Genomic DNA, 72089 nt, shown 5'->3' with positions numbered 1-72089 from the left:
CGCAAGAAATTTATATGAGGGAAAGAGTAATCATAAAACAAGATACCAACTAGAAAGATATAATTAGCTCCTATGATAATAAAAGCTCAATCAACAAATACTTTCTTTCTCTTTGTTGTAACTCTGTAGCAACTTTGAATATGCTACATTCTCTTTTCTTCTTTTTTTTTTTCTTTTTTTTTTCTTTTTTTTTTTTCTCTAATTCAATCCCAAATAGCAATATTCAATTGTGAAAATCAAGCAATTGAATTCAAGCACGACAACGAAGTAAAAGAGAATCAATGGAATGGCACTCCAAGCCACAGATACACTTAGAGATGCAGGGAAACCCTAGAATTTTGAAACCCTAGATGATGCAAATTTCAGCCAAACCCAAAATCCTTAGAATTTCGGCAGCCAACTTTTTGTTTCTGTTTTTTTTTTTTTTTTGGCAACCCTAGAATAATGAAGCCCTAGAATTAAATTAAAGGATGTTAGAATTAAAAGATAGAATCAGACCTGATTGGAAATCTTGCTCTGAATACCAAATGATATGAACCCACGGGAATGAAATCCCTTGAACCCACAGTCAATTTGAAAACTCTCCAAAAAAGCCAAAATCAAGTCAATGGATGGAGAACCTAGACCCGATGAGAACTCTTTTCAAGAGCCTAGATTATATTAAAATCTAGACCCGTTGAAGAACCCGTCTCAAGAACCCAGATTACAAAGGAGGAACGCCACAAAGGTTGTGATTTACCTTTGATAAGTTCAAAAGTTAAATTAAGAACAAGAAGAGTAAAACTCAACTCACAATGAATAAATTCATCAAATTTCATAAATTTCATAAACTGATTAAAATGAGGCTACATAGAATATTTAAAGCAAAACATAATGAAACCCTAGCAAAAATAAAACTCCATCTTCCAAAAGTGCCCCTGGATGAACAGTGCCGCGGCTACAGTGCGTTTTACAGTAACTCGGCTATAGTAACCCTAACCCTAGTTCAATAAAATAATAACTTTCCCAACATGCCCTTGCATAGGCCCCCTTAAGTGCTTCCCATAATAAACTCAATTATTCTAAACTAATAAAATAAGTTCTTTAAATGAATTAAATAAGTTGAAACCCTTCAAGAGCCCAAAGCCTTTAAGTCTTGTCGTTGCCCTCTTCCATAGTGATCAAATAAATCAAAACTAGATCTTCATCCTTCAAGCCCCATTTTGAATGTTGGTCTTGCTAAACTCGTCCCAAGTGGATTGCATCAATCCTTGCATTGTCTCCTTGATCTTCTTGGCCCATCTGGAAGTTGCAAATGATCTTTAAGACTAGGACCATCTTAGTTTCTATCATTATTTATGTTCAGCTGTTTGGATCATTATTCTTTAAATTATAAAACACTTATAGAATGTATACTAAAAGTTAAATAAAATGTATCACATGAAATAATGATGAATCTAGGAATGATAATAAATTCATAAGGAAATTTAAATTTTAAAAATGATCATGTATGATCCGAGTTAATTATGATTTTTGTTACATTTTTAGTATATTTTTATTAAAAGAAATATTATATACTATTCTCATATTACTCATATATTGTTGTGAAAATATGATATGATACATGATTAATACTTGAATTTGTGATTTTAAAAAATAAAAACTAATTTAATGATCCATAAATATTGTCATATATATTAATAGAGTTGAGCGAAGGTGATATTAAAATACACTACTTGGCCAAAAAGGAAAAGTAAGGAAAGAGTGCGACATATCGTAGATGAAAAAATATTGCTTGTTATCATTTTAATCATTATTATTTTGATAATCATTTAATAATTGATAAATGAATGAATATTATAAATGTACATCAAAATGCCACGTAGAAGCCATAAAAAAAAAAAACTTTCTAAAAATGTAAAGAATTGCTAGATCTATATAGAGATCTAAAAAGTTATATAATGATGTAGATTAATATGATACTTTTGAATAGAGGTGTAAAAATTAATCAGAAAATCGGATCGGACTAGCCCGAATCGGAGGACCCGATCCAGTTTTGGGCCGGTCCTATCAAGGACCGGTTCCCTTAATTCCAAAACCGGCCGGTAATGGTTTGGTTTCGATTCTATGCTTTTTAGGACTAGACCAAACTGGACCGTTTCACTATATTATATATTTTAAATTATTTTTTAATATTATATATAATATTTTTTATATTATATAAAATTTATACATATAATAATATAAATTATAATTATATATAAGATAATGTTATTATAATTTATAACATAAGATTTTAATCTTAAACATCAAAAATTATTTGATCATATGCTTTAAACATAATATATATATATTAATAACATTTTATAGCAGTTTTTTTTAATTTTTTTTTTAGCAGTTTTGATATGAACCCGCAGGAATAGAATCCCTGGAACCCACAATCAATTTGAAAACTCACCAAGAAAGCCAAAATCAAGTCAAGGATGGAGAATCTAGACCCTCTAAGAACTTGTTTCAAGAACCTAGTTTATATTAAAATCTAGACCCGTTGAAGAACCCAGATTACAAAGGAGGAACGCCACAAAGGTTGTGATTTACCTTTGATAAGTTCAAAAGTTCAATCAAGAACAAGAGGAGAAAACTCAACTCACAAATAAAATTCAATATTGTCTAATCTGTCAAATGAGGCTACAAAGAGTTTTTAAACCCAAACCTAATCAAAATCCTAACCAAAATAAAGCACCTTTTACCCAAAATTACCCTTGATGAACAGTACCGGCTACAGTACGCGCGGCTATAATAACCACTACAATAAATTGATGAAACCCTAGTTCCTAAAAAGTAACTTTCTAAATAAGCCCTTGGCCAAAATAAAAGGCCTTCCCAAAAATATAGTCTTCCGAGAAATGTTCATGCAAAATGTCTAAAGTTTTCTTGACACCAAAGTGTCCCATTAATCCCCCACCATGTGCCTCACGCACCAATAACTCACGCATAAAATAATTTGGCAGACAAAGTTTGCTTTCTTTAAACAAATAACCATCATGCTTGTAAAACTTACCAAATGCCGCCTTATCACATGCCACATACACATTTGAAAAATCAGCGTCATCGGCATACATGTCTTTTACATATTCAAACCCAAACATTTTAGCACTCATAGAAGTAAAAAATACATACCTCCGGGATAGAGCATCAGCAACAATGTTCTCTTTACCTTGCTTGTAACAGATGACATAAGGAAATGTCTCAGTATATTCCATCCATCTAGCATGCCTTTTATTCAACTTACCTTGACCCTTGAGATGCTTCAATGATTCATGATCAGTGTGGATCACAAATTCCCTTGGCCATAGGTAGTGCTGCCAAGTCTCTAATGCACGAACAAGAGCATAAAGCTCTTTGTCATAAGTAGGGTTCTTAAGGGATGCCCCACTTAACTTTTCACTGAAGAAGGCTATGGGTCGCCTATCCTGCATCAAAACGGCTCCAATCCCTATTCCTGAGGCATCACATTCAATCTCAAAAGCTTTGTTAAAATCAGGTAATGCTAACACAGTTGCAGAGCACAACCTTTCTTTCATAGTGGCAAAAGCATTCTTTTGATTAGCCCCCCAATGAAACCCAACATTCTTTTTAATTACCTCAGTGAGTGGTGCAGCAATGGTACTAAAGTCTTTAACAAAACGCCGATAAAAGCTAGCTAAACCATGAAAGTTTCTTACCTCAGTGATGCTTTTTGGCGTTGGCCACTCTAGATGGCCTTGACTTTCTCTTCATCCACCTCAATACCCTTTGTACTAACAACATAACCAAGAAAACAACTTTTTCCATACAAAAGGCACATTTCTTGAAATTAGCATACAACTTTTCACATCTCCCCCCATCAATGATCATAAAAGAAAGAGTGAAAAAAAAAGTAGAGAGGTGGCTGAGAGTAAAGAAAAAAGAGTGGAGCCACGAGAGAAAAAAGAAAGAGAGTCTTCCGAGAGAAAAGGAAAGGCAAAAGTGAGTTTCTATACAAGAGAGAGTGAGGTTAAGAGGGCGGCTTTCTTCGCAGATCGCCCTGTGATTTTTCTTGTCTATAAAGAGTCTTATCTTACTCTTGAGAAAACTAACCAGTCTCTTCCTTGTTTGGCTGTTTTTCTGTTGCAGGAGTTTGAGGATGTATTCCTGGAGGAGATGCCAAATGAGTTGCCACCCATTAGAGGCATTGAGCACCAGATTGATTTTGTGCCCGGGGCTGCTATTCCAAACCGACCAGCCTATAGGAGTAATCCAGAGGAGACAAAGGAGCTTCAGAGGCAAGTTAAGGATTTGATGAGCAAGGGGTACGTGAGGGAGAGCATGAGCCCTTGTGCAGTACCAATGCTACTAGTGCCAAAGAAGGATGGGACGTGGAGGATGTGCATTGATTGCAGGGCGGTCAACAATATCACGGTAAAGTATCGCCATCCCATCCCTAGATTGGATGATATGCTTGATGAATTGCATGGCTCATGTATTTTTAGTAAAATTGATCTTAAAAGTGGGTACCATCAAATTAGAATGAAAGAGGGTGATGAATGGAAAACTGCTTTTAAGACTAAATATGGGTTTTATGAATGGTTGGTTATGCCATTTGGACTTACAAATGCGCCCAGTACTTTCATGAGATTAATGAACCATGTCTTACATGCATTCATAGGCAAGTTTGTGGTTGTGTACTTTGATGATATCTTAGTGTACAGCAGTGTGCATTGAGAGCACACCTGGCAACAAGAGACTCACCTGTCACATGGTATACCACTCTATCTACATCACTAGCATCAACCAACTCAGGCACCTCATCACTATCATCCTCACTCTCAGTCATCACCTCCCCATTGTCACGCATAATCATCACCCTCCTATTTGGACATTGAGAAGCAATGTGCGCTGAACCCAAACACTTAAAATATTTAATATCTCTATTCTGTGAAAGTTGGGATTCTACCTTGGGTTTGTTGCTAGTTCCCTCATCTTTTCTCTTAGGTGGTTCGGTCTTTCTCTTTGCTTCAGCTGGATCATTCCTATCCCATTTTGATTTCCAAGTAGTGCTAGAAACCGAAGTGTACTTTGTTGTCCCTTTTCTCTTTAATTGCCTCTCCACCTTCATAGCCATGTGCACCATGTCCTCTATCTCCACATAATGCTGCAATTCAATTACATTGGCTATGTCCCTATTCAAACCGCTCAAAATCTAGCCATGGTGGCCTCTCGGTCCTCCTCTACATTAGCCCGAATCATCGCCACCTCTATCTCCTTATGTAATCCTCCACACTTCTAGACTCCTGTGTAAGATTTTGTAATTTCTGGTAAAGGTCTCTATAGTAATGGCTAGGAACAAATCTCCACCTCATGAAAGCTTTCAACTCTCCCCATGTCTCTATAGGCCTCTCATAATTCCTCCTCCTATTGGTCACTAATTGATCCCACCAAATAATAGCATAATTAGTGAACTCAATTACTGCCAACTTCACTTTCTTCTCCTCAGAGTAATTATGGCAATCAAACACCAACTTTATTTTTTTCTCCCACTCTAGATAAACCTCAGGGTCAGTTCTACCTTGGAAAGATGGTATTTTCATTTTGATGCTACCAAGGTCTCTATCTACACCATCCTAAACCCTTAGGTTCCCCTTAAGTCCTCTTTCATGCCTAACTCTTCTATTTCTACCCGACCCAACGTCAGATGCTAAGTCTTCCTCATCCTCACCATCTCCTTCATTCTCATACTGATTTTCAACTCTATGCTCACGTCGCCTCCTGTCCCTCCCACCTTGTAGATTTCTAATCGCTGCTTCTTGATGATCCATCCTATCCCTCACTTCACCCAACACCAAGTTCAACCGCTCAAACTGTTGTTGCATGGCTTGCAACACAAAGGATGAGTTATCTGCTCTCTCCCTTGGTGATGCGCTACTCCGATAAGACATTATCAGGTGCTATACAAAAGAATGTTAGTGGCAAAAAAAAGTAAACCTCACACACTCACTTACGTGTTTACACTCGAATAATGACACTCCACTCTTGTTTCACTCTTACTTGGCTTTTTTTCCGATAATAGTCTCACACTCTCTTGCCTTTTACCTCAAGAGTTTTCCCACTCAAATTCTTTAAGAATTAATTGACTCAATCAATACAAAGTAACCTTATTTTATCCCAACTAGTATTTAGGTCCAAGAAACAAGAACAAGAAAAACACAGAAGGAATGAAAGAAAAAAAAAGACACGTGAATCAAGGAAATTATACGAATGAAACAGTAACTATAAGATAAGATACCAACTAGAATAATGTATGCACCCCCTTTGATGATATGGCTCAAGAAAAAAAATCTTGGATTTTGTTTTTTTTTTTTTGCACGATTTTTTTTTTCTTTTCCTTTTTTTTCTTTTCTTTTCACCAATTGATTTGATCACAATCAAGAATAAGCAGTTGAGAAAACCCTAACAATAACTCAAAAACCCTTGGACAAGTGATATACGGCAGCCCCCAGAACACGAGATTTCAACCAACACAAACCCTAGAATAATGAATTTCAGCAACCTTAACAATAGTGAAGAAATCTGCTAGCCACCACTATTTTTTTTTTGTTTTTGGGAATCAATCCTAGAACAATGACGCCCTAGAATTAAATATGTAAGAAATAAAAGATAGAATAAGATCTGATTGGAAACTTTGCTCTGAATACCAAATGATATGAACCCGCAGGAATAGAATACTTTGAACCCACAATCAATTTGAAAACTCACCAAGAAAGTCAAAATCAAGTCCAAGATGGAGAATCTAGACCCGATGAGAACTTGTTTCAAGAACCTAGATTATATTAAAATCTAGACCCGTTGAAGAACCCATCTCAAGAACCCAGATTACAAAGGAGGAACGCCACAAAAGTTGTGATTTACCTTTGATAAGTTCAAGAGTTCAATCAAGAACAATAGGTGAAAACTCAACTCACAAATAAAATTCAATATTGTGTAATCTGTCAAATGAGGCTATAAAGAGTTTTTAAACCTAAATCTAATCAAAACCCTAGCCAAAATAAAATCTCTTTTACCCAAAATTACCTTTGATGAATAGTACCGGCTACAGTACTCGCGGCTACAGTAACCCCTACAATAAATTGATGAAACTCTAGTTCTTAAAAAGTAACTTTCCAAATAAGCCCTTGGCCAAAATACAAGGCCTTCCCAAAAACATAGTTCATAAGAAATAAGACATGTGAGCCAAGCATCTTCAAGCCCACTTATTCTAAACTAATAAAATAAATCATTTAACCAAACTGGAAGCCTCCAATAACAATTGGTCGTATCTCTAAATCATGTCTTCCACAGCTTGAATCAAGTGGATCAAAACTGGTTCTTCTTCTTTCAGACCCATCTTGAGTGTTGGGCTCTTGCTGGCTTCATCCCAAGTGGATTGCACCAATCCTTGCATTGCTTCCTTGATTTTCTTGGCCCTTAATCTTGTAATTGGCTCATCTGGAACTTGCAAAGGATTTTTAAGCGTAGGCCCACCTTGATTCCTATCAAGTTTTTTTTATAACAGATTATTTTTCACATAACATATTTTTTTATAAAACGGATTTTTATAAATAGTAACAGATTTTTAATAAAATAGATTTTTTTAAAGCAGTTTTTTTTAAATAGATTTTTAATGGAAATTTTGTATTTTATTAAAATTGGAAAACCGAACCGGACCGGACTAGAACCGGTAAAATGTGAGCTATTGGTTTAGGAGGGTAACCTATGCGTAATCGGTTTTTGAAAATACAAAACCAATACATACCGGTTCGATCATAAATTTTGCCCTAAATCGGATCCGTTACACCCCTACTTTTGATCAAATTTATAATAAAAAAGTGTTTTACAATTTAATTTACCATATCAAGATATTTCATGTTGAAATTTAATTTTGTAAGGACACATAGACCAATTATTTTTAAAAATATATTAATAGATTGCTCTTATCTAGGCTTGGAAGACGTGCATACTCAATGCTTATGCTCTACAAATTAAATTTAAAGAGTTATTATTATGTTCTATGTAAAACATACAATTTATATTATTTAAATAATAAGATTTGATTTATAATATTTAAATTTTAATATTTTTTATAAACTAAATTATGTTATATAAATATTTTATTAAACTTGTATTAAAGATGGCTGATAAATACAATTTATCCTTCAACTGTACCTCTAAGGTACGCCTACTTGTAGCTCCCATCCATTCATTCCTCTCCTCGTCACCTTCCAATGCCTACACCCTCTTTTGTCTTTGCCTTTCTTGCCCTCTATATATTCCCCTCAGGCCTCAACCCTTTCACGTTCTCCACACTCACTTTCCCTTCCTTCTTCGCCATCCTCAAGACTTGGTTGGTTGGATTCCTGTGGTGCTAATTCTTCTTATTCTGCAGAAACATGAAACAGCTGATCGGCCGGCTATCCCGAGTCTCCGACTCTCCCCAGTACAGCCTGCTCCGGTGCGATTCGCATCATGCCCACAAAGGGGCCAGACAGCCGCGCCGGGGGGAGACTTTCCGAGCAAAGCTGTGCCAGTCCTCTTCAAAATCCCAGATGGTCCCCCAGGGGCATGTGCCGGTCTACGTGGGCGATGAGCTAGAACGGTTCGTGGTGTCTGCGCAGCTGCTCAACCACCCGATCTTCGTCAAGCTGCTTAACAAGTCGGCTCAGGAGTACGGCTACGAGCAGAAGGGCGTCCTCCGCATCCCCTGTTATGTCGATGTCTTTGAACGCGTCCTCGAGGCCCTCCGCCTCGCCCAAGACAGCTCATGTGACCTCCTCAATTCCATCATGTCCTCCGACGACTTCTTCTAAATATTTCGTGTTATTCTTTCTGGTCATTTTTAACATTTCATTGACTCTCAGTGAGCTTAGGAGCTAGAGAAAAGAGTCTCTTTAAGAAACAGACCTAATATGTCGATTAAGGGAGATAGATCGTTTCTTTTGTTCATTGTTTTTTTTTTTTTTTCCCGTAAATATTTTATTTGTGATCATAAGATATAAAGAAAAAATAGTCGTACTTGTACAGTAGTACTATTTAAATTACGTAAACATATACAGTAGTATTGCGCATTAATACTTGTTTTTTTTTTTTTTCCTTTGTTTATTATTTGTTTATCTTTTTTTTTATTGGTCATATTTACATATGTTAGTGTGTGGTATAGATGATAATAATGTGACTAACTGCTCATTTTCCTCTCGGATTGGCCACTAGCCCCCCGCCTAGTCGTTTTAAATCTCACATCTTCATTTAAATCTAGCAGATGATTTTTAAATTGAGCTAAATATTTTAAAATCTTTCAACCATTTTAAAAGTCTAAAAATAGTTTTAAATGAGGTATTTTCAGTGTTATTGAACTAACCCTCCAAACCTAATTTTTAAATAAGCCTCTTAAATTTTTGGAATCCCAAAAATATTGTACTTTTAAAAAATCATTTTATTTAAATAATTTTATTTTTTAAGAATATTATTTAATATTCATTGTGATGCCCTATATTTTCGCTAAGATTCCATTCATAATTTTGGTGGATATTATTTATCTATTTATTTATTTGGGTTATTGACTAAGTATTGGAAGAATTATTTAGGTCACTTTCTATTTTTTGTTGGATTGGATCGTGGAGTTCTAAGTTAAAAGCCCTCAAGATAAAAATAGAAGAAAAGACCCATAGGAATTTGGCTCATTAAGGACTTTGCCTTTGAAAGGCTCAAGTTTTTGGTGCCACTTGGTTTCAAGAAGGAGTTTTTGGTCATTTTTGGAAAAACACTTCTCATTTGGAACTTTGGGAAAAGACAAGGATGACACTTGTCAAGCATGCATTTGATTTCTAGAAGAAAAAGTGGAAGAAGCAAGAGAGGATTCTGCTTTCTAGAAGAGTTGGCCAAGTGTCATGTATGCAAATGAAAGGTAAAGAGTTTTGTCTTAGGAAATGACAAAATCTTGTATAATGAAGTGAAATCTAGGGAAGAAGCACCTAGGTTAGCACATTGGTGCCACATGGCAAACATGCTTGATGGTTTCTAGAAGAAGCTAAGGAGATAGAGGAGGATGCAGGGTTCGACACACACCTAAGGCACATGCCCATTTCACCTTCCCACATGCCACATGTCTCACATGCACACCTCACTTGGCAAGCATGCATAAGTTTACATGCCACATGCCACATGTCTCACATGGAGGAGGATGTAGGGTTTGGCACACACCTAGATACATTGAAGCTAGATGTAAAAATGGATGAGAAAGAATGAGGGGACATGGTTTCGGGAACCCCAATGGACTACAAAAGCACCAACAAGATTTTTGTGAGTTCCAAGAAGATTTTGTATAGGGAAGACAAATGTGAGATTTTCTAAATGATTTACATTAGAACACTAAGAGACTTTCGGATTCCTAAGCCACACACCCACCCAAGTTATTTTCTGAAATTTTGCCATTTTTCATTCATGCATAAGTAGAGGAAAATTTTCTAGAAGGGAGTGGAAGAGACAATGCACCAAAATTACACCTATACCCCCAGGGTTTCGGCCACCACATTGCCACATGTCATGTTTTGAGTTATTGAGAAGCATAAAGAAGTGGGAGAGCCACCTAGGGAACATGCATAGGAAGAAGAAGCTTCTTGCTTAAGGAAGAGTAAGAGACACATGGGAAAAGGAAGAAACACATGAGAAAAGGAAGAGGTGCATTGGGAAAGGGAAGGATGCAAGGGGAACACACACCTACATCATACATGCCTTTTGCCACTTGGCAAGCATGCATAAGTCTACAAAGTTCAAGCCTAGGGTTAAGATTTATTAAATGGTAATTTTTCCTAGAAATTCATTGAATCTGGACCATATGGTGGAGCATGCCCAAGGAGTCTCTTAGGATTTCAAATTTTGACAAGATACCATGCCACATGTCACTCATGTAGAAGATCTTTTGGATTTCCCAAGGAGAGACAATGGAGGGGCTTTGACACATGGCGTCCATGCAAGGATATTCTTAGATTTCCTAGGAAAGTGAAGAGGATTTCAAATTTCCAAGGAGCCACACCACTTGGCAAGATTATTCTTTTGAAGAATATTTTTGTGTTTCCTATAGCCTAACAAAAGGCGCCACTTGTCCTACATGCATCAGAAAAGATACCATTTGTCCTACATGTATCAGAAAAGACACCACTTGTCCTTCATGCAATGGATCACTAGTAACCAATGAGATTTTGTTGGAGAACTTTATATAAAGGGAGAGGAGTCACACACCCATGGGCTTTTCTCCTTTGTCATTATCGAATTTTACATGCTCTCATTCTCTCCACACTCTCTTACATGACCACTTAAAGATTTCCTCCACTTTCTCACACTTTCCTTCATACCAAACAAGGGAGGATTGTTTCAAGAGAGGGATTTCAGCGTTTACAAGGGGTAACCACAGTAAGAACTCAGTTTCCTGTTGTTTCTACACACACATATCACATATTCAACTCAAGATGAGATTTGAACCTCAAGGGAGTTCGAATATGGTGAAACACACACAATTTCCACACTTGCTCATGGGAGAAGTGTAGAAAACTGAAAGTTTGAAGGAACAAATCCTCTACACATTCGGCCACACTCATTTATTTTCACACTTATTTGAGATTAGTCGAAGATACAAGGAAGTTGAAGGGTTTCTTGATTCAAAACCCTAGAAGCCGATTGATTTGGGACTTCTTAAGCCTTAGTGATAACCCTAAAAACCCTCACACAACTCAAGAATACGGATTAGGGTTTTGGAACCCTTATTCTAACGAGTTATTTCAATTTGCAGCTTGCTATTTGTTTCATTTTGTGGATTTTTGTAAGTATACACTCAACTTACTCTTGGTTAATATTTGTATATGATTGTGTAAATCCTTTCATTTTTATGTTTGCTTTGTTTGCTATTTCTTGTTTGATGGTTTGAATATGCTTATATGATATTGGAATATGAATATTACATGAATTATATGATTTGGGTTTAAGATGAAAATGACAAGAATGTTCAATGCATGTTTCGATTTTAAGGAAAACATTGTGGTTGATTTGTGTTGCTTGATGATTCGGCTATACTATGTCTTAGAAGTTTCAGATTTTGGCCAAACACCATGATCTTATGCTTCGTTTCGTTTCGTTATGCTTTGATTTCTAAGAAAAAATGTTTGAAGAAGAAGCATGTTTAAGTGATGAATCTTCATGTTTTGCATCTATATGTTTCGGCCAAGGCCCTTTTTCATGGGTTCATGTATATGTTTTGATATCTCATATGGTTTATGTTATCATGCTATGAAATGAATATGTTATGCTTGGTTATCTCATGCATGGCATTTCACATGTCATATGTCAAGTGTAAGTACGCAAATTATAAGTCTCATGTCACATGCATTTGGGAAATAGTATTTTCAAAAGAAAGTGTTTTCAAAGAAAGTGTGTTTGATGAAAATGGTTTAAAATTTTTATCACAACCCCAAGTGCTAGGGTGTAGGAATGTCTAAGTGGAACTTTTCTGTCCACTTTGAAGTGCTTATGAATGAAGTGGTAACCCCTGGGTTGACAAAGTACCGTCGACAAGCCTCAAATAGATTCTTTTCAAAGGATACCGGAGCGAGGAAGCGCCTAACGCTAGTGGGTGCATAAGGCATGTAACCCGATGATGTAAGGTCGAGTTAATTTGAATCTCTGTTTATGACGTATTCATCATGGTGCATGGACCGTTGATGGTGCGGTAACTAGCAGGAACACGCGGTTCAAAGGGGAACCGTGTTGTGTCCACCCTTTGAGCAAGGATAATATATGAGTTCATAAGATAAGCATCACTTTATGAAAATCTCGTGATATGATAAGGATCACTCAATGCAAATCTTGTGATATGTTCTGATACGGCAAGTTTTGATTAAGATCAACGTGAATAAGAAAGTTAAGAAGTTTTTCTGAAAAGCTAAAGTCTCTTAAGTCTTTTGTAAATGGTCAAGTCCATAAGTCAAGTTCTGGTCAAGTGAATAAGTCAAGTACATGTTCATGTACGCATTTCATGATATACCTCTTGTATGGTTGTGTTAACAATTGTATGTTGCGTGTTTCCTTGCTGAGATTTCTTAAAATCTCACTGTGATAGTTTCCACTACCATTCCTAACCCGAAATGGTAGAACCTTTAGCAGGACCAAGAGTAGCGAGTCAGGATAATGATGAAGGCAAATGATTAGCTCAACCCGGAGGAATGAACGGATCTAGTCTTGACCTACTTGGAGATAGTCGAGATTAGAAAGATGCTGTAATGATTTCTTTGTTAAGGTCTTTTTGGACAGTACTTATTATGTTAAAGTGTAATCAAGGAATTTGATACTCCATTACTAAGAAATGTGGTTTAAAGCTATGAATGAAGAAGTTGGGTGATATGAACCCGTGGGAATGAATTCCCTTGAACCCACAATCAATTTGAAACCTCCCCAAGAAAGCCAAAATCAAGTCAACGGATGGAGAACCTAGACCCGATGAGAACTTGTTTCAAGAACCTAGATTATATTAAAATCTAGACCCGTTGAAGAACCCGTCTCAAGAACCCAGATTACAAAGGAGGAATGCCACAAAGGTTGTGATTTACCTTTGATAAGTTCAAGAGTTCAATCAAGAACAAGAGGAAAAAACTCAACTCACAAATAAAATTCAATATTGTCTAACCCTTCAAATGAGGCTACAAAGAGTTTTTAAACCCAAACCTAATCAAAACCCTAGCCAAAATAAAGCCCCTTTTACCCAAAATTACCCTTGATGAACAGTACCGGCTATAGTACGCGCGACTACAGTGACCCTACAATAAATTGATGAAACCATTGTTCCTAAAAAGTAACTTTCCAAATAAGCCCTTGGCCTTATCACATGCCACATACACATTAGAAAAATCAGCGTCATCGGCATATATGTCTTTCACATATTCAAACCCAAGCATTTTGGCACTCATAGAAGTAAGAAGTATATACTTCCGGGATAGAGCATCAACAACAATGTTCTCCTTACCTTGCTTGTAACGGATGACATAGGGAAAGGTCTCAATGTATTCCATCCATCTAGCATGCTTTTTATTCAACTTACCTTGACCCTTGAGATGCTTCAATGATTCATGATCGGTGTGGATCATAAATTCTCTTGGCCGTAGGTAGTGCTGCCAAGTCTCTAATGCACCAACAAGAGCATAAAGCTCTTTGTCATAAATAGGGTACTTCAGGGATGCCCCACTTAACTTTTCACTAAAGAAGGCTATGGGCCGCCTATCCTGCATCAAAACGGCTCAAATCCCTATTCCTGAGGCATCACATTCAATCTTAAAAACTTTGTTAAAATCAGGTAATGCTAACACAGGTGCAGAGCAAAACCTTTCTTTAATAGTGACAAAAGCATTCTATTGATTAGCCCCCCAATGAAACCCAATATTCTTTTTAATTACCTCAGTGAGTGGTGCAGCAATGGTGCTGAAGTCTTTAACAAAATGCCGATAAAAGCTAGCTAAGCCATGAAAGCTTCTTGCCTCAGTGATGCTTTTTGGCATTGGCCACTCCTTTATGACCTTGACTTTCTCTTCATCCACCTCATTACCCTTTGTACTAACAACATAACCAAGAAAAACAACTTTTTCCATGCAAAAGGCACATTTCTTGAAATTAGCATACAACTTTTCACATCTCAACACATCAAACACATATCTCAAATGCTCAATATGTTCATTTAAGTTCTTGTTGTACACTAAGATATTATTAAAGTACACAACCAAAAACTTGCCTATGAATGCACGTAGGACATGGTTCATTAATCTCATGAAAGTACTGGGCGCATTTGTAAGTCCAAATGGCATAACCAACCATTTATAAAGCCCATACTTAGTCTTAAAAGCAGTTTTCCATTCATCACCCTCTGTCATTCTAATTTGATGGTATCCACTTTTAAGATCAATTTTACTCAAAATACATGAGCCATGCAATTCATCAAGCATATCATCCAATCTAGGAATGGGATGGCGATACTTTACCGTGATACTGTTGACCGCCCTGCAATCAATGCACATCCTCCACGTCCCAACCTTCGTTGGCACTAGTAGCACTGGTACTGCACAAAGGCTCATGCTCTCCCTCACGTACCCCTTGCTCATCAAATCCTCAACCTGTCTCTAATACCAAATGATATGAACCCGTGGGAATGAATTCCCTTGAACCCACAATCAATTTGAAAACTCCCTAAGAAAGCCAAAATCAAGCCAACGGATGGAGAACCTAGACCCGATGAGAACTTGTTTTAAGAACCTAGATTATATTAAAATCTAGACCCGTTGAAGAACCCATCTCAAGAACCCAGATTACAAAGGAGGAACGCCACAAACGTTGTGATTTACCTTTGATAAGTTCAAGAGTTCAATCAAGAACAAGAGGAGAAAACTCAACTCACAAATAAAATTCAATATTGTCTAATCTGTCAAATGAGGCTACAAAGAGTTTTTAAACCCAAACCTAATCAAAACCCTAGCCAAAATAAAGTCTCTTTTACCCAAAATGACCCTTGATGAACAGTACCGGCTACAGTATGCGTGGCTACAGTAACCTACAATAAATTGATGAAACCCTTGTTCCTAAAAGATAACTTTCCAAATAAGCCCTTGGCCGAAATACAAGGCCTTCCCAAAAACTTAGTTCATAAGAAATAAGACATGTGGGCCAAGCTTCTTCAAGCCCACTTATTCTAAACTAATAAAATAAATCATTTAACCAAATTGGAAGCCTCTAATAACAATAGGCCATATCTGTAAGTCATGTCTTCCACAACTTGAATCAAGTGGATCAAAATTGGTTCTTCTTCTTTCAGACCCATCTTGAGTGTTGGGCTCTTGCTGGCTTCATCCCAAGTGGATTGCACCAATCCTTGCATTGCTTCATTGATCTTCTTGGTCATTGATCTTGTAATTGGCCCATGATATGAACCCGCGGGAAAGGTATCCCTTAAACCCACAATCAATTTGAAAACTCCCCAAGAAAGCCAAAATCAAGTCAATAGATGGAGAACCTAGACCTGATGAGAACTCTTTTCAAGAACCTAGATTGTATTAAAATCTAGACCCATTGAAGAACCCGTCTCAAGAACCCAGATTACAAAGGAGGAACGCCACAAAGGTTGTGATTTACCTTTGATAAGTTCAAAAGTTCAATTAAGAACAAGAGGAGTAAAACTCAACTCACAATGAATAAATTCATCAAATTTCATAAACTGCTTAACATGAGGCAACAAAGTGTATTTAAACTAAAATCTAATTAAAACCCTAGCCAAAATAATGCCCTATCTTCCAAAAATACCCTTGAGTGAACAGTGCCGCGGCTACTGTATGGCGCTACAGTACTTGGCTACAGTAACCCTAACCCTAGTTCAATAAAATAATTACTTTCCCAACTCAACTCACAATGAATAAATTTATCAAATTTCATAAATTTCATAAACTGCTTAACATGAGGCAATAAAGTGTATTTAAATTAAAACCTAATTAAAAACCTAGCCAAAATAATGCCCCATCTTTCAAAAATACCCTTGAGTGAATAGTGCCGCAGCTACTATACGGCGCTATAGTACTCGGCTACAGTAACCCTAACTCTAGTTCAATAAAATAATAATTTTTCCAACATGCCCTTGCATAGGCCTCCTTAAGTTCTTCCCATAATAAACTCAGTTATTCTAAACTAATAAAATAAGTCATTTACAAGAATTAAATAAGTTGAAAGTCTTCAAGTGCCCAACATTTAAATGACTTATTCTGCTGTGATTTATTGCAAACTGCTAGTATACATAGGTGCATTGCATCTTATCTGTCATGTACGAGGGGTATGTAGCCTTGTATTGCATGTCCCGATATTTTAGTTATCGTCCAACCCCAAGCGGGGGCGCCACATTCATTAATTTATTTTATGTTAAAAACTCTCCTTATTTATATGACTTTATTCTCTTAAGAAATATTTATTAAAACTCATCATTTCATTTTATGATAAAAAATATTATTTTTAGATCAAGAATAAAAAGTTTGGTTTTAAAACTTAGTGTATTCCTCTTGTAATTATTCATACTCTTTATTTTCTATTAGTATTTTATTTCAGCTGAATTTATCACCGTTGGATTTAAATTCGTAACCAAGTTGTAGTGCTAGGATTGGTTTTTGCACAAAACCCTAATTGCTCTTCTTCTTTCCTCTCTCTCTCTCTCTTCCTCCCCCCTGCACCTTCACCCTCTTGTAGCCCCCCTGCTCTCTGTCACGAGCACGTAAGGAACTAGAAGCAAAGGATGGAAGCTGGAAGCAGTGGGAAGCAGAAACAAAAATGTAGGGGAAGGAAGATTTGTTAGTTTTGTTAGTTGAAATGTTAGTGATATGTAGTTGTCTTGCATTGTTGTATTAGTCAGGAAGTGTATAAGAAACACGATGTCGTTTAAATAAGTGTGAGTGATTAAGTGAAATGCTGTCGTTGGAAGTTAGAGATGTTAGTTGTTGTAGAAACAATACGGTGCGTTTTAATTCAATTCTATAAAAGGGAAAACACGAGTTGGGCAGAGGCAACTCTGGAATTCAGTTACAAATTTCCCTCCAATCCCCTCTCTCTCTCTCTCTTCTCGAATTCTTCTCTCCTTCCTCTCACTAGTTCTTGGTTCTTGGAGGTTGACTACCTCGAAATAGTCAGATTACAAGGGCTCATTACAATTGGTATCAGTTGTCAGTGCGCCATAGCAAAAGGTACGTGATCCTATGCTCAAGTGGTGGATGTAGTTACTCATTTGAGGCAACAACAGGAACGACAGCAGAAACAACTTGAAGATACGATTGCAATATTGATTTAGCTACAAGAATTAGCAAGGAATGACAGGGAGATTCAGGACAAACGAGTTTCTGTATTACTACAGTAGATCTCACGACTTTCTACTACTACTGATGGGCATGTTCAGTTACCTAGAAACTTTCAGGAAGAGTGCCCTTATGGTGATGTTAACGAAGTTGTGGTTGAAGTGCAGCACCGGGAATACAGTGCGTTTTAATTCAATTCTATAAAAGGGAAAACACGAGTTGGGCAGAGGCAACTCTAGAATTCAGTTACAAATTCTCCGCCAATCTTCTCTCTTTCTTCTCTCCTTCCTGTCTCTAGTTCTTGGTTCTTGGAGGTTGACTACATTGAAATAGTCAGATTACAAGGGCTCATTAAAACCCTAGCCAAAATAATACTCCATCTTCTAAAAATACCCCTGAGTGAACAGTACCACGGCTACAGTACGGCGCTACAGCAACTTGGCTACAGTAACCCTAACCCTAGTTCAATAAAATAATAATTTTTCCAACATGCCCTTTCATAGGCCCCCTTCCCATATAATAAGCCCAATTATTCTAAATTAATAAAATAAGTCCTTTAAATGAATTAAATAAATTGAAAGCCTTCAAGTGCCCTAAGCCTTTAAGGCATGTTGTTGCCCTTTCCATAGCTTATCAAATGAATCAAAACTGAATCTTCATCATTTAAGCCCTTGAACTTGTATTTGGCTCATCTGGAACTTGTAACATATCTTTAAGACTAGGTCCACCTTGGTTCCCATCAGGTCTCTATAGTAGTGGCTAGGTACAAATCTCCGCCTCATGATTGCTTTTAACTCTCTCCTTGTTTTTTCAGGCCTCTCAAGATTCCTCCTCCTATTGGTCACTAATTGATCGTATTAAATAATCGCGTAATCAGTGGACTCAATTACTGCCAACTTCACCTTCTTCTCCTCAGAGTAATTATGACAATCAAACACCGACTCTATTCTTTTCTCCTTAGAGTAATTAGGACAATCAAACACCGACTCTATTCTTTTCTCCCACTCTAAATAAACTTCAGAGTCAGTTCTTATCTACTCCATCTCGACCCCCTGGGTTTGCCATAAGTCCTCTTCCAAGCCTAACTTCTCTATGTCTACCAATTCAACTTCAGATTTTAGGACTTCCTCATCCTCACCATACTCTCCATTCTCATACCCATTCTCAATACTCGGCTCACGTCGCCTTCTATCTCTCCCACTTTGCAGATTTCTAATCACTGCTTCTTGATGATCCATACTATCCCTCACTTCATCCAACACCAAGTTCAACTACTCAAACTATTGTTGCATGGCTTACAACACAAATGATGAGTTATCTGCCATTGCCTTTGGTGATGAGCTAATCCGATGAGACATTATAAGGTGCTGCACAAAATAATATTAGTGGTGAAAAAAGAAAATCTCACACACTCCCTTACATGTTTACACTCAAATAATTGCACCCCACTCGTGTTTCACTCTAAATTGACTTTTTATTCGATAATAATCTCACACTCTTTTGCTTTTTACCTCAAGAGTTTTCCCACTAAAATTCTTTAAAAACTAATTGAACTCAATCAAGACAATGCAACCTTGTTTTATCCCAACTAGTAATTAGATCCAAGAAACAAGGAAGGAATAAAATGACAGGAGACTCAAGGAATTTATACGAGGGAAATAGTAAGTATAAACCAAGATACCAACTAGAAAGATGTATTCAACCACTTTGATGATAAAGCTCAATCAGCAAATGTAATTCTTTCTCTTTGTTGTAACTATGTAGCAACCTTTGAATATGCTACATTTTCTTTTCTTTTTCGAATTTTTTTTCAAATTTTTTTTTCTTTTCTTTTCCTTTCTTTCCTTTTTTTTTTTTTTTTTTTTTTTTTTCTTTTCTTTTCCTTTTTTTTATTTTTATTTTCTTTTCCTTTCTCTAATTCAATGACAAACAACAATATTCAATTGTGAAAATTAAGCAATTGAATTTAAGCACACAATAATTGACACTGAAGTAGAAGAGAAACAATGGAACGTCACTCCAAGCAATTGACAAACTTAGAGATGCAAGAAACCCAAGAATTTTGAAACCCTAGGTGATGCAAATTTCCGCCAAACCAAAAACCCTAAGAATTTCGATAGCCTACTTTTTGTTTTTTTGTTTTTGCACCCCTAGAACAATGATGCCCTAGAATTAAATTTGAAGATGCAATAATTAAAAAATAGAATCAGACCTGATTGAAAACCTTGCTTTGAATACCAAATGATATGAACCCGCGGGAATGAAATCCCCTGCAACCACAATTAATTTGAAAACTCCCCAAGAAAGCCAAAATCAAGTCAATGGATGGAGAATCTAGATCCGATGAGAACTCATTTCAAGAACCTACATTATATTAAAATCTAGACCCGTTGAAGTACTTGTTTAAAGAACCCAGATTACATGGAGGAAAGCCACAAAGGTTGTGATTTGCGTTTGATAAGTTCAAAAGTTCAATCAAGAAGAAGATGAGTAAAACTCAACTCAACAAAATACTTCTTGAAACCCTAGTTCAACAAAATAATAAATTTTTCAACATGCCCTTGAATAGACCGCCCCCTTAAGTCCTTCTCATAATTAAACCCAATAATTCTAAACTAATAAAATAAGTCATTTAAATGAATTAAACAAGTTGAGAGTCTTCAAGGGCCCAAAGCCTTTAAGTCATGTTGTTGCCCTCTTCCATAGCTTATCAAATGAATCAAAACTGGATCTTCATCCTTCAAGTCTATCTTGAGTGTTGGAGTCTTGCTAGCTTCATCCCAAGTGGATTGTATCAACCCTTACATTGCCTCATTGATCTTCTTTGCTCTTGATCATATAATTGACCCATTTAGAACTTGCAAAGGATCTTTAAGATTAGGTCCATGTTGGTGCCCATCAGATATGTATGCCCCAACACGGGGCAAATCGGAAAAACTCTTATTTCTACCATTTTGTCCTTGCTTAGTTGGAAACCAATTGAGGGCAAAGTGGAAAAAATAAGAGGTTTAAGTTTTTTGCTCGCGGGCTTCCTAAGGTACTACCATGACCTTAGGGTAAGTATGCCCCAACGCAAGACGAATCAGAGAAAATCTTATTTTTACCACTTTGCCCTTGCTTAGTTGAAAACCAATTGAGGGCAAAGTGGAAAAAATAAGAGGTTAGAGTTTTTTGCTGTGGACAGGTCAATTTTAACCCATTTTAGAATTTTCTATGGTATTGTCTCAAAACATAGCATCTTAATGGCAAAGGTCAAAATAACATTGTTCAAACTTTTAAGCGTACTAGTACAGTTTGCTCGATGATTCATTCACTGGTCATGTAATTTCATATGTGCATTTCTATCTATGTTTTTGTGTTTTGTCATTTACAGATGGGACAAAGCTGGGAAGTTGCTTGTTGAAGTATTATTAAATGGATTGTGAGGCAACAGGTACTTGTTAAAACTATTGTTTGCCTTAAAAAGTTCAGCCAAAGCAATATATTTAATTTCTATTGTTGCCTTTTATGGATATTTCAGGCCAGTGACACTTGTAGGTTACTCATTGGGGGCTCGAGCGATTTTCAAGTGTCTCTAGTGTCTGGCTGAGTCTAAACATGATAGTAACTAATGCTAATCATTTTGTGAATGGCTTGGCTTTGCTAGAGTGGTTTTAATCTCCATCCTCTAAATACTCGCAGCTATACTTATAGAAAGGGTTGTTCTTTTTGGAGCACCCATATCATTTAAAGATGAGAACTGGGAATTAAGCTGTTAGAAAGGTGATTGGAGTTCATTTCCTCTCCTCAAAGCAGATTTCTCTATACTACATATTTGAGGAAAATCATCATGCCGAATTGCAGATGGTGGCTGGAAGGTTTGTGAATTTATACTCCGAAAATGATTGGATGCTTGGAGTTCAAATTACAAATTTGGGATAAACTCTCACATTGCATCATTGGATTAACTTCTCCCAAGTGTGTTGACGTACATGAGGTTGCTTAGTTTATTTGGTCTCCAAATTGTGCAAATTTGTGATTGGCTTGCATGAGGTTGCTTATAGACTACTACAGATTAGACTATAGTCTGGACACACCTTGTTCTGGTGATCTTGTCATTCAGGTTAGTGGAGTTGGCCCAACTTTATTTTGTTTGTATATGCTTTTGAAGTTAATATACATGACTCCTTAACTTAAAATGTTCTACATCTCCAAATTTGACCAAAATCTGTATGACAACAGTATGAGTACCTCAAACCGAAGGTGCATGGGTTAAGATGGAGACCAAAAATCTATATGAGTACCTCAAACTGAAGGTGCAGGTTTAGCCTCCACTTGAACGTTTAACTTGCTTGAGTTGCAGCCCTGCATTTAGACAAATTCCATTGTTGTAATGCTTGCTATTTCGATCTACATCGTAAATTTCTTTTTCACCACACGTCATTGCATGGATTTGCCCTTCAAATACAGCTAGCTGCTGTTAGCTACAGGCTTCAGCCCAGTAAATGAGTTGCTATCGAGATCTTGCTTCTTTACAAAACGAACAATTACACTTGAACAGCCTACTTACTCAAGGATTAGCTAGAATTCAACCCATCAATGTTCCTGGGATTGAGAACGTAAGGCGTTCCGTTTATTGTTTTGTCGTTGCACTTCTTTGTTGGAATTATCAGCATTTATTGACAATACTAGCTCCTTGTTCACCCTAAATGAAAATGGCTGGTCTTATGCTTTTGCAGGTTGACATAATAGATCTTATTAAAGGTCACCGTTCCTATATATGGGCTACACAGCTAGTCCTTGACAATTCTTTGCAAACAATAGAGGGTTTTTGTAACGTTCCGTCCCCGAGGGTCCGGAGAGTTAACTCATATAACTTGATAATCAACTCTAACAAGGCTAGAGTACTTCCAAATTCAAGAATATATATTTCCCAAACTTCAAATCAGACGTAAATATTTCAATTAAATAAACCATATAAACTCATTTATCCAATTTTCAATCCAACAACCCAATTAAAATCAACTCTTATTCGTGTCTCAAATAACAAACTAGAAATAATGTAACATTAATATAAGTCTCCATAAACCGTCTAAATCCACTGAAGCAAACTTAAGAAAATATAAACAACTTCCAACATCAACACTAATACTACAAGATACCCAACAACCATTCACTGCTAATCTTCTCAATAAACTCTAATATTGATCCTCAGCTGAACCATCAATGTCATCTGAAATATTATGAAGATTAAAGGGGTGAGTTATCAACAATTTAACAAGCAGAGAGCATATACTAGCATCTAAACATGAACATTTATAACATTTGATAAGCAGAACAAAACATTTACTTTCAGAATGCAGAAACAAAATTTTGTACAAAAACATTAGAGTGAAACTTCCAGAAAATAAACTTATCCCCAAAAAGAAAATCTATTGGCATTTCTAAACTGAACATTATAATCATATCATCATTTAGTATCACATCGGGACAATACCATGTTTAACCCCCGTGGTAGGGTTATAAACCACCATTATACCCGTAGCTGGGCCATATTCCATGTTTCACCCCCGTGGTAGGGTTATGAACCACCATTATACCCGTGGCTGGGCCGTATACCATGTTTCACCCCCGTCGTAGGGTTATAAACCACCATTATACCCGTGACTGGGCCGTATACCATGTTTCACCCCTGTGATAGGGTTATAAACAACCATTATACCCGTGGCTGGGCCGTATACCATGTTTCACCCCGTGGTAGGGTTATAAACCACCATTAAACCCGTGGCTGGGCCTTAACAGAAACAGAACAGATATCATCGGAATCCGATTACAATCATATACAGAATCAAAACTTCATGCCAAGGTTTTCAGATGACTCATCATATCAAAATAAAAATACTTAATTACTTTAGATCGCTTCACATGTTCGACTAAACAGAATCAAAATATTTTCATTGACTCATAACAAAACTTTTAAATTTCTATATTCGCTCTTTTGCATAGTTCAGAAATTAAGTATACAAAACTAGCTCATGTCTACACCAGTCATGACAGAAAAACACTCTCTTATATTGAATTTATGCATATGCGGAATAAACATCTGAGGTTGTTTTCAGATCATTTCTTTTCAAAAAAACAAACACATTTATTCTCAAAGTCAGCCTCATTTTATTTCTTTTATGCAAAACTAGTATATGAATTCCGTTTACCTGACTTCTTCGTATTATCAACACCTTGAGTCGAAACTCTAGTAGTAACACCACCTAAACAAAACATATATCCAACATGTAATAACCAGTCTAGTAAGCTACTATTTATTGAGTAATAAATCAAAACAGTCCTTTCACAACTCAATAACTATCATAACAATTAAACCCGAACAACTCTCTTCAAACCATACGCATTTAAAACCCAAAACAACCACTTTTTATTAACGCCGAACCAACCATAATCACTTCCAAAACCAACAACAACAATTCCAATGATTAAAACATAATCCAAATCAAACTTCACCTCCCACCTTCGAATGAAAAACTTCAGTGCAAGTATCAATACTCTAGTCATTCAACAATTCAAAACTTGCATAAAAGTTCAATACAACTAGCTCAAAACACCTATCATTTTACACCAAATAGTCTCAAATAATAATCCAAAACAGTCTCACAATTCCATCCAAAAATCATACTCCTCAACATCCATGATTCCAACACACTCCACCAATCCAACAAATAAAACTTCAACCCAAAAATAAATGTCACAAAATCTTCTACTGAAAATGCTAGTGGTCTGCGCAAAGAGGGATTAATGTCTAAGTGTATGCACGGCCAACCAAAGCACAGTGTGTGTGCGCGAAAATTAACCAACGAATAAGATAAAAGTGAGACTGAAAATGAATGGTGGGAGAAGAGATTTTACCCAGACTAACACTTCTGATGCGCGGCTCGGCAGTGATACCAGAAACCCAAAGACCCACGACCAACTGTGCAGAATAAAACAACCCACAATAGTCACAAGGCAGCGTGAGAGGTGAGGGAAACAGAAAGAGAGGGAGGAAGAGATATGGCTCACCGTCGTGTGACCCGATCCGCAGCAACCAGCTACTACAAACACAAGGAGAGAAACAAAGACACTGCTCCCGCAAGACAAAACCAGAGAATGAGTAAGAGGGAGAGAATCAAAGTGAGGATGAATCGGTATATGGGTAAGAAATTATAGATGGCAAATGAAATCTTCACATTAGGAACCGGAAGAAGAAAAAGAAACTGCAGAACGTGGGGAAGGAAGTTGAAAGCAACAGAGGGGAGAGTTCGGGAATAAACAGAGAGGGAACCGTCTGAGCTAGAAGGGAAAAGAAAAACACAAAGGAAAAGAAAACTCACCAAACGACGTCGCCTCATCAACGGGTCTTCTGGGCTGAGTTTCAACGCACACTGGGCTTAGAGCCCGAATATTACAGTTTTCCTTCTAGTTTTGCTCTTGGAGCTGGTATTGTGATTGCTCTATCATAACTGTTATTGTTGATGGAAGTGTTACAATTGCAGTATTTGGACGGATTGCCTCATCATGCATGTTGATGCACGCCGCTTTGTTTGGAGTTTCGCCTATTCCTTTCTTTTGTACATAGACCAAGAAAGTGTAAATAAATGTTCAATGGAAAACTGGTAAAAAATTGTGGATTATATACATGACACCAGCTTGGAGACTAGAAATATAGGAGCAATATAGTTCCCCATTCAAGTTTATTGAAGAGGTTAGAGAAATTGAATTTTTTCTACATAAATCAAACAAGCATATACCTTGGCTGTAGTTTCTCGTTGACAATGGAAATAATTTCTTTTCAGAGGACAATTTGAGATGCTTATATTTTCATTAATGAACTGCCTTAGTAGGAAGAAAATGCACGTCTTTAATATATTATCTTGAGATTTTAAGTATGGTTTCACAAACTAAAAAACAAATAAAAAATTATTAGCATTTGATCACCAAGAAATTTGAATGAACAAATTGATCTTTAGAATTTTGTCTCTCCTGCCTATAATATATATATTTTATAAACTTTACTTTAAGGGAATAGATGTATCAACAGTTATTTATATAGTAAGTTAACAAACCATCAAAAATGAAAATTAGTGATTTAATTAAATATATTATTTCTGTTCAATTATTTAAATTAAATAGAAATTGGATATATTATTTTTTTTGTTCATAAGTTAACTTAATGGTATATTATTAAATAAAGTGTTAAGTGATAAAGTGTTAAAATTACATGATTAAGATGCTTAAGTGAATAAATTGTTTAACCAAAAATGAGTTAAGCACTTAATTATATAGTAGATTATAGTACTTGAGTAAATTGATAATTCCTAATATTTTACACTTAAAAAGATCTGAATGTAACAAGGATACACATCACATTTACATTCTTGAGCCACATCAAGTTTAATATTCGAGTTTTACCCTAATAGTGCTGAGCATTTAATCTTATTGCTGTAGGGCATTTTTAGAATAGAGGCTACCAATTGAAGCAATACTCTTTTGGAAGACTCACTCGTGTGCCTAGTGGAAGATGCTAGGACTGAAAAAAGTGAGTGGTCCTTAGGAGTGTGCGCACGAGACAAGCCATTCTTGAGCAATATTACACTGTATGCACGTCCATTGTTTGTAGTATTGCCGAGTAGAGCCACTGTAATTAAATCCTAAGTGTATATATATTCCTCTATAAAGTGTTGTGAATCATCTCTATGTTATCTTCTTCACTATCACCTTTAACACTCTCTACTCTCACCAAGTCACGCGGCCCCTCACGCAGCCCTCCCATCTCTCACGCAACTTGCAACCCCTCTCTCACGTCTCTTTGTCTTCGAGTCCGACAGTATCATAGGCTTGTAGCAGCTTTATAGCTTGTATTGTTTTCACACACAGTTTTAATAAAAGCATATTTTCAAACAATCTTTTACACAATGCATGTTCTATTGGACTTATAAAGTACAATGATTACTAGTTTGTATTATGGATGTGCTGATAGTTTTTTGATTCCCTTTTATTAATTTTATTTCTGTATAAATTAGTCATCTAAATCGAAACATCAGACTGAATGGACATTGATGCGGCTTGTAGGCGGTGGGGGAAATCGAGAAAGCGGTTGGATTGTAGACATATTTCTAAGCACGTGAAATCGAATGGAAAACCTGTCACAAGGGAAGAGATCGCGACATACTTGTCATTTTCTTTTACTTTCTTTCTCGTTTTCCAATAATATAATAACATGCGATTGGCATGAACATGACACACGTATACTCTAAATTTTCGATCTAATAAAGGGAACACCTGATAGACATTCTGTTCGAACATTCATCCATAAAAAACTCTTAGAGTCCATCCCAACATAGAACATCTATACATAAACATAACCCATCATCCATAAAAATATAACTATTCTAGTTAGGGAAAGTCCTAAGCATCTACCTCTCCCTCTACAGTAATGTCTTGCTCCCCAGCCTTTTCATTATTATCTGGCCGTTTAAAACATTTAAAACAATAGTGAGTCGAATACTCAGTAACTAGTACACCATACAGTGAACATACTAGGCATCTATTCTTTTTCTTTTGAAAACATGCATACATAAACATTTTGTTAATTCTTGACAATGCTTTCATGCATAAGAGTTTAAGGGATAAGTCATACTTTCATGCATAAACATTTAAGAAATAACTATGCTTCCATATATAAACATTTTAAGAAATAACCATGCTTTCATGTTTCATTTTCTTTGGCCGGTACACACTATTACGCCACGTGTGTTGGGGTCAGCAGTCTGCCTTTCGACCTGGATTCTGCTCGTCGCCACAGGTTGGGAATCCCTTTCAGTCAGGGGCAGCACTGGGTGCACTACCAGTACTACTTACTCGGCAATGCAATCTGTCCATTCTTTTGGTACCCTTTTCATTCATATGGCCATTACGTATTTTCATACAATAAGACATTCATTCATTCAGTCATTCTTTTCATTCATTTTAGTCCTTTCAGTCCATTTCATATAATCGTTCATTCATGAAAAACGTCATTTAAAAGCATGAACTTAAACTTCATCTTTTCATTTAATAGTGCATTCATGAAAACATCATTTTAAAAGCATAAGCTTAAACTTCATTTTTGATGGCATCTATAAAGCGTCAGTTCATAGGGATATCTTAACATTAGTTCATAGGGAGATTTCAAAACACATTCTTCGTGTCCTTTAAAGCATCAGTTCATAGGGGCATTTTAAAACATCGCGTCATTTAAAAGCATTGGTTCATAGGGGCATTTTAAAACTCATTTAAAACATCACTTGAAGCATAAGGCATGAGACATTGATTTCCTTTCCTTTGCAATCAAAACATCATCTTTCTTACTATGATGCACATGCATTTTTATGAAGAAGATACATTTTCATACTATACTACATATAGGAATAATTAATAAGTTTATTGAGAGAGCATGTATGAAAATCTCATGACTTAGAACCTATGTGCATGCTGTAAGGCCCAAGCATTGTGAGGCCCGGACCAATGCGTGAAATGGCCAAGCCATTCTTTTGTCTTGAAGGCCTTCCGAACGACGCCGTTTTGGGAGGTTAGTGTTTCTCTTCCTCTGCTTCCATCTCTTTCTCCCTTTCTTTTCGCATTTTCAGTTTCCATTTTTTATTTTCTTCCGCAACTCTCCCTCTCTCCCACGCGTCTCTTTTTCTTTCCGGTTTTGTTCTATTTCTTGTTGTTGGCTTTACTTTGTGGCTTCCGAATCTCATGCCCAAATCTCCCCATTTTCGGTTTCCTTAAAAATCAATTTCTCACTTTGCAGCAGAGCACCGGATTCCCTCTCGCATCCTTCCACTTTTCGGTTGGTTCTCTCCCTCTTCAAACTCGGCTCTTCTCTCCCTCTTGCACAGTGTTTCATCTTTAGGTAAATCTCTCTCTTTGCTCTCAAGTCGAAGCCTTCCTCCTCGTGTATTTATCTGGTTTTATGCATTTCTGACTTCGAATTGTTCCAGGCGGTGCCGTTGTGTTCTTCCCCACTCCGAAATCCCTCATTGACGCTCATTCTCTTACGGTCCAGCTTGTTTCACTTCTGTCTGCATAGTGTTTAATCTCTTTGCTGTGGTTTGGCGTTGAACGGGTAAGGAAGCCGTGAACCACTCTCTTTCATGGTGTAGTTTATGACTTTTAATTGTTTGAGCGTGGGAAGGATTTCTTCTGTTTATAATCAGAGTTGAGGGCTTTGTAATATGATGGTTTTGTTGTTGAAGAAGGAGTATAAATTTTGGGATTTTGATGAGGTGCTGTGGTAAATTGTTGGGTTGACATGGGGTGTAGGATGAGTTTTGTATTTGTTCAGGGTTGTGTTAGTTGTTCTGAGTTTTGAATTATTTTGGGTTGGAGGTGCGGTAAAGCATTTGGATACTCTGTTGAGTAGGTGCTGTTTTTGTACTGTTGGGTTGGTATTTTTGACCATTGAAGTAAGATTGATATTTCATTTATATGTTTTACGTTGACCTTGGGGAATGTTTAGGATAATACCAAAGACTAGTACTTGGTTCTTGAGTTGGATTTCGGGCTGTCCAATGTTTTTAAGTGGTTGTCTAGTGAGTTAATTGTGGGTTTTTAATTATTAGATGAAGTTATGCCAATTGTCGTTTAATACTCTGTGTATATTTCTTTGATTTTTATGAATAGGTGATGAGACTGTTAGAGGTCTTTTTCAAGGCTTAGATAATACACTGCAAGAGTTAGGTAAGCGGGGGTTCCTATGCTAGGTTTTATACAAGTTAATAAAACTGAGGTTGATTTAATGAAAACTTGCATATTTTGTGATATGATGGAAACTTGTGAAAAAAAAGATTAACCTCGGTCACTTACTTGCATTATTCATCAAATCTTTATGAAAAAGGAAAAATATGTTCTGACATGCATTGTGTAGACATGAGCTAAATTCTATCATGTGGTTTCTGAAATATGAAAAAAGGGAGCGATATTGAGAATATGAAAAATTGTGCACTTATTTAGAAAGATGTTTTGGCTTATGTTGTCAGCGTGTGTAAACTATCTGACTCTGACTCTGCTCTGCTCTTTATTGCTCTGCTCTGTTTGGGTTGGTACCAACTTCTCTGTCTCTGAGTGCACCCACTTTAGAAACAAAGTGGTTTTATTGTGGTCTTTCCTGTGTGCACACTCGGGGCTCCGAGAAGAATAAAGGAAAGATTTAATCTCTGTCTTTGCCTAGTTTGGCCATTGGGGTTAGCACAACCCTACCACGGGGGTGAAACATGGTCTCTGCTCTGTTTGATACTCTGTTTTGATCTGATGATGATACTCAGTTTATGTTATGCCAAAGTATTACGGGTTTTACTTGTCTTAAAAACATCGCTCCATTACTTTTGGAAAAACATGTTGTTCTGTATGATAACTCTGTAAAATATTTTGTTCTGCATATTGTACTTTATAAATGCTCATGTTTGCACGCTAGCATATGACTCCTGCTTACTGAGTTGTTGATAACTCACCCCCTATCATTATAATATTTTTCAGATGATGTGGAGAGTCCAAATGAGGACTTGGATTAGATTGGTGAATGTTTTTAAGCTGAGGAGATGTGGTTAGAAGAAAGACTTTTGATGTTCTTAGTTTTAATGTCTTTGAGTTTTATTTATATCTTGGGTTTAGTAAGATTTATGAAATTATTAGCTGGTTTGTTATGACTACTGAGAGATTATGGACTCCTTAGTTTCTTTTGCTGCAGTAATGAATTTGTGGAGTTTTCAATGTGGTTATTTAGAACACTTGATATTGAGTTTTGCTATTAAAGTTTTGGAGTTTTATTTTAGTTGTGTTGGGAAATAAGTTCTTAAGAGACATGTAGTAATTCTCCAGGTCAACCGGGTTTGGGGTGTTACATATGCACTACCTTATACTCATACACACAATTATAATCGATATGGTGTTTAACATGGGCTATCAAGAAAGGGCTTGTATATACTATATGCATTTACTTTTTTCTTTAGAAGAACATTTGCAATGAGAGAGAGACATTCTTTTATAAAGATAACTTGATGTAAGAAGCATGGTCATAACTACTTACCTCTATGCTCATCGATACTTCCAACTTCAATATAGATCTTATTTCAATAAATAGCATAAGCGTGTTAATACTCACACAATGTTCTTTAGCCCTCCCTTTAAAAGGGAAAGTCACGAGATTATAATCTAACGTCCCTTCTATGCTTAGCATTAACCCAATGACTACTCCTCACATCAACTTACAAGAGAAATGATGGGAACCAAGGTGGGAACCAAGGTGGGCCTAGTCTTAAAGATATGTTGCAAGTTCCAGATGAGTCAAATACAAGTTCAAGGGCTTAAATGATGAAGATTCAGTTTTGCTTCATTTGATAAGCTATGGAAAGGGCAACAACATGACTTAAAGGCTTTGGGCACTTGAAGGCTTTCAACTTATTAAAATCATTTAAAGAACTTATTTTATTAGTTTTGAATAATTGGGTTTATTATGGAAAGCACTAAAGGGGGCCTATGCAAGGGCATCTTGGAAAACTTATTATTTTATTGAACTAGGGTTAGGGTTACTGTAGCCGAGTTACTGTAGCAATGTACAGTAGCCGTGGCACTGTTCACTCAGGGATATTTTTGGAAGATGGGGCATTATTTTGGCTAGGGTTTTAATTAGGTTTTAGTTTAAATACACTTTGTTGCCTCATTTTAATAAGTTTATGAAGTTTATGAAATTTGATGAATTTATTTATTGTAAGTTAAGTTTATCTCCTCTTGTTCTTAATTGAAATTTTGAACTTATCAAAGGTAAATCACAATCTTTGTGGCGTTCCTCCTTTGTAATCTGGGTTCTTGAGACGGGTTCTTCAACGAGTCTAGATTTTAATATAATCTAGGTTCTTGAAACGAGTTCTCGTTGGGTCTAGGTTCTCCATCCATTGACTTGATTTTGGCTTTCTTGGGAAGTTTTCAAATTGATTGTGAATTCAAGGGATTCCTTTCCCGCGAGTTCATATCAAGAAATAACTTAAATATTAAGACATGCTAGTTGTCCATGGAAAGGCTATTTTAAAAGCTTACATGAAAAGTAATTAAGAATTCATAGGTTTCAAGCAAGGTTTTTTTGGTTCAAGCTCAATTTGGGTTATGGACATCAGGAGATAAAATTTAGAAATTCTCAACAATGGGCTTTAAAATAGACTTAGGCATCTCAAGTAAGCTAAACAAGCTTAGGAAACATGCCCCTTTAAATCTCATTATAAAAAGGTTAGCTTATCAATATTTTTGACTTTTGGGTTAGGTAGAATTTAATCCATACGAGGGACAACATAAATGGGTTATTTTTACATCAAGACATGACATGACATAAGCTTACGGGTACTTGGACAGCTTTGCATATCATAATATATCATGCCCAAATAATCTCTTATATCTAAACTAACTAAGCTATAACTTATTCACATAAGAAATATTTAATTAGTTTAAATAAAACCTCCCATTAAAATTAAAGTATAGCAAAATTACCCATTAAGAAACTTTAAAACCTTTAAACACTCAAGCTTATGTTTTACTCACTTAATACCTTTTAAAAGCAAGATATAAAATTATAGAATCAAACAAATTTAAACCAAACCTCTTGCATCCTAAAAATAGATTACCAACCAAACCTCAATACAAGGCACATGATACCAACATATATATTTTAAAATCACTTTAATCATCATTTATGATTAAACATAGTATTTTCGAAATATAGGGAAATATATAGCAAAACAACTATAATACCATTCAGTTTGGGCCAAAAACAGCATACATATTTATTTGCAACTAGGAAATTAACTACATCAAAACACAAACTAAAACAACTTAGTTGGCTTCCAAAATCATATTAAAAATAAATGAGTCAAATTATGATTTTTACCTTAAGTTCTTAGCTCCTTTCAAAACACAAGTGGAAGACCAACTAGAGGTATAGCCGTGTGGATGAAGAGTAACACGATACCACTTTTTTAAACTCCAAAACCGAAACATCACAAATCATCAAAAGAAAACCCACTTGATCAACAATGGCTAAATTCGAAATATACAAAGGAGAAGGATTAAGGGTACTCTTACCTTGCTATTTTCCTCTTGAGAGGAAGGGAAATGGATGTTTGGCTTGAAGGAGATGAGAGGAGTTTGGTTTCTTGAAGAACAAAGAGAGTAGAAGAAGAGAGGATCGGCTTTAGCTTGGATGAGATGGTGAAACTCTTTTCTTGTTTTTCCAAAGTGTAGCCGACGGGTTTGGGGGGAAATGCCTTAGGATTAGCTTTGTTTTCTTTTCTTTTCTTCTTTTGTGTTGCTTTCCACGATGGGTGCAAGGAAAAGTCAAGTCAATAGCTTCCTTAGGAAGCTTATGGTGAAAAGGGATTTAGTTTTTGGTCAAAGCTTATGCTTATGTGAAGATGGATGGTGGAGATTTATCCACCTCAAGGATGCTGTTCACCTACCAATCCAATGGTAGAGAATACTTGGGCCATTTCTTAAATAAATAAAATTAAAGGGTTTAAGGGAAAATATTTCAAAGTCTAAAAATAATACCCTTGATTTATTTTAATAAATCATATTTTAAAAAAATAAAGCATACTCATCTTAAAATAAAATAATTAAAAGTAATAAAAATCTTTATCTCAAAATATTTAACTTAAAGAATTAATAAAATGACGTATGGACCTATGTAGTAGGACTCAGGTATTACAAAACCGTTGTTTCTAGTTGACATCTTAGCCCTAGTAATTACATTACTCTCTCTCTCTCTTCTTTTTGGTGCTATTAAAGTCTCTTTGGTTTTCGAAATTGCAAGAAAAGAAAATGATATCAGTTAAGTGGTTTTCGTTGCTTTGCATTCCCGGAATATGTGGAAAAAAAAATACCTTTGCTTTGCCAAATTGTTGAACTGCGCATAATTGATTCTATTTCCCCATCTTGCATTTTTCTTGGCTGTAAAATATATTCTCCATATTGAAAATAATGGAAATGGTATTGGATGACATTTCATTCATTTCTTACCTTAACGTTTGACTGTTAGAAAATATGCCACAAACTTATTATAGGTTAGGAGATTTGTGGGACAAGGTGTGCCGTCAAAGCCAGCTGAGGCTATAGCAGCGGCTATGAATGACAGCTTGGAAAATGTGTCTCACTCATTTGTTTCAAAAGCAGAGATGCAGAAGGTACTTTATCTATGTTGGTTAACTCATATGCATGTTTTTGCATTCGTCAATTTAGTTAATTTGGCCTGAAATGACGTTTTTAAATTTAAAGATTCTGTGTGATCACTATTCCTATATTTCCTTGTATTAAATTAAAACTTCCTACAATCGTGTCTGTTTAATTCTGTAGATTAAAATGATTCAAGATCCAATACGTCCAAATTCAAGTCCAAATTCTAGAGCTCAATGGTATTGATTCAAGTCCGTAGTCCATGTCCTCTAAAATAGAAATAATTTTCTGTAGCGCTTAAAAGTCCATAAGATGAACATGATATGGTCAGAGATATACATGAAGTGTCCTTGTCACCCCTTTAAACATTCCTTGAGGACATGGTTGAAAAGTTTAGTAAATTCTTTTTCCTTTGGGTTGATTTTTCTTCTTATATAATAATCTTTTCAAATGCTTATGAGAAGAAGGATTAGGGTGAGAGTCAAGAAAAAAGAGTTGCACAAGAGGAAAAAGAAAAAGAGATTACAGAGAGAAACAAAAAGGCAAAAGTGAGTTTTTATGCTAAGGCAAGCTTTTATACTAATGAATTTAATGACTCTTTGCCTAGTGTTGTTGTTTCTTTATTGCAGGGATATGAGGTCGTAATTCCTAGCGGTGTGTTTAGTGGATTGCCACATATTAGGGAGATAGAGCACTACATTGATTTTGTGTCTGGTGCGACAATCCCTACCCGACCTTTCTTTGAAGAACATGAGTCCTTAACACACTTAAAGGGACAAGGTAAGTTGTTGACTAGAATGTGTGCTAAACGGGAGGATTGTATTGAGACTTTTCCTCATGTATTCAAATACACACAAGGTATGAAAAATTTTGTTGTTGATGCTTTAGCAAGAAGGTATGTCCTTGTCTTCATTTTAGATGCAAAATTGTTGAGACTTGAATATAATAAGGAATTGCATGCTAATGATAATGACTTTGCTAGTGTGTATGGAACATATGAGAAAGCATCATTTGGTAAGTTCAATAAACTAGATTGGTACTTGTTTAGAAAGAATAGATTTTGTGTTCCTACTAGTTTTATGCGTATGTTGCTTGTGTGTGATGGACATGGTGGTTTGTTGGGTAACCTTGGTGTAAGGAAGACTTTTGTTGTGTTGCATGAACGTTTTTTGGAATATCAATTGCCATTCAATAACGTGTTGCATGGACGTTTGTGGAAGTATCATTTTTCATTCATTGATGTGTTGCATGAACGTTTGTGGGAGTATTGCTTGCCATTCATTGAGTTTTCATATAATTGGAGTAGTCATTTTGGTGTAAATAAGATTTTAAATGTGTTACATGAACGTTTGTGGGAGTATCATTTGCCATTCGTTGACTTGTTGCATAAACGTTTACGGGAGCATCATTTATCTTTCATTGAGTTTGCATATAATTTGAGTGGTCATTTTAGGGTGAGGAGGACTTTAGATGTGTTTCATGAACATTTGTTGGAGTATTGTTTGACATTCATTGAGTTTACATATAATTGGAGTGTTCATGCTACTACTATATTTTCACCTTTTGAAATTGTTTATGATGAAAATTCAACTTTGATTCATTTGATAAACTATAGAAAGGGCAACAACATGACTTAAAGGCTTTGGACACTTGAAGGGTTTCAACTTATTTAATTCATTTAAAGAACTTCTTTTATTAGTTTAGAATAATTGAGTTTATTATGGGAAGCACTTAAGGGGATGTAAGGGCATGTTGGGAAAGTTATTATTTTATTGAACTAGGATTTGGGTTACTGTAGCCGAGTACTGTAGCGCCGTACAGTAGACGCGGTACTGTTCATCCAGGGGGATTTTTGGAAGATGAGGTTTTATTTTGGCTAGGGTTTCATTAGGTTTTGCTTTAAATACTCTATGTAACTCATTTTAATCAGTTGATGAAGTTTATGAAATTTGATGAATTTATTCATTGTGAGTTGAGTTTTACTTCTCTTATTATAAATTGAACTTTTGAATTTATCAAAAGTAAATCACAACCTTTGTGGCGTTCTTCCTTTATAATCTGGGTTCTTGAGACGGGTTATTCAACGGGTCTAGATTTAATATAATCTAGGTTCTTGAAACGATTTCTCATCGGGTCTAGGTTTTCCATCTATTGACTTGATTTTGGCTTTCTTGGAGAGTTTTCAAATTGATTGTGGGTTCAAGGGAATTCATTCCCGCGGGTTCATATCAATGAGGCTTGGGCCCTCAGGTCATGGCTGCTCTTGAGGCCTAGGGTTAACTTTTGGTCCTTAGCTTTACAGGCTATGACTGGTGCATAACTAGGCCAGTCTGACTTCTTCATGTCTTGCATAAGACAAGCCCCTGCTACTTTAAAGGTCTCTTCAGACTTCTCCAAAATTAGCTCACTAACACTTTCCTTAAAAAGCCTCTGGGTTGCCTCTGTAGGATTCCTAGGAGAAAACATGTTTTCAATTGACATCTTAGATCCTGCAATGTCAACATCAGACATATATGTTTCCTAACATTCCATCTTTGACTCAAAATTTTTGTTTGGAGCTTCATCCCTGTCCTCCCCTCCCTTCCTCCATGACTCTCCCTCTTCATGGTGATGACATACGCCTTCACCATATTTCTTTCTTGTATTTTCACTCTCCTTGACTGCTGGTGCTCACATCCACACCCCATATTGCAACTTGCTACTGCCAAGAGAGCCAACAGAACATCCTTGTTGAGCATGCTTTATCACCTCACATTTAAAACAGAAGTTAGGCAAACACTCATACTTGAGGGGAACCCAAGTCTTCATGCCTTCGAAGGTTAAAAACACACCTCTTTGGAGAACTTCTGAGATATCCACTTACACCCATATCCTCAAGAACTTCCCCCAACCAATGCCCTCTATCATCTGTCTAGATTGTTATTACTCTTCCAATGCTTTCACCAATCTAGACTCTCACATCATGTGTCATGCTTGCAATAGGCATGTTATCAGCCTGCACCTAGAACTCTTCTTTACGGAAAGGAACTTCATTGATGGATCTTGATGGACACCAAGGTGGACGAACTCTTAAAGATCTTTTGCAAGTTTCAGATAGGGCAATCACAAGATCGAGAGCTAAAAAGTGCAAGTAAGTAATGTAAGGATTGGTGCAATCCACTTGGGACGAGTCTAGCAAAAACCGAATATTCAAAATGTACTTGAGAGAAGGAGATCCAGTGATCATCCACATAATACAAGCTATGGAAGAGTGCAACATAAATTAGGGCCTATTATTATGTTTATGTGAATGAAGGCCTTGGACTTATTTATTTTATTAAATGGGCTTATTTTATTAGTTATAGGAATTAGTTTAGAATAATTGGGCTTGAGGATGCTTGGCATACATATGTTTTATTTTGTTGAACTATGGTTTCAAGAAGTTACTGAGCCGTGGCACTATTCATTCAGGGGTAGTTTTGGAAGAAAGGGCTTTATTTTGGCTAGAGTTTTAATTAGGTTTTGGTTTAAATATTCTTTATAGCCTCATTTTAATCATTTTATTAAATTTGATGAATTTATTTATTGTGAATTGAGTTTATCTCCTCTTGTTCTTGAATGAACTTTTGAACTTATCAAAGGCAAATCACAACCTTTGTGTTGTTCCTCCTTATAATTTAGGTTCTTGAGACAGGTTCTTCAACGAGTCTAAATTTTCATATAATCTAGGTTCTTGAAACGAGTTTCTCAACGAGTCTAAATTTTTCATTGGCTTGATTTTGGCTTTCTTGGGTGAGTTTTCAAATTGATTGTGGGATCAAGGGATTCCATTCCTACGAGTTCATATCATTTGGTATTTAGAGCTCGGTTTTCAATCAGATCTGATTCTATTTTTAATTTTTATATCTTTAAATTTAATTATAGAGCTTCATTGTTCTAGGGTTGCAAAAAAACAAAAAAGAAAAACAAAAGTTAGGGTACCGAAATTCTTAGGGTTTTTGGTTTGGCTGAAATTTGCATCACCTAGGGTTTCTTGCATCTCTAAGTTTGTCAATTGCTTGAAGTGTCGTTCCATTGATTCTCTTCTACTTCATTGTCAATCTTTGTGTGTTTGAATTGAGTGGAGTACCCCGTGATAGGGGAATCTCTTGTTGCCAGACGTGCTCTCAATACACAAATCAAGGTAGATGATATGAAGCAGTAGAGAGAGAAAATTTTTCATACTAGATGCAATATCAACAAGGTATGTAGTATGATCATTGATGGGGGCAATTGTACTAATGTTGCTAGCACTTTTTTAATTGAGAAATTGAATTTGCCTACCTTGAAACACTCTAGACCATACAAGTTGCAATGGTTGAATGATTGTGAGGATGTTAGGGTAAATAGACAAGTGTTAGTTTCTTTTTCAATTGAGAAATACATGGATAAAGTGCTTTTGTGATGTAGTGTCTATGCATGCTAGCCATATTTTGTTGGGAAGGCCATGACAGTATGATAGGAAAGTGATTCATGACGGGTTCAAGAATAGGTATACTTTGGTAAAAGACAATAAGACCATTACTCTTGTACCATTGACTCGAAGACAAGTGTACGAAGATCAAGTGAAATTGAAAAGAGAGAATGAGTTAAAAAACACTTGTGAGGCCGAGAGTTCAAAAAAAGAAGATGAAAAATAGTGTGAAAGAAAAAAAGAGAGTGAAAAGAAAAAAGAGAGTGAAAGAAAAAAAGAGGGTGAAAAGAAAAATGAGAGTGAAAAGAAAAGAGAGTGAAGAAAATGAGAGAAAAATAAAGAGAAAATTGAGTTTTTATGCTAAGGCAAATTTTACTACTAACGAAGTTGACAAACCATTGCCTAGTATTGTTGTCTATTTGTTGCAGGGATATGAGGTCGTGATTCCTAGTGGTGTGTTTAGTGGATTGCCACTTACTAGAGAGATAGAGCATTACATTGATTTTGTGCCGAGTGCGACAATTCCTACCTGACCTTTCTTTGATGAACATGAGTCCTTGAAGTACTTGAAAGGACAAAGTTGAATAGAATGCATGCCAGGTGGGAGGAATTCATTGATACATTTCCTCCTGTAAAAAAATAATCACAAAGTAAGGAAAATTTTGTGTTGATGCTTTAGCATGAAGGTATGTCCTTGTCTTCATTTTAGATGCAAAATTATTAAGATTTGAATATGATAAGAAATTGCATGCTAATGATGATGACTTGGGCTAGTGTGTATGGAGCGTGTGAGAAGACATCATTTGGTAAGTGTTATAGACTAGATTTGTATTTGTTTAGAGAGAATAAACTTTGTGAGCCTACTAGTTTTATGTGTGAGATGCTAGTGCATGGATGTGGTTTGTTGGGTCATTATGGTGTAAAATGGATTTTAAACGTGTTGTGTGACCATTGGTGGGAGTATTTTTTGCCATTCATTGAGTTTACATATAATTGGAGTGGTCATTTTGGGGCAAGGAAGAGTTTAAATGTGTTTCATGAACATTTGTGGGAGTATCATTTGCCATTCATTGACTTGTTGCATAAACATTTGCGGGAGAATCATTTGCCCTTATTAGAGTTTGCATATAATAGGACCATGCATACTACTATTTCTTATTCTTCTTTTGAAGTTGTAAAACCCACTTACTCATTTAGCTATGATGCTTTTGCTTGTTGATGACAAGAGTAATTTGGATGGACTTTTCCAAATTCTTGAAAAAATTAATGAAAATTCATATCAAGTGGATCTTCCAGGTAAGTATCATATTTTTGCTACTTTCAATGTTTCTGGTCTTTTTCCCTTTGATGCAGTTGGAGATTCGAGGTCGAATCCTTTTGGGGAGAGGGGGAATGATGGACACCAAGGTAGACTAAGTCTTAAAGATCATTTGCGAGTTTCAGAAAGGGATAATCACAAGATTGAGAGCTAGGAAGTGAAAGGAAGCAATGTAAGGATTAATGCAATCCACTTGGGACGAGTCTAGCAAGAACCGAATATTAAAAATGGGCTTGAGAGAAGGAGATCCAGTGATCATCCACGTGATACAAACTATGGAAGAGTGCAACATAAATTAGGACCTATTATTATGTTTATGTGATTGAAAGCATTGGACTTGTTTATTTCATTAAAGGGGCTTATTTTATTAATTATAGGAATTAGTTTAGAATAATTGGGCTTGAGGATGCTTGACTCACATATGTTTTATTTTGTTGAACTAGGGTTTCAAGAAGTTACTGTAGCCGAGTTATTGTAGCTGCGGCACTATTCAATTAGGGGTATTTTTGGAAGAAAGGGCTTTATTTTGGCTATGGTTTTAATTATGTTTTGGTTTAAATACTCTTTGTAGCCTCATTTTAATCAGTTTATGAAATTTGATGAATTTATTCATTATGAGTTGAGTTTATCTCCTCTTGTTCTTGAATGAACTTTTGAACTTATCAAAGGCAAATCACGACCTTTGTGGCATTCCTCCTTATAATTTAGGTTCTTGAGACATGTTTTTCAATTGATCTAGATTTTCATATAATCTAGGTTCTTGAAACGAGTTCCTCAACAGGTCTAAATTTTCCATTAGCTTGATTTTGGCTTTCTTGAGTAAGTTTTCAAATTGATTGTGGGTTCGAGGGATTCCATTCCCACGGGTTCATATCAGATCTGTTACCTTCAAACACTTGAAGACACAACAACCATATGTCAAAAAAACATGGTCTGCAACGTATAACATGCTAGAGATCCTTCTCTTGGTTAAACTCGATAAGATATTTGTTTGTTCCAACTTCTGAGAATTGAATCCAACTCTCACATCTCCAAACTTTGGACATAGTAGTCTTGAAGGCTTCTCGATTAACTGGTCTTTCTGCTATGATCATGGCCAATAAATAGAACTTACCATGCTGCATAGCTTTGACAGTGGAGTTGGTTGGCAAAATCACTACTCCTTTTTCCTTCTCAGTGAGACTAAGACCTTCCCACTATTTTGCTAAATCCTCCTCCATTGTAACATCTTCAAACCAGCTAAGCTAGTCTAAGGGACTCAACTCTTCCTAGAGAGAAAAAATCTCACCCAGCAGGAGAGGACATGAAAATCCGTTTGATAAACATGACATGTAGATACTTTCGGCCTGCAGGCCTGTCTTCTTTGCATGACCCTACACTTAGTATCGTAAACTGGTTCTTTAAATTATAATAATATGCAAAGCTGATTCTTGGAAGCTTCTTTTTATGTAGCGGTTGTGATGATAATTAACTACATAGTATGTGCCATTCATCATGCCATGATGTCATGCTATATTATGATTTATCTTAGCCATATATGATATGTATACGTGAATCATGCATCTCATAATCCATGTTTATGTCATGGCAAGAATAAGAGAAGCCAAGAATAAGAATGATAAGATGTAAATGGGCATACAGATACATGATAACAATGCAATTATAGATGGATGTATAAGCCACACACCTTATAAGAGAATGAAAGTCAAATTTTCTAAATCATGATTTAGAAAATTTCATGTTTTTAATAGTATTAAACATAAAATTTTTTTAAGAAAACCTCATATTTATTGAGTATTCTTTTTTACCACTCAAGTCAGCACTAGGCTTGGACAGAGGAATTTAATATTAATATTGATTCAGATTTAAGTTAGCCTTTTATATTATTATTCTTCTGAATTGAAGCGCTAATTATGTTTTGTTTTTAAGACTTGGTTTATTTAAAACTTTTTTTCATAAAATAATGATATATTTTATTATTATTATTATTATTATTATTATTATCATTATTATTATTATTATTATCATTAAAAGGACGGTACCCTAATTTTATTGATTTCTCTCACTTATGGCGGAGTAACATGCTGGACACTTGAGATTTACAAATATTCAATAAAACCATCTCATGCATCAAAACCAGTAAAATAAAAATCCCTATACAATAAACCAAACAAATAAACCAATAAACCAATCTAAACATGCCTATTTTTGTAAAACATTTAAATTCTAATGCATGGACCGAATCATGACTTTCATACGTGCAAGAAAATCTGCCGAACTATTCCCTTATCTGAATTGATGCACAATGGTAAAATGAAGACCATTGAAAGCAAACATCAACTCATCCCAAAAATCCCAAAGATACCAAGCCGTGCACCTTTGATTTTTAACCAACTAACCACAAAACTAGAGTCACATTCGATCGTAACCTATGAGAAACCCATCTCTTTGCAAACTCCAATCCCACTATTAAGGCTCATAGTTCCACTTCATTGTTAGTACCATGCCCAAAATGAGTAGAGAAAGCACTTATAAAATTCCCTCCATGGTCTCGTAAAATACCCCCATCACCACAGTTACCTGGATTACCACGACAGCTTCCATCCACATTTAGTTTGATCCATCCCCATATAGGTTTGTTCCAAAAAATGAGCCTCAGTCTTCTTTTTGGGTAAATAATAAAAGGCTCCTCAAGTGCTTTAAGAATGGTCTCATCATTGGAGGAAATAGACCATTTTTTAATCATAAGTGAAGAGAGTTTACACAACCATACCTTCACCGCCACCCACACTCCCATAGTCGATTCCTACACCCCCTCCATCCGAGCTTTTGCATCTCCTTAGCTATAATCGCTATGTGATGAGTAAAGGTAACATGCCAATTAAACTTCCACGATGACTTGATTTATTTGCATAAGAAAACCACAATCTTACCGTCGCCCACCATGTTGATCCCTCCAATCTAGGAAACACCAATTGCAATTGAGGCCAAATCCCACACCTGAGACGCAATGTTTCCTGACCATAGCACGTGTTCCACCGACTCTTCTTCCCTTTCTAAACAACAATCACAGCATGATGCAATTGGAATGCCCAACGCTTGGACACTGGCTAAATATGTCAAATAGGGCCATGTGGTGACTGCCGAACCCAGAAATACTGCTTCCATTTCTGGAAAGATGTTCTTCATGTGCTGCCAGATGTGGTTGACAATGTTCAAGTGAAAGTGAAAATTGGCAGCTCATCTTTTTGGTATGATAAGTGGCTGAAGAGTGGACCATTCTGAGTTGAGAGGTGAGGTGAGGGGCTCAAAATTAAAGATATTTGGGTTGATGGATCCTAGGACGAAAATAAACTTGTGGAGCTAGTTGGTTTGGAAAAGGCTGGGAAAATTATGCAAGAAATAGTTGCCGGCAATGAGGGAGAGGATGTATATTATTAATTAAATTATTAGGGTATGTTTGGCAAGTGAGAGCACTTCAAGTACTCTCACTACTATTCTTTACTTTATTATTACTTTTTACATACTTTTCTACTATTCATTACTTTTCACCTACTTTTTACTACTATTTAATATTTTATTATTACTTTTTCATTACTTTTTCACTACTATTCACAAACATTCTCAACACTTCTCAACACTTCTCAACACTTCTCACTACCCAAACGTACCCTAGTCTCTTACCTGGCTTCCATTACCATCGTCGCATGACATCCCTAGTCTACGGGAATGGGTGTTACACAAAGTGGCTTCAAGGAATTCAACGAGGTAAATCCAAACTGGTAATTATAGTTATCATTTAACTCTCAATATATGTTCCCATTATTATATTGCATGACGCATCGACGTTTATTGAAACACCAGATACCAATAAACTTTGGAAAGTGTCTCTCAAAGCTTGATCGTGTGGCACTTTATTCTGCAATTTTAAGATCGGATGCTGGCCATTTCTTACACATACAATACACAAGATGGATAGGAAATGGCTCGTAACAGCTGGTTTCACAATCCATTGATTTAAACAGCGCTTGCAAGAGGATTATCTGGCTGATTTTCCGGCATAGCGTCCTGGAAAGCTGGTATTTTATTGTATTCCTCGTTCAACCTTGATAAAAGAGGGAATTGAGTCTGCAGAATAAAATTTGAAAAATAGAACTGTCAGAAGATACAGATAGAGAAATAGACATGTTTAGACCACATATTTCAAGACTAATGGATATAGTTATTGCCATGAGAGAGAGAGAGAGACAGAGAGTTTAGTCTTATGTACAACTATTAACAAGTTCGAAGAAGCAAGCATAGGGGTAGGTAATAAAGTCAAAAATATCCAACGCCAAAATTCCAGCTGGTAAATTAAGAAGTAGGACCATCTCAAGACCAGAAGCAAGATTGAATCAGGCAGAAGAACAATATACAAAGTTGGTAATAAAACAAAATGCAAATAACGCTAATATATGCAATGAAAACATAAAAGAACAACTTGGAAACATTTTACTTTTCTTTTGAGTGGCTTTTTCACGAGGAAGAGAATAATGTTACAAGTAAAACAAAATGGAGAGACTAAAGGAATCAACCAAAGCTACTTGTTTTAGAATTAAATACCTATTGGCTGACTTCCTATCACCTGTTTCTAAGGTTAAAATGGTGGAAAGGATGGATTATTTACTTATTTTTAGAAGATAGGGATTCCATTTATTGCGATAAAATTATCCTCGAGTGCAGATTAGGAAATGTTTGAGGCCAGCATGTGGAGAGCTAAACTGAATGTGAATGGTAGTCGTGGCAATCCGTGTTTGTGTGGAGATGGTGGAGTGGCTACAGATAAAAGGGGGAATTTTGTTGCAGACTTTTCGGCTCATTATGGGGTTGGCTCGCTTTAACACAATGGCAGAGGTGCAGGCTATATATGCGATGGCTGACAGTTGTGTTCAAAACTGTAAGTATGGATGGTTGAGCTTGGATCTGATTCTCAAGTAGTTGTAAATTCGTTAAATGGAAAAGTGAACTATGAACTGGAATAACAAAAAAAAAAAAAAAATTGTGAACTAGAAATATATGGATGGAAGTTTGGGATGATTTAAAGAAGCTGAAGTAGAGATTGTGTCGAATAAAGAATAGATACATTTACAGGAGATTCCAAAAGATTTTGCCTCTTAACCATCCTGGTTTTGCAAAAGCTTGTGATGTCTCGGGTTTTGCAATGTGGTTTTTACTAACACCTTAAGTGAGCAGTAAAATGAGCTTTTGCTTTGTCAAACCAAAAAAAAGTAAGGCCATGACAAATCACCTTTAGAGATAAATAAAAAATAATTGCACAAATGTAGCCAACACATGAATTATAGAACAAGCACTACCATGTCAACATTGAACCGTTTAATTGATCCATGCATCTGAGGCGCTAGAAACAGATCTGCCTGCAATATAATTGAAATATCCCAATCCATGAGCTAATTCACACTTGCTCTTGCTCTGTGGTATATTAGGAACTATGAAGTGAATTTTCCAGCATACTGTGTAAGGTGCAACTAAGCCGTGGTGAATAATGTCGGCATTAGTTCATATGCATATGCCAAAAGCCTAGTGCTTAGAATTGAGTCAGGTACCTTCCTGTCTCACAATGCACGGTTTTGAAGAAAAGAAACAATGCTCAGATTGTTGTCCTAAAAATTGACGAATGTATAGAAATGTTGTGTTTGGCTGCTGGAAAGGTACAGATGGTCTTAATACTTAGGCCTCGTTTGGTTATACGGATGAGATGAGATAAAAGTTGAAAGTTGAATAAAATATTGTTAGAATATAATTTTTTAATATTCTTTTTGTTTTAAGATTTGAAAAAAGTTGAATTGTTTATTATATTTTGTATGGAAGTTTGGAAAAGTTGTAATGATTATATGAGATGAGATGGTTTGGTTTGTGTAACCAAACCAGGCCTTGGAGTTGTATAACTATTACATACCAGCAAACCAAAATCACTTTTTGGTTCTAGAAGATGGAGCAAATTCAGGATGGTTGACAACTTTATTAGCAAAGAAGCCCCCAACAAATATTGGACTTTTGGAAGTAAATTGAAAATCTTAGAGAAATGCATGTTTCTTACTCTCTCTGTTCAATCAGAGTTTATGATTGTGAGCTGTATGTAAGGTACCTAGCAAATTGAATGTACCATTGGCAACCCAAAGCCCATCCCTCCAGCCACCAGCACAAAAAAATAGAAAAAGGCATTTTTACCTTAATGGCTATTAACACAGTACAGCCTACACTATATGCAACCATACTGGCATGCAAACAACAGATGGAGCAGAAAAACCAAACCAGGAAAACTTCATCTCCAGTTGCATATCTTCCTGCATGGCCCTTTAGTAACTTTTCAAGTGCTGAAACAAGAGGAGATGATAATAAAATTGTCATTCAGGAGCAGAAATTAATTGTACATAAAAACTTCATATATGATGGTCATTGCCAAGGGAGGAAACCAGCACTTTAGGAAGATATAATTCAAGAAAACAAAATTATACATTCAGCCTTTATTTCTTCACATTCATGAATCTTTTAGAAATTTTGACAAAAACAAAATTGAGACATGGTTTTTTGTGAAAGTGGGTGGAAAAATGAGAAATTGTTTGGCTAAAAAATTTTTGAGATGTCTTTTTATTAGAGTTTGTGAAAGTAGGTAGGTAGATTTGAGAAGTTGTTTTGATAAGATTTTTGTGATATATGTTTCTTTGGGTTTTTGTGAAAGTTCTTTTTCGGCTTTTGAGTTTATTTTCAAAGAAATCTAGGCCAATGGTTCAATGTTTTTTTTTTTTTTTTGAGAAATAGAAAATTTTAATTTAAAAGATGTTTAGATTGAAATTGAAATAAAAAAATGAAAAATTTTCGAAAAATGATGCAACCAAACATCACCTTAGTATATATTATTTCCAATGTATAGTGTTTTATTCGTATGAAGCTACATTATTTTATTTTATTTTGATTGGCACCAGGTGACTGAGAACAAAATCCCAACTAATCCTGACTAATCCCGGAGGTGCACAGGCTCTCGACAAAGAGGTTCCCACAAGTTCACCTCAGGTAATTTAAGGGAAAGTTCTCGCAAGCTACATTATCTACTACCCTATTAGATTATTATTCGTATAAAAATACATCATCCAATCTCCAATTGTATTATAATTATATGATAATTAAAAAATATATTTAATTAAGTTATTAATTTTTATTCAAAATTAATTGCCTTTCAATTTTCAAAATGCATTTCTTTTGGTTCTATAAACTTGCATCATTTTTTTACTGCAATCACTAAGGAATTTTAATGAGAGAAAATTGAACATGAGAATGAGTTTTTGAGACATGACTAACCTCAGTACTTGATAATATTGCTGGAAAAAAATGGGTTCACAGTGGACGGACTTCTCAGCTTGTTTTCTTGATTTTTGGTAGTAAATTGATTATAATGAATCTAAAATATTTTATATCTTTAAAATTTTAAACAAAATTAGAAAATTTCAGAATAAAACAATCATAAACAATTATATATAAAATCTTGAATTATTTCCACACAATTCAAGGAAGTGCCACTAGTTTCAAATCAAGTGTATTGACAATAGGCCTTGTTGATGCTGTTGATCTTGTGGAATGCTGACCATGGTGATACTTTGGAACATATACTGATAATCAAAATGAAATTTAAATGTCAATTGGCATATTTCCTGAATTGCAACACTATCATCAGATATCAATATCTTGCTCGAATTCTGCACACGTTTTATCAATATAAAGGCAGTGTGAAAGAATTGTCTTGTCATCACAGCTTATTGTGATCATAATGCTTGGACTATCATCCATGGCTGAAACCATTACCCAAAACATGTTCAACAACTCTAGTTCCATAACTTGAAGGAACCCAGCCTCCAGATACACAAGATCGACATGGTAGAATATATATTTTTTTTAATTGTTTGCTATCTTTTGTATGTAAGGTGTACAAAGAGGTTAATCAAATTGCTGTTTTTTTTTCTCTCTTTGCAATATTGCGTGCTAGAGGATCCAGACAGGAATTCTTTTGCGTACAGAATATTCCTAAGAAGTTCAGAGAGCGCTTGGTAGTGGATAAGGCTGGTTTAGAAGTCTTGAGGTGTAAATGATTTTTCCTGTATAGTGATGAAGAAAGTATATATTCTTTTGTGTCGTTTTCTCTAGTTACATACTGAGTTTTAGCTCCCACCCTAAGTGAGCTGTGAAAAGATAAATGCTCATGTCTTGGGCAAGAAATAAATTTCTGCTTTCATGGGTCAGAGTGACATCTCAAATTTAAATTCAAGGTATCATGTATAAATAGGTATTCGAAACTTGCAATCTTTCAACACTTGGCAAATGGCTATAGAGATACCACAGTGAACAGGCGCCCCGGGGGGAGGAGGTGGGGGGGGGAGGGGAAATCTTTCATCGAACTGAAGCGTGGTGAGCCATGGGGAGGTCGGTGCTCGAATGAGGTGAGTGGGCCTTATGGATTGTACCTATGGAAGCACATAAGAAGAGATTGGGACACAAATTCAAGAAATATCCATTTTAAGGTAGGTGATGGATCCAAAATTAAATTTTGGCACAATGTATGGTGTGGTGATGGGGCACTCAAGGAAACTTATACACAATTTTATGGTATAGCAAGCATGAAAGAAGCCTCAATTGGGAACCGCTTAATCCTAGTCAATGGTACTCCCCAATGGAATATTACATCCCTCAAAGATGTACAAAATTGGGAAATTGATGCTTTTTCGGAGTTTTATGACCTAGAGTACTCCGCATAGGGGTGGCAATATGTGACACAACCTGTGAACCCAATACGAATACGATACGAAATTAGTAGGATTGGGTCGGATTTCAAGTCAAAACGGATTGACCTATTAAGAAGATTAATAAACAGATCAATAACGAGTTAACTCGCTTAACCCAAAATCAACTCGTAATAACCCGTTTAAATTTTATTTCAAAATTACAATTTTACTATTGTTGAGTTGTAATATTGTGTTTCAAGTAACAGATTATAAGTTCTTTGTACGAAGCCCTAACCCGTGTGTGTACAATGAGTTGAGAGAAACCCTAACCCTCCTTTCCCGCCGCCACCCCCCACCCACCATCAATCAGAGAGGGACACCGCAGTAACAGACGAGGCCGATGGGCCCCGACATCCTCGCTAAGGGTTGTCGAAGTCGGTTTCCTCGTGGTGAACTCTTTCTATGTTCCTCTTTGCCGGCATCGGTCGCCGTGCATTTTGAATCCATCACAGATTAGATCAATTGACCCAGATGACTCCGTTGTGGGGTCTCCGACGTCGGTCCTTCTTCGGCGACTGGGATTTTTCTACTATTCTTCCGTTACCTCCTCCGACAAACTGTGAGTTGAGCCTTTCCACTAGCCACCGCTACAACTGTTTCGATGGACTCCGGCGACTGGTAGTTTTCTCTGTTAACTTAGGGATTTTTTGCAAGAAATCCATTAACTCAGGGCCCCCTTCAGATCTGTGTTTTTTTTTTTTTTTTTTACCGTAAGAGGATGAAGCGGGAACAATAGAGAGCAGTGGGAACAGATTTGCAATGGGTTTTTGACAATGAAGATGAAGCACGATGCAGTTTCGTCCTAGTTGGAAGGTGAGAGGTGGTTGAAAGTTGAATAAAAAACTTTCATTTTTACGAAGTAGCAAAAGGATAGCTAAGTCCATGTATCTCGGGGGGATGACAACTTTGTGGGTGGCAAAGAGGATTGAGGATTGTTTAGGACTTAAATGCCATGAAGGTTTCTTCAGAGAGCTAAGGATGGGTATTGGAGTTTTTAGCATTCAACATCATGTTAATGCAGGGGGCAGTTTTCTGCAGCTCTCAGAATTTCGAAATGGAAGGAGGAAATGTTTGTTGGTGATTCCGGGGGGCGCAAATGGCATTGGATGGAAAGGCTTTCTACAGTCCATTCTAAGTGTCACTGAATCCAAAGCCACTACTAGAAGTGGGGAGTTTGTTGATGGAAAAACAGTGGGAAGGCCTTCCTCAATCAAAGGTGCTTCGTAAGCAACGGTGTTGAGGTCACTGGCGAGTATTCAAGCCGAGATCAGCTCAGCGGTAGAAAGAAAGGACAATGCACTTGTAGGAGACAAAAGACCTAAGGTGACATTGGGAGAGTTGGAGGGAGTCTTGAGGGATGTCAAATCTCAATTGAAGGGAGTTATGGATTATGTAAGAGATCTAATAATTAAAGTGGACAAGGGGCTGTACTTAGTCGTGGGTACAAGTGTGCTAGCAAGTGTGCCGGATAGTGTGCAGGCAAATGGTGTGTCAACGATAGGGTCGTTGGACGCTGACATCTTTGTTCATGCCAGTGTCACTATGCCTTCTGAGGGAGCTATAGGGTCTCAGGCACCAATTGCAGATCAAGTTGGTCCTTTTGTCCTGGGTTCATTTGTAGTTGAAGACGGTCCCTCCAAGGTCTCGAGTATTTTGGAGAAACAGTCGAGCCTCTTTTAGACGATGCAAACGGGGCAACAGAAGGTAGTGCTTCCCCTCTTGAGGAAGCAGTAGGGTTAGACAAAGTGGCACGGCAAGGATCGTCAAGGGGTGGAGCAAATACACACAATGTTGATGGAGGGGAGGAATCTGTAATGGTAACAGATGGAGGGGACAACAACCATTTAGATGTCGAGCAACCATTTGGCGGGAAGGAAATTATCGATTTGTCATTGGTCCCTCGTGTGGGGGAAGGTTTAGAGTCGGGAGTGTAGCTGGGTACTGTGGCTGGGGATAATGTCATTCCCCTAATTTCTCTTCCTCTGATTAACGATATAGCGGGTTCAACATCGGATTGGATTCTGAATAAAGATAGCGGGTTTCTACAAACCCTGGGACTTTCATATGGAGAATGTGGAGAATATGAAGACCAATTTAAAACATTACTCACTGCAATCGATGCGAGCCACGCTCTTGAAACCAAATCTAAGTTTAAGAAAAGCAAGGAGTTAAAGAATCTTTTATAGGCAATTAACAACGAGGGAGGTAGCTCAAGTTGAGGGAAGGCTAAAGGGAGGGCTTTGTGATGTTCGGGTTGAGGATTAGTTTTACGGAATCTAGGGGATGGGGTCAAAGAGGTGTAATGATAGTTTTCCAATTCGGTTTGGTGTATTTTGGGTAGGTTTTCATGGACTTTTGGGTCATTATGGGCTTTCTTGTATGGGCTAGGTGTTTTTCTTATATACGTCCAGTGTACTTGGTTACTCCTATTGATACATATATATAATATTGTTACTTATCAAAAAAAAAAGTACTATATTTCTCAATATGTTATTCTTTTATTGTTAGAATTGTAATTCTGGACCTATGCTCATATTTATTTATTTTTTGATAAGTAAAAATATTGTATATATCAAAAGGAGAAACCAGTTACACTGAGTGTAAACAAGAAAACACCTTACCCAAAATGACCCAACAAGCCCCTAATGACCCAACAAGCCCATAAAAAACTAACCCAAAGTACATCAGACCCGACCCCAAACCTTGTTTCCCGTAGAACTAAAACTCTACCCGAACACCAACCCCAACACCTTGATACCTGTCTTCACAATACCCTCCCTTTAGACTTCCCTCTAGTTGAACTACCACCCTTAGCATCATAGTTGATTGTCGAAAAGAGACGCTGTAACTCCCTGCTTTTCTTGAAGCTTGATTTGGTTTCAAGTGTGCGGCTTGCCTCGATCGTAGTAATTAGTTCGTTAAATTTGTCTTCACATCCTCCATGTGAAATTCCCACGAATTGCTGAATCTCGTTAACTTTAGGCAGGATCCAATCTGCTATTGTAGGAAGAGAGACCAGGGGAGCCACAATGTCCCCATCAACCTGCACTCCCGACTTTAGACAATCCTCTACACAAGGCACCAATTCCAAACCCATTGGTTCTCCAATAACTCCATTGGTTCTCTCCAATGGTACCGGGGTTCCCATTGAAGATTCTGGGGTGACAATAAGTCCCTTCACCTCTGGGATAATGGCGGATCCTACTTCTCCTTCAGACCTCGGCAGTACACCTTTTTCCTTCAACTCCGAGGGAGTCATAGTTTCTTCCGGGACCAAGGGTATAATACCGACTATCGATCTATCCTGTGTAACACGAGGTGAATGACATTCCATTATTGATGTCTCTATGCCAATACCCGATGTAGACCCCACCTCAAATAACCCAGATTTCCTTTTGACCCGCCATACTCTCCTGGCTCTGGTTATAGGGACAGGGCCGAATCCGATCTTCCGTTTTCTTTTTTCTAAGCTTAAAGGATTTGGGCCTATCATGTTTCTTACCACCCTGTTGCCTCCAGCTGAAAGCCGATCTATTTTCGTAGACATGAAAGTTATTGCTGTCTTCAACTCGACAAGTTGGGTTTCCATCTCCTTTAGAGACTTGTGCATTTCGAGAAGCTGGTCTTGAGGTGTGATTGGCAGACCCTCCACTCTCTGATCCCCCGAAGCATGTCCAGTCTTTAGAGCTGCCGCATAGGATTGCCTCGCCACCGGGGATGTACTTGGGTCTTTCTCCAAGTTCTCCCTCCCTACCACACCACCTTGTCCTTCCAAGCCGTCACTCCCTCTCTTACCGAAGGAAAAATGTCGCAGCACCTCTCCCATCCTTCTCCAACCACTGCCCCCCTCTTCAGGAATGAAAATAAAATTCCTCCTCCCCCCACCACCATACTCCTCCACCGCCATATAACGTCCTCGAGCATTCGAGCACCGATGCGCTGTGAAACTACGTCGACCTTCCCGAACAGTGGAGAAAAAATCTTGTTTCTTATCCTTAGTACACGCTTCTATGGCCTTAGTTAGCCACTGCACTGTTGTCGAACCCAGAACCAACTTAGATATCACCCTTCGACTCCTTTCAGTAATGGCCAACATGCTCCCCTCCTTTACCAAAGTAAAGGATTTAGATTCTATGACCAGCTCCATAGAAGAACCCATACTGACCCACTCCCCTTCCTCAACAACCATTCATCATCTCAGAGATGAATCTAAAACCTTTGGGAACTGCAAGCACTGCGAACAGTTCGTGCTCACTGCAAGCACTGCAGAGATGCTGCAAAACGTGCTCACAGAAGACGCCGGAGCACTCGCCGGAGCCTTCAGGGTCGACGGCACGCCCAACAGAGTTCGGGAGGTCGCCGGAATGCTCTGAGATGCAAAAACAGCGATATCAACGACGCCGAAGGATGAACCGACGCCGGACGGCCCTCAGCGTAGTCGCCGAGGTCCGTCGGCTTTATCTGTGCCGACGGCGCAGAGGGTCTCGCCTGCACAGGGTGGGTGGCGGCAGATCTGGTTCTTTTGCGCTTCGTAGTGTTTTCTCTCTCCTCTGGGCCAACGCCGGACGGCCCTCAGGTAAGTCGCCTGGGCCCGTCGGCTTTGTCTGTGGCGACGGTGAGAGGTCACTCGCCGGCAAAGGTGGTGCCGGCGTCCTTAGGGTTTTTACTTCCTTAGGGTTTTCTCTCTCCTCGCGATGTATCCGTGGGTCCTCCCTTGCATTTTTTATTATGCTCATATTTATTATTGTAGGATTTGTAATATTGGTTTTATTATAGATTAAAATTTGAAAAATATTGATATTTTTTTTGTTAATAGGTAGTCTTATTATTTTGTTTAGATATTGTGGCTACTAATAAATATAAATTTTAACTTTTATGTGAAATCATATTAATCAGGTCAAATGGGTTATGCATTTACATGAAATGGGTTGAAATAAGTCGTGTGTCGTTAACCTATTTATAATTAATTATTAAACGGGTCAAAATGAGTGACGACAAGACCTGTTATTTAAATAGGTCGGGTTAGGGTTAAAAAGTTTGGCACGTTTATCTAAACGGGTCGGATTTACATATATAGTTGAATACCCATGACTTAACACACATGACTGGCAAACACGAATTGCCACCCCAAGCTCCACCCGTTTGTTGGAGTGAGTCGAAGACAAGATTTTTGTGTGCCCCTCTAAGAAAGGAAAGTTCATAGTCCACTCTTTCTACCAAGCCATGACAAGCACAATACAAATCCATTCCCATGGAATAGTATTTGGAAGACAAAGGCCCTAAAGGCAACATTTTTTATATGAACGGCTTCCTTGGGGAATATGCTCACTCTAGACAACTTAAGCAAACATCGAAGTATAGTCATGAATTGGTGTTATAAATGCAAAAAGAGCGGAGAGTTTGTCGACCATCTACTACTTCATTGTGAGATTGCCATAACATTGTGAAATGAAGTCTTTGCTTAGATGGGATTAGCTTGGGTGACGCTGAGAAGGGTAATTGACCTCCTAGCTTCTTAGAGAGGCACTCAGGAAACTCTCAAATTGCACCAATATAAAAGATGGTTTAAAAATGTTTATGGTGGTGTATTTGGAGGGAGAGGAATGCAAGGAGTTTTGAAGATCAAGAGCTATCAATGGATGAGCTTAGAAATTTCCATTTCAATATTTTACTCCATTGGTCGATTGTAATTGATTTTCATGGCATGACTTTTTATGTATTTCTTGTATCACTAAACTAGCACACTTACGTGTTGCTCTTGTATATGTCCCATATACTAGGGCTTTGCCTATTCTTATGATTAATAAAGTCTTGTTTAACGATAAAAGAATGTATTAATAGGTATTTCCTTAATCTTATATCTATCTCTAACTCTCCTCTGCCTCTCTCTTTGAGGTTTCAGGGAAGTAGGAAGAAGAATTAGGTTCAATGGCAGCCTAATGAAAACTTACCTGCAAAGCCTTTTGTAATATGATGCTTAACCCAGGAAAGGTCCTCACCAGGACCAACTTTCTCCTCGATGTATTTCTGCAAACGGGAAAAGCAACAGCACAAAAATATTGTAACACTATGCTCCAACAATCTCAGGAAAATACCACTATAAATTTAACAAATAAATGCATAGCCACAAAAGTCATAGTTGGATACGTACCAGTGTAGCTAAATTTTGAAAAGGCTGTATGCCTGAGGAAACAATATTGGCAGCCTATATATCAGGTGACAAAGGCAGCCCATCAGTGTATGAATCAGAAAAGTAATTCCAAAGACATCAGAATATTAAGAATAATATATATGACAAAAAAAATTGTGCCCAATTACATCACTGGAGAGGGAATTATATCTATGGTCTGATATTTATTATCTACCATGTTAAAAAGTAAAAAACAGCAGTCCATCACGAAGATACAACTATGTGCAGATGTGTCAATTATGTATTCGGGAACCCATACACATGAAAATCTACTTAAGACTAATCATAGTAGACATGATATCCTAGCCAAGTTGTACCCAGGTTTGATGGTATATGCTGTCCATATGCTTTGTTAATACAAAATAGAGAGCAGGTATCTGCATGAGTTCATCAAGTGAGACGGATAGGGGAAGAAACAGTCAGGATTTCAATTTTGTGATCCAGCAGCAGCTCTAGAGATCGTTTTAGGTGCAATCACATGTTATTATCTACGTGGAAGATCAGGTTTATGATCCTATCAAAAGATCATTCAGTCAGTAACCAAATTGTTCCAACATAACCAAATTGAGGCATGCCCGTACTTCATAGATCCTCTTTGTTTTAGGTGAACACCCCAATGTTTTGAATACCGTACCAATGACCGTTTCGGTCGAGAAATTGAAACGAGATATTTCGGTACCGGTACCGTTTCAGAATAATCTATATATGAATAAATTATATTCTAAAATAATAGTCTATATATGAATAAATTATATATAAATATATATATAAATTATAAATAGTCTGGTCTGAATTGGGGGTCAAAGTAAAGGCCAAAATATCGGCCGGTATGGGCCGAAACGGCCAAAATTCTGACTGGTACGAAACTACCCTTCTTTGTACCGGCTACACTACAAAAACGGAATATTTCAGCCGTACCAACCGGTACGATACGAAATTTAAAACATTGGCACACCTACCAAGTCTATGCCTCAATAGCATGCCTATACTTGATAGATCCTCTTTGGTGGGAGTATTAACTTTTTAGATCTGAAAGCAAAAACCTAGAGCTCTTTTTTTTTTTTTATAACTGCTCTTATACATTGAAGCTCTGCTAAATGACTTTTTTCTCAGTAAGCTCAGGTGAAAAGCTGAAAAATATAATCTAGCAAATAGGACTAATAAAAGCATCTGGTTGTCAATAAATGTATGTCCAAGGTTTTTCCATAAATCTTTACAAACTTAAAACACTGTTAAGTGTCCACAGCCAACCCATAAGGTGTTTCCTATCTGAAGGTTCTGCACCAATTCCCCATTTCACATGGGTGACAATCTTATCATACAGGACAGGTGTAGCCTTCAGCTTAGTGAGCATAGATATAATAGGGGGATGCCAGAGAAAGCATTTTTATTATTTTGAAAAAGAAGTAAATAGGAGCAAAAAAGGTCATCACCATTTTGTTTCCGAAATGTCTCAAAACAGTTGCTATTCCCAGGCAATTGAAACTCTCAACTATCTCTCGTAGAGAAGATTTAAATTTTAACTACTGATTTTAACATTACTATTTTTTCCATTTTTTTTGTTCTAGATAACGCCATGGGCCATGAAAGTGTGTAGTGATCTCCAACATGCCCCATTCATTGAGACATAAGCTTATCTTCATCCATTTGTCAATACTCTTTTCATTTATGATTTAAAATACTTACCAACTTTCTTTGAAATTTATGTGTGGTGCTATGAAACCCACTTCTAGCACCTTTCTTATTCATGACATGATTATAAGTCCCTAGGAATCGCCTGTGCACCCCCGGGATTAGTTGGGGATGTTTTTCTCAGACACCAATAAAAAAAAAAATCTATGAATCACTATTAAATGTGAGGACCCAAGTCACTTCAGTTAAAAGGTATTCAGAATTGTTATTTACAAACCAATATTGTAACATACGGGGCCAAATTTAGGGCTTAAAATTAGTATTATTATTTTTTATTTAGTTATTTTATTAAATATACTAACAAATAAATTAAAATAGTGATTCCTTCCCTATCAAAGGCTTCGTATAGTCATCCATTAGGTTCCATATTTAAATAGGTTCCTAGTTTGAAACTAAACTCCAAACTCAAACTCTTCAAAATCCTCTCAGTATTCATATCCTCGTAGGCATAATTTCCTAAGTGTAGCCAACTTCAAACACTAGCATATCTCCTATGGACGCACACCACTCCCCTCCCCATCATCTATAAAATCCCACGAAACCCTCTAAATTAAACACACAAAAATACCTGGAGGAAGAACTCACTTTCGCATAAGCTTGATACTCTGCCCAGCCACCGCCGACCACCCTAGAACGTCGGAGCACCACCCATGGTGCCAGAAACTGCCGGTCATCCTAGTTCCGTCGCACCCACTCCCTCAGGGCCGTCGCACCCACTCCCTCAGGGCCGTCGCACTCACCCTTCCTCCCTCTCGGTGATTTAAGTTTTCAATTCCATCTCTCTCTAAAACTCCTCTCTCTCCCTCTCTCGGTGTCGCACCACCATAGGGACCTCCCAGTTGCGCCGACAGACACTCCCAGCCACCAAGAGCCGCCGTCATCTCAGCCTCCTTCTCTCGGTGAGCATCGCACAACCACTCCCTTGATTCTTAAGTCTAGTCCCTCTGTTACGCGATGAAAGCCTATCCCCCGTAAGCCTATATTTTCATTTATATCCAGTCTTCCCAAAATACCCATGCCCATTAGGATGTTTCCCCAAAATACCCTTAAAACCTTTGATGCTTACAGGCTTCCGTAAATCCTCTTGAAGAAACCTTGTTCTTTTAAAGTGGACTGTTTTCCCCTATTGGCCTTGGGCTTTCCTATATTTTAATGCAAGTATTAAGTTATTTTTTTAAAGGATATGTTATGGGTTTTGAATAATATTAATATGTAGTAATCTTTAATTGAATATGTATTAAATCTATGGTATGATTGTAAGTAATTAGAACACTAGACACATTCACTAAGGAATTAGTAATATCTAGTACCTTGTATAGGTAGCACGCTACAAAGTGGGAATCAGGAAGCAGAGTTAAGAGGTAAATAGTATGATCATATAAATGCATGCGTACTATGAATATTATTATTATGTATGAAAATATGATGTGCTTATGATGGTTATCTACACTATGCTAAGAGACAAGTCAAGGTTCGATTCCTTTCACGATCTTTGATGAAATATGAGATTATACTTGAATGAATGAATTTGTTGTTTGAGGGATTGAATGTTACTAAAATCACATGGAAGTCATGAGATGTTCAAGTGGTAATTTAAGTCAAGTATGCCATGTAATAAGAATAGCCAGATTATGTATGCTATGTTCATGTAATACTTAGATTATGTATACCATGTTCATGTAGTACTTGGATCATGTATGCCATGTTCATGTAGTACTTAGATCATGTATGCCATGGAATGTCATAAAATGTTCAAATCATGTTATGTCATGCTATGCCATGTACAAGAAAATGCCATGTTATGCTATGCCATGTACCGTATGATGTGCTACTTACTCAAGCGTGTTTCACTCCATGTTATGCAAGTTAAGTGAAATATGGACTCAAGTGTGTTTCACTCCATGTTATGACAAGTTATGCAAGTTAAGTGAATCATGGACTCAAGCATGTTTCACTCCATATTACGACAAGTTAAGCAAGATTAAGTAAAACACGGACTCAAGCGTGTTTCACTACAAGATAAGCCATGCGGTGTCACGGACTCAAACGTGATTCACCATATGATAAGTAAAAGACAAGATAAACAAGTTATTTACGCATTCACGTTACATGTTTGCTATGATTATGTATGTTTCCACTCATGTTAATGATGAATAGATATGCTATGTTAATCCATGATGATGTATGTATGTATGAAGAGTCTTTCAAAAATTAAGTCTATGCTAAGTTAATTTATATTTTACGGTATGATATGCTACTTACTCAGCATACGATTCATTTTTTTTGTTTTTCTTTCTGTTTGCTTCTATGTTTAATTCTCACAAATGGTGATTATGATGACATAGAGCTAGATGGCCAACAGTGGATCTAGTACAAAGACTTAGGAAGGAATAAGTGTTATCCACACCAGAATGTTTGATTTCTTTTATGTCATTTGTAGTATTAGTTTATGTTCTTTTTACTTTACATTCAGTTCCAAAACAATTATGTTTAGTTCAGTTTTTATGTTTTTTATGCTTTTCAATAAAATGAAGTAATTCAGCATATGAATCTCTTTACCGGGCATTATGTATGAATGTTTCGTAATATTCCTAACCTACGGGAAGGGATGTTACAAATATATGCAACAATCTCATATATTTGAGATAATGACTTCAATAGCCAAGGAATATGTCACTTTTTTTTTTACAATAGCATTTAATGTAAGATGTAGAGCTCGGGGAGCATGGGATGATCTTAGATTTTTCATCGTATAAAGAATTATACTTCACACTATTGAAATCTATTAGTTTGAGCACAAGGAATTTGATAAAAAAAAAATATGTGATAACACAAAATATGCTGATAATAATTATTATCAACAAACAAGATGCAATATTACCTGGTAATTGATGCCTCTTTTCTGAAGATCTTGAGGCAACAATGGATGCTGAGGATATTTCTCTTCTAAATACTGTATACATTACAAATTACAACAAGAATAGTTGGAGGAAAGATGTAAACGTGCAGACAGAAGGTAAAGAAATTGTGAAATCCTGGTAATGATATACCATTATGATGGCGAAAGAGTCGGAAACTATGAATTCCCCATCCACGAGCACTGGCACGTAGCCAATAGGATTGAGCTCTGTAAACTCTATACAGCGAAAGAGAGAATGATTTCAAGTGCGTTATTCTCTTCTTCTTTTTCTTTCGTTATGATAAACATTGAAATTATAGAATACATGCAGAGCAATAGCGCTCACGCTGACGATTGACAAAATAGAATACATGCATAAGATTTGGATCCTAGAAGAACAAAAAGAGAAGCCAAAATCACCTGGACTGAATTGCTCTCCCTTCAACAAGTTAACTGCTTTATACTCGTATTTCAACCCTTCAATTTATTATGTAAATTGAAACAAAAAATGGATAAATAAGAGTTCATATGATCAAGAAACTATTAGAATTAGGTTGGGAAGCAAAGTTCATTCATTACCTTTCAAATTGAGGGCAGTACGGACACGGTAGGAGCAAGAGCTCCTATAGTACGAATATAGTTTCAGTTGATTCTTATCCCCACTTCCACTCGCCTGATCAAAACCCAAACTAGAGCTCATTTTCTCGCTCTTCTCTCGAAAGGGTTACAAACACGCAAAATAACGACAGAAAGTGGAAAAAAAAAAAAAAGACACATAGATTTTGATGGCGCATACCATCATCACCCAATCGATGTAGCTGAGAAGTCCGATCGATCGATCAACGGCTGAATCTTGAAAAGTCAGACTTGGTTTCACACAAATAACACAACAGAACCGACCCTGACTCACCGTGACTGGTGTCAGTAAGGATTAAGCGGTTGGCAAACACTATTCCCACAGAAAATGTCCACCGAAGTTCTTTACCGAAAATGTTTTTTATTTTATTTTTATTTTATTTTTTTACTTAATGATTAAGTAAATATTTTTAAATAAATATGTAATTTTTTTTATTTTTAAAAAAATATTTAAATAGTTTAAAAAATAGTGAAAGAAAATATAAAAATATTAAAAAAAGATTTGAAGTGCTCGGTACAAGATTTCGGTAGAAATCTTCTATGGACATAGCAACGTCCTAAGCGGTTACATATAGGGTTGTGCAAAAAATGTTCAGATCTGATCCGTCCTTGAGATCCGATTCCACCCGACCCGAAAAAAGGGGTTGACGTAACTTGCGGGTTGAACCCGCTGAAACCGACTACACCATTCTAACTTCTCACTTCTCTGTAAGTCTGCATGTCCCACTAAAAAACAGAGCAAAAGAAAAGAAAAACTCCCTGTCAACAACGTAAGCCACCAGAAAATCATAATAATAAAAAAAAAAAACTGAAAACATCCTATGATCAGTTCAAGACCCACTACACAATTACAAAGTCGAATTCAAGTGATGTTTTGCCTCTGGATTGCATGCGGCTAAATAAATGCCGTCACAAGTGGTCGAAATTTAATCCTTAGAGATCTCGTTGTCAGAAGTGGTATTTATCGGCGAGGGAAACTTGTCAATCTTGTTCTTGTTGTCTTCGTTGTCTCCGTCTCCGTCATTATCTTTGACTTCGTTGAACACATGCTTAGTAGCAGTAGATTGGAAACCTAGAGGTTGAGGAGGCTTGGGCTTCGGGGTTTCGAAGAGTACCTCCTTGATGGTTTCTTCCTCAGCTGAAGGAGGGGTTGCTCTACTCTCATTTGCATCAGATCTCGGTCTTGGTGGTTGAGTTCCCACCAAAGAATGTTGCTGCTTTAGTAAATCAGATGACTTTGTAGTACTTACACAGCAACCCATTGAAGATTTTTTGACAAAAAATTGTTCGGGACAGCACCACCACTTAAGTCATTACTGGTTTGAGCTCAAGAATGGGACAGACAAATTTAACCCAGAAGTTGCAGATAGAGAGGACGACGTTGTCTACCCGATTCGTCGTCATCAAGGACAAGGGCGTTTTGTTCTAATTTGGGTTTGTTTTGTTCTGCCGCTGATTTGTAGTTTTACCTCTTCTAATCTCTGGTCGGGTCGGTCCATATCGGTTTGTTTCCTTCTAAATACGGGTCGGGTCGGGTCGGGTCAGACCAAAACACAAACCGGGTTGGTCTACTTACATATATGAGATTCAAACATGCTTTGCTATTTATCATCCCAACACACTATATACCACATATTTATTTACTTTTTTTATTTTTTTAAATTTTTTTTGGTTTTATTCTTCTTAAACTTATCAAATTCTTCTACTCATCATTCACATACCACATATTTAATAAGAGAAAAAAATAAAAAACATAAAAAAAAATATATGGTGTGTGGTTTATGGGATGATAAATAGAGTTTTTCATATGTAAATAGTAGTGAGATAATTTCAAATAGTTTGAGTTAAAATTTTTATGAAGTTTTCATAAATGAGAAAACAAAATTGAATAAAAAAATTATGAAGTTAAAAGAGTGTTAGAATATAATTTTCATTTTGAAATTTTAAAAGAATTAAAGTTTTTTGTGTTTTATTTAAATTTGAAAAAGTTGTAATGATTAGGTAATAATTAAATAAAAAAATTAAAAATTTGAAAATTTGAAATTAGTGTTTGGTTGTTGAAATGAGATGGGATGAGATGGTTTCAAAAGTTTGTGAAACCAAACCAATTCTAAGATTAAATAACTGCGTAGCCATCCATTTTTCGGAAGAGAAATACTCTAACCATAAAGAGATTACATAAAAGTAATCTCACAAATTGAATGGTTTGATGTGGTTCGCCAAATTGTAAAGTTACTTTAATTGCAAAATAGATTTAATGGATTATATGAAACTACATCAATTTGTAAGATTACATTTTGTATAATTTTTTTGTGGCTATAACACTTCTTGATGAAGGAAAAACCCCTCATTCTTAACTTTCTAACGGGTCCAAAATTGACACATGATAAATATCTACACGTTTCGAAAATTTTATAAAAAAAGTCACTCCATAAAATGAATAAAAAATGGAAGAAAAGACACTCTCTCAATGATTTCTCTAGAGATGATAAAATGGCTAATTTAAGCATGGGAGTGTCTCTTATCCTTCGGGACCCAATGAAATCTAGTGACGATTTCTTATATTGCAAAAGGAGTTCAAATCACTACAAGAAAATAAGAGCATCATCAGATCATATTGTCTGCATTCCACCCTTGATCGAAAAAAATGCAAACAGTTTGTCTCCGTTAGTGGGGTCAATTTAGTGCTCTCCAAATAAAAGCCCATCAAAGCTTAGTTCTACACAAGGAAGACGTCTAGCAAAACTATGCCAAAACAACCATGAAGATAAATTTTTAAGTAACTCATTGTACACCCATGCACATCCCATGGAAGGGTGAGAACTATGCTCTCCCAAGCACAAGCACGACAAGCACTCAACTCGTCTACACTTGGAATATCTCAACTGAGTAATGAACAAGCATAGCGGGTGAGCAATGAAGCTCCCTCAGGGCAAAAAGCTTAGCTAGCTCTTTGCTCACTCGCCACACTATCCATGTCACAAGCGAGCAATGAAGCTCATCACGAACAACAATGTACCCTCACGTGCAAGAAATGAAATTTGTCATGAGCAATGAGCATAGCGAGATCATCTCGGGTGAGCACTAAGTTCACCTTGAGCAATCATTGTAGGCGAGAGGAATGAAGATCACCCCATCATGCAAGTGAAAAGCCTGAAACCTTAGATTTCTTCAGCAAACCAATGACTACAATGCACACCCTGAGCTTCCCATAAGGAAGAGCATGGGCAAATTGTTAAGGACCTCGGTCAAGTCCCTAAACACTATGTTCTCCATGCCAATATGGTTGATGTGATGACCGAACCTCCGTCCCTCTCTTGCTTGATTCTCGAACAATGGTGGTCAAGGTGACCACTTGGATGTGATTTGGTTAAGTGTTTAGGCTAGGTTGGATGTATGGGATGGTGGAAAGGGTTGGTAAAGTGTGTGGAGGCAATGGTGAAAAGTGGTGCACGGCAATAGGGTAGAATGAGGTTGGTGCCACTTTGGATTAGGTTAGGGTTTGGAAGTATGATGATGGGCGGCTAGGGTTTGTGTTTAGGGTTTAGGAACTAGGGCAAGGCTTGGGCGGCTAGGGTTGGCCGAACAAGCTTTGGGGAATGATTGATGGAAGTTCCTAAAATCAAGGAATTCAATTGGGATGATTTGGCCGAATGGGGTAAGTGTTTGGGTCAACTAGGGATTCCTAAATTATAGGAATTCTAGTTTGGAAAGGGGAGTGGGCGGCTAGGGTTATTCCCAATTAGGGAAGTGTTGGCCGAATGGTAAGTGAGCACTATGGAGAATGATGTTTGGCTACTAGGGTTGGAAGAGTCCAACAATTTATGGAAAGTAGATTAACACTAGGTTAGTCGACTTTTATGAGGAAAATGGATTGAATAGCCGAAATTATGGATGAACACCAAGAACAATTTGAAGAACACTCCAGAACACAAGTAAGAACACTTATGCCTTGAATAATAAAAAGAACAATAAGATAATTCAACACTTGATTCACGAGTTGCACAAAAATTGAATAAACCTCATATATTGATAAACACAACTTGATTCATGAATTGAACCAAGTTGCAAGAACAAGATAAACGAACTACACTTATTCAAAGAATTACAAAGTGTAATCCTCTTCTTAGGATCAATGAATATCACCCAAAAGCTCAAGTGCAAAGGCACCGAAAATGATCTCTCAAACAATAGTTCCCTCACTAAGAGTTTTGCCAAAAGCTGAGAATGAAATGACTAAGGGTCCTATTTATAAGTTACAACTTGGAAATCTCCAATAGGTCCCTTGAAAGTAAATAATAATTAAATGATTAAATAAATAAATAAAACAATAAGATAGAGCCATGGACTAAACCATGGTGTGACATGCACGGGCCCATGGTGGGCTAAGTGGTTGCATGTTGGTTGGTCCATGGCTAAGTGGTTCGGCATGGCCCAAGCTGGTGGCTTGGGCGTTGGCTGCATGGCACGAGCTGGAGCCGTGCGCTGGATGGCATGCTTGGTGGGCATGCCACTGGCCTGCTCCGCAAGGCACGGGCTGGGCGCATGGGCGTGCGATGCTGTGCTGCGCGCATGCTAGCCTCACTAGCCTGCATGCTGGGCGCCCCGTGGGTGCCATCGAGCGGGCCAAGGCATGCATGCATGCTGGGTGCCCCGTGCGTGTCACCCCATGAGCCAAGGCATGGTTTTGGGCTAGCCAAGGTGCATGTCCCCACCATGACTAGGGCATGTGCGGCCCCTCTAGAGGCAACTCAACGTGGGGGTCTAACACAAATTCTGTGCTTGCCCTCGAGGTCCCCCCATCAGTCCGACTAAACAATATTGATAGAGAGATGTGGAACACACATTGATAGATCTAAATCCTTGTGCTAAAAAAGCACTCAAATTTAGTTGACTTTGGGTTCAGCTCTCCCATTCATTCGATACTACTCTATTACTTAAATATGAGAAAGATTGACTGATATTAATATTGGCTTTTGATAACTAATTGCTTTGGTTGATTTTAAGAATTATTTCATGAAATTTTTATTGAAGAGTAACATGGACTGAGTGGTCCCACAAATTAAGCCTAAGAAATTTGAAGCATTTCAACGTTGGTTACAAAGAAATTGTGCCACATGACATGGTAAGGTTCGCCACTTTTGCCTTCCCACTTTATCCACAAGGTATATACCGATGATTTATGCTCTAATGGAAGGTTTTTTTAACAAATAGTAGAAGATTTGGAACCCATGGAATTCCAAATTTTTACTTGCACCTTAGGGGTGAAAAAAAAGACCGGTGAACCAATAAATCAGACCGGACTGGATCGAACCGGTGAGTTCGGTACTAGCTTCGGTATCCGTTCGATTTTTCTCAAAACCAATCGAACTTGATCCAGTTATGATTTTCCTTTTTCTAACACCGGACCGAGCCAAACTAGGCTAGTTCATATATATATTTTAATTTTTTATATTGTATAAAATATTTTGATATTATATATAATTTTTATATATATTGTATATAATTATATATAAAATAATTTTGTATTAGATGATAAATTTCTAATTAATATAATATTAAATTTTAAAATCCTATATAAATAACTACATATTATTACTATGATTTATTGTATTAATAGCTATACTAATACTAATACTATATCACTATATATTATAATATACTATAATATATCACTATATTATCTATTGTCTATAATACAATTATAATATATATATATAATATAATACAATATATTATCACTATATTATTATATACTATAATATATATACTATATAGCATACCGGAAAAACCAAACTGACTCAATCTAAAATGTGCTTCCAAGTGTAGAAGTGTCAAGTTGTATCAATGATAAGTCCAGGATCGTATTTCGCAGGAACAAATGACTATCAAAGCATTTGTGAAATTTAATTGGAAAGTATGATAATGTATGAGAAGTGTGAAAAAGTAAAATGAAATATAAAATTCTTTCTTGTTTGTATTTTTCTTTATGTATGTATAAACAATGAGCAAAATGGAAATTAATATATTCACAAAGAAAGATTTAATGAAAATTGAATACATGGTTGTGCTTTAAGGATCTCAGTTTTGTAAATTTTAGAAAGATGGATTAAACCATGCAAGAAATAGTTGCCGAAAATTTGGTATTCTAAATGATGAAAACTGTAATTCTAATTCCTACAAGAAACAAACAGAAATTTTAATTTAAAGCTGAAAATAAAAATTCCAAAGAAATGATTTAACAAACACTTGAGTTGAGTATGAGACTCTCTTTGTTTCGGTTTCTAAAATGTTTCCTCGATTAACAATCTAGTCAAGACACTGATAAACGGAAGATAAAAGGTTATGCTCAAGTTTTGCAATATATTTCCTAAGGGATTCACAACTTTACTAACCAAACACACTTTAACAATCAACTGAGAGAAGCCTTGATAATTTTCAAGTATTTGTTGTGCCTTACGTCAACAACAAATCAAGGGCAAGAGTCGCACTCTATTTTCAATTCAAATCTGACTAGCAACAAGCGAAATCACTATTCATCAACAAAATATTGCATTTAACTAAAATCCAAAACAAATCAAGTCTCATTCCACAATCCAAGCTTTAGAAATTAGCTTCACAGTATTTGTAAAAGCAAAAATTAATCTAAATAAAATCATCACAAAAACCGAGAGCAAAAGAAATCCAAATGGGTTGAACCCTAGAATGCAAAAATTAGCTTCTCCAAGAAAACGCCCTGACCAAAATGACCAAGAAAAGTAAAGATCGAAATCGTAAAACTCAACTGTCCGAAAAGAACTCAAAATAAAAACAGTAGAAATTGATCCTAATGTGCTGAAGAAGAGACCAGAAAAATAGAAGTAAACTCAGCCAATGCTATCCAAAAAAAAAAATGAAAAAGAGAGGACAACAAAAAAAAAAAAAAACTGCGAAAAAAACCCCATACGTAAAACCAGAAAAATAAAAATGAGAAGAAGCTTTCACGATTTTTTCTTTTCCTTTTATATCTCTCCTTCATCATTTGTGCGTCCCACTCCCAAATCCCCATTGCTGCAGGTAGGCATGCTCATTTGATTCGCTCCACTTCACTCACGCAGCAGCTACATTTCACTCTAGCTGCAGAATGTGTTCCTCTCCTACCGTACGTTCACTCCCAGAGCACAGCCATCAGACCACATGGTCTTCCCTTAGGTCTTAGTTTAATCTTCAATCTTCAAGTCTAGAGTCCCTCACGGACTTCACCCTCCAAACTCTCCAATGGGCCAAGATTGTACGTGGGCCTCCTTGAAACCATTTATCATAAGCTAAAAAGCCGCCTGAACAATTGCAACATGCAAACGAGTATTATCTTATTAAAATATTAAAATAATCATTTCACATGCCAAAACCCAATTAACTCATATTATCTTATTAATACTCTTATTTTAATAACTAAAACTCATTTAACCCAAGATATTAAGAGTATCAATAAAGTATAATTGACCATTTATCACAAACCAAACTAGTCCAAAATCGATAAAATTGGAAGTATTGGTTTAAGAATGTAATTGGTGTAATATCAATTTTTCAAATCTCAAAATCAGTATATACTGGCTCATTTATAAAATATGTTCAAAATCAGACTAAATCGAACTGGTTACACCCCTAATGCACCTATTCCCAAGATCTTCCGCATGATCGAGCTATAACAGTAGTGGCACAGAAATCCTATTTGGCAAGGAAAATGTTCCAACTTTAATATGCTGATTCAGTATGCACCAATCCAGTTTTGTGAGGAAAGGGAACAAAGACAATGCATTGCAATAGAACTAACAGAACAAAAATGAGGGGAAATACCTTCCATTTTGACATAACTAGGAGGTTGTGAGGGATCAGGTTGTGGAGAAATGCCTAGAGGTGAATCTGATTTAATTTGAAGTTGGAGAACATTGAGAAGCTATTGAAGTTGCTCTTGAGAAAAAACTTGACCAAAATTGGAAACTGTATTTGCCTCTAGGGAAGTAGACTCTTGATTAGCAAAGTATCGGTGAGAACCATATTTAGAATCACTAGGATTCTTCTTCTTTGCAAGCCAGCTTGAGGGATAACCATGAAGTTCAAAACACTTGTCTCAAATGTAATCTTTGCGGTTACAATGTGTGCAATGAGGAGGTTCCCTCTAACCACTAGAATTAAAATTTTTCCTTGGTACAGCAGCAACAATTGGTTCAGAAGACTTGTGAATTTGAGAGGCTGACATTGCAATATTGTCTTGATTCAAAGAAGAAGTGCGAGAGAATCCACGTTGTTGCTCTTCTTGAATGATTAAGGAATAAATTTCATCCAACGAAGGGAATGGCTTCATAAGGAGAATGTTACCTCTGGTAGTGAGAAAATTCCCATTCAGTCCCATGAGAAAAAGCATTGTAAGGTTTTTCTCTTCATGAGCAGCGGAATCAAGAACTTTACAAGTGCAGGCAGCACATTTTCCACATGTACTGACAGGAATAGGCGAAAATTGATACCATTCATTCCACAAAGATTCAATATGAGTGAAATAATCACTCACAGATGATTGATCCTAAGTGATGTTGTTAAGAGCTTGTTGTATTTCGAAAATTCGAGCTTCGTTACTCTGTTGAAATCGATGTTTCAACAAATCCCATATTTTCTCAGTAGTTTCGATGTACAAAATTACCTGTGCAATTTTTGGAGTCACTGAGGCACAGATCCAAGAAGAAACCATGAGATTGCAGCGAAACCAAGCATTGTAGTTAGAGTTATCTATTTTTGGAGGTTGCAGACTACCGTCAATGAAGCCGATCCTGTTCCGAGAGCCAATTTCCATAAGCATAACACCACTCCAAGAATAATAATTCGTGTCGTTAACCTTTAGAGAGATGATTGCAGTGCTGGAAACATCTGCCGGAGTAATCGCAAATTGACTATCAACAGTACTTGGCGAAGAAGATGAACTCGACATACTGTAAGATCAAGAAGAAAGCAGAGTGCAAAGGCAAGCGAAAGGGATGTTTCTTTTGATACCATGTAGAAACCCTATAATAGGAAAATACTTGGGAAAATATTCCTCTTGCTCGTAAACTCTTATTTCACAAATGATATGAACCCGCAGGAATGAAATCCCTTGAACCCACAATCAATTTGAAAACTCTCCAAGAAAGCCAAATTCAAGTTAATTGATGGAAAATCAAGACCCGATGAGAACTCGTTTCAAGAACTTAGATTATATTAAAATCTAGATTCGTTGAAAAACCCGTCTCAAGAACCTAGATTACAAAGGAGGAACACCACAAAGGTTGTAATTTACCTTTGATAAGTTCAAAAGTTCAATTAAGAACAAGAGGAGAAAAACTCAACTCACAATGAATAAATTCATCAAATTTCATAAGCTTTTTAACATGAGGCAACAAGGAGTATTTAAAGCAAAACCTAATCAAACCCCAGCCAAGATAAATCCCCATCTTCCAAAAATGCCCCTAGATGAACAGTTCCACGGCTACAATATGACGCTTCAGTAACTCGGCTACAGTACTTTTGAAACCCTAGTTTGCTACAGTACTTCTTAAAACCCTAGTTCAATAAAATAATAAATTTTCCAGCATGCCCTTGAATAGACCCCTTAAGTCCTTCCCATAATAAACTCAATTATTTTAAACTAATAAAATAAGTCATTTAAATGAATTAAATAAGTTAAAAGCCTTCAAGTGCCCAAAGCGTTTAAGTCATGTTGTTGCCCTCTTCCATAGCTTATCAAAACTGGATCCTTATCCTTCAAGTCCATCTTGAATATTTAGCTCTTGCAAGACTCGTCTCAAATGGATTGCACCAATCCTTGCATTGCTTCCTTGATCTTCTTAGCTCTTGATTTTGTAATTAGCCCATCTGGAACATGCAAAAGATGTTTAAGTTTGGGCCCACTTTGGTTCCCATCATTCCCCCTCTCCTCAAAAGGATTCGACCTCGAATCTCCACTTGGATTAAAGGAAAAAATGGTTAGTAATATTGAAAATAGCAGAAACAAGATACTTACCTGGAGGACCCATTAGATATGCATTATCATTAATTTGTTCAAGAATTTGGAAAAATCCATCCAAGCTACTCTTGTCATCAACAGGTAAAGGTGTTAAATCTAAAGGAGTAAATGGATTAAGTCTATAAACAATTTCAAAAGGTGAAAATTGAGTAGTAGCATGAACACTCAAATTATATGTAAACTCAATGAATGTCAAACAATACTCCCACAAATATTCATGCAACAAGTCAATGTATGGCAAATGATACTCACACAAACGTTCATGAAACACACCTAAAGCTTTCCTTACACCAAAATAACCACTTCAATTATATGCAAACTCAATAAATGGCAAGCAATATTCCTACAAATATTCATGCAACACGTTAATCAATGACAAATGATATTTCCACAAACATTCATGCAACACTTCAATGAATGACAAATGATATTCCCACAAACGTTCATGCAACACATCAATGAATAACAAATGATACTTCCACAAACGTTCATGCAACACGTCATTGAATGGCAAATGATACTCTCGCAAACGTTCATGCAAAATATCAATGATTGACAAGTGATACTTCCACAAACGTTCATGCAACATATCATTGAATGGTAAATGATATTCCCACAAACGTTCATGCACCTCGTCTAAAATCCATTTTACACCATAATGACCCAACAAACCACATCCATGCACTACCATCTCACGCATAACACTAATACGCTCACAAAGTTTATTCTCTCTAAACAAATATCAATCTAGTCTATAACACTTACCAAACGACGCATTCTCACACGCTCCATACACACTAGCAAAGTCATCATCATTAACATGCAAATCCTTATTATATTCAAATCTCAATAATTTTGCATATAAAATGAAGACAATGACATACCTTTTTGGTAAAGCATCAACTACAAAAGTTTCCTTAGCTTGTGTGGAATTGATTTCATGAGAAAAAATCTCAATTCAGTCCTCCCACTTAGCATGCATTATAGTCAACGACTTACCTTGTCCCTTCAAGTGTGTTAAGGACTCATGTTCTTCAAAGAAAGGTCGGTTAGGAATTGTCGCACCTGTCACAAAATCAATGCAGTGCTCTATCTCCCTAATAGGTGGCAATCCACTAAACACACCTCTAGGAAACACGACCTCATATCCCTGCAATAAAATGACAACAACACTAGGCAAAGATACGTCAAATTCGTTAGTATTAAGACTCGCCTTAGTAGAAAAACTCCCTCTCATTTTTCTCTTTGTTTCTCTCTCACTTTCTTCACTCTTTCTTTTCTTTACACATTATTTTTCCTTTTCACTCTCGTTTTCCCTTTCACTCTCTTTTTGCTTTTCACTCTTTTTTTTTCTATCACTCTCTTTTCATTCTTCTTTTTTTGAACTCTCGACCTGACAATTGTTTTTCAACTCATTCTCTCTTTCTCTTGAGGTCTCAGCTTCACCATCATCTTTTTTCTTTCTTATTTTTCTCTCTCTCTCCTTTTCGGCCTCACTATTTGTTTTTTTCTCAATCTCACATTCACTCTTCCTTTTTAGCTCAATCTCACTTTCACTCTTACTTTTTAGCTCAATCTCACTTTCACTTTTTCTTTTTTGATCACTCTCATTTTCACTCTTTCTTTTTTTATCAACCTCATTTTCACTCTTTATTTTTTGAGCAATCTCACTTTTCAGTTTCAATTGGTCTCCATGGACCTGTGTTGGAGTTATGGCACAATAGCCCATTTTCATAATTTCGGACGAAACGCTTGTTCGAAATTGTGAAATTATTTTTAAGGGTACTTCAAGGTTGAATTTCGGTAAACGATTTTCACTATAGGTTAATATGAATATTTAGAATTTTTCAGTACTAAGTTTATTATGATTGTTTTAGAGTGAATAGTAACCTCGATAAGCACACTCAGTGCAGTGTTTTTAAAATCACAGTGTGGAATGTCCAAATTATGTT

At 36.6% G+C, this 72089-nt stretch overlaps 2 protein-coding genes and 1 long non-coding RNA gene across 5 annotated transcripts; 1 reads left to right on the top strand and 2 right to left on the bottom strand.

The window, feature by feature from the left end:
- The first annotated feature begins 8355 nt into the window (after positions 1 to 8355).
- Positions 8356 to 8984, top strand: LOC108996878 (auxin-responsive protein SAUR71-like). The gene has a single exon (XM_018972922.2). The coding sequence runs from the start codon at positions 8424 to 8426 to the stop codon at positions 8838 to 8840; it is 417 nt and encodes a 138-aa protein (XP_018828467.1). The 5' UTR covers positions 8356 to 8423; the 3' UTR covers positions 8841 to 8984.
- A 14069-nt stretch (positions 8985 to 23053) lies between these two features.
- Positions 23054 to 25188, bottom strand: LOC108996888. 2 transcript variants are annotated; one of them, XR_001997099.2, is made up of 3 exons: positions 24933 to 25188; positions 24780 to 24843; positions 23054 to 23094 (listed from the first exon to the last, which is right to left on the bottom strand). It is a non-coding gene; the product is annotated as an uncharacterized LOC108996888 (long non-coding RNA). The 2 variants fall into 2 exon arrangements; XR_001997098.2 differs by lacking the exon at positions 23054 to 23094 and adding an exon at positions 24074 to 24127.
- An 18436-nt stretch (positions 25189 to 43624) lies between these two features.
- On the bottom strand, positions 43625 to 60414 carry LOC108996938 (glutathione S-transferase zeta class-like). 2 transcript variants are annotated; one of them, XM_018972988.2, is made up of 10 exons: positions 60265 to 60414; positions 60048 to 60141; positions 59889 to 59945; positions 59620 to 59705; positions 59451 to 59522; positions 54839 to 54892; positions 54639 to 54714; positions 46169 to 46230; positions 45211 to 45270; positions 43625 to 43984 (listed from the first exon to the last, which is right to left on the bottom strand). In XM_018972988.2, the coding sequence occupies exons 1-10, from the start codon at positions 60268 to 60270 to the stop codon at positions 43874 to 43876; spliced, it is 678 nt and encodes a 225-aa protein (XP_018828533.2). In that variant the 5' UTR covers positions 60271 to 60414; the 3' UTR covers positions 43625 to 43873. The 2 variants fall into 2 exon arrangements, with proteins under 2 accessions (XP_018828533.2, XP_018828543.2); XM_018972998.2 differs by lacking the exon at positions 45211 to 45270 and having other exon boundaries at positions 60265 to 60412.
- Between the last annotated feature and the right edge of the window lie 11675 nt (positions 60415 to 72089).

Source organism: Juglans regia, unplaced genomic scaffold (assembly GCF_001411555.2).
Source record: "Juglans regia cultivar Chandler unplaced genomic scaffold, Walnut 2.0 Scaffold_25922, whole genome shotgun sequence".
NCBI classification, from domain to species: Eukaryota; Viridiplantae; Streptophyta; class Magnoliopsida; order Fagales; family Juglandaceae; genus Juglans; species Juglans regia.
Note: the sequence above shows the minus strand (reverse complement) of the source record. Positions and strands in the feature narration are given on the sequence as shown.

What these genes read in the sequence shown, in the direction of transcription:
- LOC108996878 (XM_018972922.2), top strand. Translation starts at nt 8,424, where the DNA reads ATGAAACAGCTGATCGGCCGGCTATCCCGAGTCTCCGACTCTCCCCAG.
- LOC108996938 (XM_018972988.2), bottom strand. An exon ending in CTGGAGATGAAGTTTTCCTG is followed by an intron (nt 45,271 to 46,168) that starts GTTTGGTTTTTC and finishes ATTATATTGCAG; the next exon opens with GCAGATCTGTTTCTAGCGCC. An exon ending in AACGGTTCAATGTTGACATG is followed by an intron (nt 43,985 to 45,210) that starts GTAGTGCTTGTT and finishes TTTATTCTGCAG; the next exon opens with ACTCAATTCCCTCTTTTATC.